A 63,979-nucleotide genomic window follows, 5' to 3' on the forward strand; every position below is an offset into this window, starting at 1 on the left:
CCAAGAAGGACTAAGACTGGCGTCCATGTGGTGATTACAGTCGTCTAAACAACCGGACTGCCCCAGACAAGTATCTTATTCCCAATTTACATGATTTTTCTTTGAACTTACATGGAAAACAGGTTTTTTCGAAGCTGGGACTCGTAAGATCACATAATCAAATTCCTGTAGCACGAGGGGATATTGAAAAAACAACCTTAGTCACACCCTTCATTTTGTTTGAATTCTTGGGGATGCCTTTCGGACTGGAACATGTCTCTCAAACACTTCAATAATTTATGGACGAGATCATAAGCGGCCTGAACTTTGTATTTGTTTATATCAACGACGTTTTGATAGCCAGTCCATCTACAGAAGAGCATGTACAGTATTTACAACTTCACTTCAATAACTTCAAAAGCTATGGTGTTGTGATTAACCATTCAAACTGCATAATCGGTATTTTAGCTTTGGAGTTTCTGGGGCACCATAAAGACTCATAGAGTATCAGACCACCCCAAAAAAGGTCGAAGCGATTATTAATCATTCAGAACCAAACTCATTAAAATCTTCGCGTCGATTTCAGGATATGTGTAATTTCTGTCGTCGCTTCTCACCTAATTGTGCAGCAACACTACAACCCCTACCAGATCTTCTGGGGCTGGGTAGAAAAGAAGCGAAGACGAAAAAAGACAAGGCTTTCACTATATCACTTCATGCAAAATTTGCTTTTGTTCAAGCAAAGTCTGTGATGACAAGCGCTACAGTGTTACGACATTTAAACTCTGATCATACAACATACCTAACCCCCTGCACAGATGCAACTCAAAAAGCTTTAGGGGCAGTACTGCAGCAACGATTGTATGATATCATTACACTTATAGCATTTTTCTGTAAACATCTATCACCAGCATATGAACGTAATATCACTTTTGGACTCAAGTTAACAGCTACTTAGTTGGCGGTAAAGCATTTCCCTTTCCTATTACGGGGATGCGAAGCTACGATAACAGCCGATTATAAATCCATATGCTATTCTTTTAACACGCCATACGATCGACATTCACCACGTGAAGCACGACAATTGGATTATATATCACAATTTACAGCTGACATACAGTTCATCGGAGGGCACTCGAATATCATAGCCGGTGCTCTAACAATATCAATACGCTGGTACAAAAACAAGATATTAACCTCGGAACTATAGCCAAATTACAAGTAGACGAGGCAGACCTAAGACCTAAAAAGAGAGGTTTAACTTTGTTCTCAAATCTGTAGCCATCCGTTTCTTTAGATTATTTATTATCTACGATGTTCCAAGTGGCAATAACCGTTCTTTAGTCCCTAAAGCTTGTCGACGACGGGTCTCTCATCAATTACACCAACTTTCAGGTCCTGCGATCCAAGCCGCAGCAAAGCTCAGCATGGAATATTTTTCTGCCCAAAAGTTAAAGCGGATGTAAGGAAATGGACACGAAACTGCATGCACTGTTAACGTAGCTTGGTCCAACGACACACAGTCAGCCCCTTGAGAAGTTTCCGTTACCTGATAGACGCTCCCAACAAGCACATTTAGATATCGTCGGTCCTATTCCATCATCGAATCCCTTCACACACATTCCTACTGCATTAATGAGGTTTGCCAGAAGTGCGTTAGCCTACCCTATCACAGATACATCAGCAGGAACAGTTGTATTAGTATTTCTTGACCGTCAAATATTAAACTATAGAGTCCCATCTACCACTACTACAGATCGCAGTCTCCAGTTCTGATCGGCCGTATCTGAGGAGTCTACCAAAATTTTGGGAGTGAATCACTTTAACACAACAGCCTACATCCAGCAGCGAATGGCGAGGTTGAGAGATTTCGACGCCAACTGAAAAGCACACTGACGGCACAAACTGATACATCAAAGTGGAGCGACGTTCTACCAGTTGTATTTCGCCCAAGCATCAAGGAGGATATCAGTTGCACATCAGCCGAATCAGTCGGGGTTACATCATTAATATTGCCAGGACAACTGGTCGAATTTGATACACCAGTACCGACTGACCCAACTAGCTATGCGAGTCATTCATTACGAACAATGCAACGAGTTAGTCTAATGCCTCCACATGAGCATAGCCGTCACGTACAGCTCAACAGACGCCTGAAAACATGCAAATTTGCCTTTGTTACAGTCGGTGCTGTTAAAAAGCCGTTAAAGCAACCCTACAAAGGATCGTACCGAGTGAATAAGTGGACAACTAAACATTTCGTCATTAACAAAGATGGGGAGAAGGAAACTTTCTCTACAGATAGAATTAAACCTGCTTTCAAAGAAGATCATGAAGACAAATGAAATACTGTCATAGATAAACAATCTTTGCCATCAATTACTATAAAATCAAAGAATGATGAAAGACCAAGCAATAACCTTACATGTCTAACACGTTTGTGTAGATTGGTAAGGAAGCCTAGGCGTTACGTTCATTCTGCGCAATAAAACAAATAAACAAACAATCATTGTTATATATTACACTACTAAATCCAACTGTTATCTTTTATTTATTTGAACATATAAATATTGGTACAAACGGGCAGCGAATAAATATGCACCACACGAGTCACTTGATTTTTGTGTGAGCCATGACACTGCTCGGGTGCCCAGACCGACGCGGGGGTTTTCTTAGGGGGCTACACACGGAACTTTCGACCTAAATGTCTGATCCACAAGGTAGTGGAGCAATGTCAGGAGATGAACTACTCATGGTAGCCGGTGACCAACGATTGGTTCATATGCCATTTGTTCCTTCAGGATCCTGGAGCTCATGTATACCACTGGTCTGGGACCAGGGTTTTCCAACTCCCATATGTGGATCCTTCATATACACCAACCCGGTTGAGGCCTCGGACATTCGCTTTTCGTCCTCTCAAGTTCATAAACAAGACCCTCGTCGCGAGAAGGCAGTGAGTAGGACGTCCCTGATAGTGGCTGTATACGCGTGGCCATATGAGAGTATTTCGAGATGGAGAGCTGGCGCTGACCACCCTCGGCCGTATAATGGCATTTGGGGGCAGGTAATTGAGAGCAAGAAACATATATGAGTAGTAGTGTATTCATGAGAGGTAATCAGTGTCATGCTATGAGGAGTTCAAAGCAAAAACGGAAAATCCAAGGTCATGCGCTTCTAAACAACTATTTTGCAGACTCATAGTCAATGTGCCAATTATGAGAATTAATGAAAGGAATGCAAATATTAGCAAAAACTAGCTACAAAATAAGTCTGTCCTAACTATCTTCACAAGATCACTGGTGGTAAATTAATAGTTCATTTCCAGAAGCTCCATATTGCAGGAGACACCTTCCTTCATTACCTCGTTGTTTTTATCGTGAAAAGTTTTTAGTGAGTGTAACAGGTTTCTTTGGCTCCCTTCAAAACCAAACCATTAACGACATTAACATGTTCTCAAAATTTTGGATAACTCTAAGAATGAATGTTTTCAGCTAAACGGCTTTGTTGCTGAGACCACTGATGTGTCCGTGTCTATTTTTATTGCTATTACTGTGATATGCCACAGATTGAATTTATGACAGATCAAGATTTAATGAATACCAAAGTGGTGAAAACTTTACTGGACGAAGTGTAAAGTCAATTGATAATATGTAGATGTACATGTATGTGTGAAAAACTTGGACACTGTTTTTATTGCTAGTTGTAGCCAATCCTATTTGCACGCCTGATCCATAATTATTATGAGCGACAAATAACCCCACATTTGACATATAATCCTAACGAATATATCAGATAAAATCTAGCAATTAGGAAACAAGTGATCTGTAAATGTATATAGTAGTTATGTTGATAGTCTGTCAATGTGACAGCTGATTCCATGAGAACAAGGTGTGCATAAGCAGCATCTTATTTGTGAACAACAATCATTGTGTCTTGCAAGCGGAACTGGAAGGATAACGGAAAAGTCAAAGTTTAATTTAAACAACAATTGAGACCACCTGAAGTGGTAAGGTCTAGGGGATGGCGCAATGTTATAATGTCTTATTCAACAACTTTTGGAATTGCCTAGGTGAGACTTATAATATGTAGGCGTGTGAGAAGTTCAGATATTTTTTGCCCTTTTAGTTTCAACGTGGCGCGTAACATTTTGTGTAGATTATTCTTGCCCATACGTCGACTGTAAAGGACTAGAAAACAAGTTTACCAAGTCAATGTTCGTTTCTGTACCAATCTGCTGTGTAGGTCATAAATTCATAAGTGGTACATCGGATATTGTTCCACTGATAGTCACATTATGGCAAATGTATATCAGTATGTGGTTTTACATATCAGACAGTTATTTGTGAAATCGTAAGAAATTGTTATTACCAAGACGTCGGTCACGATAAAGCTCTAGAAAAATATACCTTTGTGTCCCAGGTTTAGAGTTTGTTGTCCCTTGAAATAGGTGGTTATATGTGACTAATTTGTAGCTAATGTCGTTATTTACGAGTCTAGGTTCTTTTATATCACCATTTCCCCAGTAACAACTAAGAACCATATTTCAGTTTTCTTTTCTGTAGAGTAAAATAACGACTTCCTTGATTGTTTATGTGGACGATACCATCAGCCAGTGATCGTCGGCCGTTTCGTTTCTCTGTTGTAGATTCCCGAATCTACACAGTGAAAATAGCATTTAGTTGGTTTGTCAAATTTTCTATGATTTCGAGAAATGTTTGAATGACTGGTATCAGAGGGACATCAGGATTCGCTTCCGGACTTACTTCTAGACACTCGATGAGCGAATATTTCGTACACAGACGATCAAGTTGACTGACAAGCATATTTATAGTTTATTAAAGATCATGAAGCTACCCTGCTGAAGTTATCTAGAATTGAGGTACTGAATACACATTGGTATTTGGTTAGCGATATCCACAAGCTCATCTATGTCGACATCTTCATCACTGCAGCCTATTATTTTGTGGCAGACTTCTAAGTTATAACTGATAAATTCAACATCTATTAGCTTAGTGATTGGTAATATACAAGTCGCGCTTCACTTAAGCTGATATAGCTTGTTGCTACTTAATTGCACGTTGGCTAATGGTCATTCCGTTCACCATTGATCCCATAAAAGATTATTTGGATGACTTATTGTTGCAAGAGTTCAAATTGTAAATCAGCGTCAGGCCTAAATATTATTTCAGTGGTCTTTGCGGCGAGACCATAATTTATGGACGAACCAATCAGATATAAGATAATGAGTCACAAATTTTGGTGCGAAATTCATCCACACATTTGGCTAAATAGTGTTTTGGCATTATAGCTGATGTCAGTTCGTGATGAAAACCCTAAATCTAGTTTCTAACCCTAACCATCAACTGTAAATGAGGATTTCAACTGCTTCATAACCTTCACTTAGTCCTTATCAGTAGGTGTCCGCTCTCAAGGTCACTTCAGCGTCGCTCTAAGGTCGTCCATAAATTATAGTCTCACCGTCTTTACCACTTTTCCATCCGATAACACTGAGTTCTCATAGATGGATTCGGCCATCTGGTTTGGGGTTTTACATAACGAAAAATCTCTCTAAGAGTTAGAACTATGACCTGAAATCACAAGCTTTGGAAGGAGTTATAGGTAAATAAGGAGCACATAGGGGACTTGAATTATGAAAAATAAGATATCAAAGTTCATTGAGATATGTTAAAGACAATAAGTGTAATGCTTATCATACTTTAAGTGTAATTGGGGTGATCTGGATACAAATATATACTTACCGGATTAGAGTGTTCAGTATAGTTTATATATAGGAATACAACAAAACTTTAATATATGGTACTATATATCTATGCATATATAAGAAACAATAGACCAATCATGGCATTTTATGAATTAATGCCAACAATAATTTAAAGTACATTACGAAATACAATAAGTCAAAAAGGCACATCGATGGTAGGATAACAGGTGTACTATTGGTGTTAACAACAATAAAATCTTTAGCCAATTAGAACTACTTCTTATGTAACATGAGGTTTTATCATTCTTATCATTACTAGTACATCTGCCATCCTACCATCAATTCCTTGGTATTTAACTGAGTTTGATTGATACATTGATCAACTATTTTTACGTGTTCAAAGACCACACTTACTTGTCCATATTTTCATTTTACCTTATTTGAAAACCATCTTTGATTCGAACAGAGACACTAAAATACCAAAAATTAGCAATAATTACTCAAGTGAGTTTCAAGATTGACACCAAGAGGTGGATCTTCAAAATGATGCGCTACACATATGTTTGGTGTAATGATGGCCAAATTCTGAAGATTGGCCATGGTAAGACGTACCTTTCGTCAGTATTTGCGAATTCAGTTTCCATCCGTTCTTCACAATATTGGTTGTTTCGCGCACATAAAGTTTAGTAATATTGGGTATGTAAAGCTTTCTGTTCCTTTATTCCTAACCTTTCGTTTCCGGGTAAGGCGATTCGCATGACTTATCATTATTATTTTGGCGGTAGGTTAATTTTAACATCTTATGAGGTTATAATCGGCCTTGATAGATAACTTGAGAGTTTGTAGAAGGACAGAACTTTATGTGCACTCGAGCTGCCAACTTTGGGGAAATTTTGGGGTTTGGGTTTCTTTTCCCCAAAATTGGTAGCTTGGGCAGAACTTGCTTTAATGCACTCCATTTCTCTTCAAAAGGCTTCTGAAGTTCTCGCTACTAAAGGGACGTGAGAAATGTCAACAACCAGAAAAATTGTGGCGACACAAGTTAGAATTACGGTGAGCATGACATCCCGTCGGCTTTGTGTCGTTCGACTCTTAAATTCCATATGTTCTGGGCAGGAAAAGATTAGACGATTTTCAAGTCTTCATTCATACCTTTCGAATGTAACCTCATTGACTTCTCAAACCCAACTGCCTGAACTCTATCATCTCCATGTCTTCTCTCTTCACCTTTTAAGGTAATATGGTGTTCCATTTGTCTTGTGTGAAACAATCAGCTTTTACATATCCCACGCTTCTCATCCGTACTTCGGTTGCTTTGTTCATTGGATATTATTTTGAGAGTTGCATTCTCTTTTTTCGCAGCTATCCTTAACCATTGTTTGTATGTTCGACAGGAGTAACCTCGACCTACATAGCATTAGTACCGTACATGACAACTTGGGACAGACTCGCGGTGTACCGATTCATGTTTTGACATGACTTACCTTGTCACACCTCAATGTTTAAATCTTCCGAGTCTTTTCGAAATTAACTTTTTAGCAATATTTGGGAGCAAAGCGGAGTCCGGTTTAAGACGATATGCGTCTAATTCACACTAGACAAGGCCATACATGCTCAGTTTTACTTCTCCTTCTACGTCCAACTTATGTGAAATTTGTTCACACTTCGTAATACTAGTCTTTATATTCAACATTCATCTTTATATTCACACTGTATACCATTCTCAAGTGTGCAACGATAACCTGAACTTTGACGGATACCTTTTTTCAGTATGAATCATCCTCAAAAATGATTTTACTCACAGCAGAAGTATTCATAAAAACAATGAGAAAACTGTTGTCACTCTCTATGGTACCTTGACTAAGTGAGATTCAACTAAAGCAAGAACGGTTGTGTTTGATGTGTTAGAACGACCAGGATCAACAGGTTTACTTAGTTTGCTGTCACTCTTTTGAAATAGCCCAAGTTTCAGTATTTTGTGTTTCTCCTAAAAAAATTTTTACGTATTTCGAGTAATTCAGTGTGATATTGTTTGAATAAATAAGTGTAAAGTTCACTTAGAAAGTCACAATACATGAAATAAAGAAGTCAAGATTTGTGCATCGAAGATAAAAGATTGTGTACTTGTATTAAGCCTACGTTTTACATTTCTTATCTCTTAAATGAGTCAATTCAATCCCAGTCACACACTTGATAAAAATTAATAGGTTTTCAATGAGTCTATTTATTTAAGTGATTTAATTAGCTGCTGGATAAGTCCGTTTCATATATTATATACACTCAGCCGCTGTCTATCTTATCATTCAAATGCTTGCTGGCGTAGAAGTGGGTTTGAAGGAAGCTAGTGGTGGACAAAACTAGGTGCTGCATTAGTCACTGACTGTCTGGTTGTGCTAACAGATGGACACTCTAATCTGAGTCCGTGAGATAATTGTTGTCAACCATTGGGAACGAATCACAGCACAAAATTAGTTGTAGAGGAGCAGATACGTCTGTTCTTTAGTTACCCTTAGCTTCTGAGTGTCGATATTATTTCATACTTTTCGTCCTGAAAATATATTTCTTCTGAAACTATATTCTCTATCTCGAGTGGTCTTTTTACTTATTTCCTCACTATTACTGATTGTACTACTTTGGTATCCATCCCCCTAATTTCACTCCTCAATATTGAGGGGATGTGGAAATTTGGTTCACTGTATATTTGTACTAGATCCTACGTTGTATATGACTGACTAGTTGTATGTAAAATATTCCATGTGTTGTAATGAATTATACACTCTTTTGCATGATCTTAAGGTTCACATCTCAAAAACTGAAAATATTATTACTGAAGTCAATAGTTCTGGAGATACTTTCTAGATTTTCATTTTGGTGGTTGGTGACGAATCAAACAGATTCTTTGGTTATAGCTTTGACGTTTTGTCCCATTATCCCTAATTGAAGAAACTAAGTTTTCAAATATTTCCTGTATTTTTTTAAATTAAGTTATCCTTTCAAGAAAATCTTAACAAAGTTGGTTAACTCAAAAGATGAGCTAGTACAGTGTTTTTAAGTAGAAATTGTACTATCAGATATTATTATCACACTGATGTCAAACGAGTCAAAATATACTACAATTTATGTTCCATAATGTCTGTGTATATTTGTAAAAATTACCATGTAACTGTTTCGCTAGTCCCGAAATTCTATCAAATGAGCTCCATGCTATTAAATACCTTTGTAGCATTTTGAAAGAACCGCCTGTTTGTTTATCAAATACATCTATGGTGTTTGGTGATGTTCCTCCTCTACCTACATGTACGGAATCATATGCCTTCCAGGTGGCTGGTCATTCTCGAGAAAATGCAAGTAGTTTCGAAAGTAAGTTGTTTAGTATAAGTAATTGACTGTTACAACACTATTTATAAACTAGTAATCTCTATTGTTAGGTAATGATACCCAGTATGTTTCACATAATTCCACAAGATGAATTTTGTGATTTTCGAAGTAACTAGTTGGATGTAAGGGTCGTATGATGCTAGATGTTTTGTTGGTAACTGGTTATTTCCTATTTATCCGGTCACATAATTATTTCGCTATACTTTAATTTGTGTAGGGAGGTGACAATTTTCGTTTCATTCTACATTGAGCATCCTTACGTAGTTTACAAAAATTGCAGAGTAATTGTGTGTCATAGCAATGAGAATGAAAGAATCGATTGCATGGAGTTTCTGAAACTTACTGATTGCATACAGGTTTCCTCACTGTATGAATCATACCGACAAACGTGGTGACTGCTTAGCCGTTTTAATGAAGTTGACTGTCATGTGATGGATTGCAATTTTGAGTCATACTTTATCTTGTTCGTTTAATTCGTGTGGTAGTATGACTATCGTTCACACAAAGTGTGTTAGAGTGGTGAGTATAAGTACTTGTATTCGCTAAATGATTTGCACCAAGTGAGCGCTAACTCTAATAATCGGTTACACTCGTAATCCTTTAAATGTATTAACAAGTGATTTTGTATTATAAGAGTCCAAGAGTTTATTCGTATTAAAGGCAAATAATGTTGCAACATATCCATTATAACGCCCACGTGATTTACTCGAGCTTCTGGACAAAATCATCAATTTTCTTCTCCCATCAGTTCTGTACACATGTTTGTCCTCGTCAAGTACTCATTTGTTAACCTTGAACATCTCTTTTATATGCTTGCATATGTACATCTGCTCATATTTATTTGTGATTTAATTAGTTGTTTATCTACTCGCACCGTCTGTCTTTAAATTAACGAGGAGTCACCTTGATTAGGACTAGCGTTGTTTACCGACTTCATACTTCATTTTCTGGTGCTTTTTTTTACATGATTGTCTACTTATAATTGAATGTATGAAATAAACATATCCTCATTGAATTTCGTAGTTCGGTTTTTCGATTCAACGTTTTATTAACGCGATACACTAAAATTTAATTACGAAACCAAATGTTAAATACATAAATGTTTCATCATTCCTCGTCAATCTCATATGTGGTTGACGATGGTCGGTGAAATAACTGCGTTATCTGCTCATTGCTCTTACACAGATACGCAAAGTAATCGTACATATACATTTTTAGTCTGATTAAAGATTTTATAAGCACCGATTTTGACACTAAGTAGTCTCAACCACTCATAACACAAGTGTTCTATTATTAAAACACATCTTCACAGAAATGTAGAAATATTATCTACACTTTTATACTATCAGATTTTAAATTAATGTATCTGATCATGATATTTCAAATGTTTTATATTTGTCTAGTACTTCGAGATAAATCTAAACCAATCATTTACAAGTCATTACAAGATCGTGAAAGAGGTATGCGTGAAGTGATGTTTTACCAAAGTGTGTTTTCTGCGGATGCTTCGGAAGCACTCAAACGTCTTCGTCAATTTATTCCAACTTATTACGGAGTTTTTCAATGCCCAGGAACTAAAGGTAATGATATATTTTTAATGTTAATGTTTGTTTCATGTTCGTACCTCGTAACACCTTATTCAAGTCTTGGCATTTGGACTGGCCACGATAATCTCTATTGATTTTTTAAAACTCCCAGTTACTACCTGACTAGGGTACTTCAGTCGAATCTTCCTAATTAAGAATATGATCAATATGGATCAGTAGATATTTCAATATACCCAAAATAACAATCTCCACAACCCTATACTACTAAAAATAGCGTAGTTAAACTATTAGGAGTTATGTAGAATTTCCATCTCTTTGATTTAGCGATTGGCTCTACTTGGCTAAAATTTGACTAATCAGTGGATCGTTTTGCAGATTATTTTAAAAAGTTTATTATTGACAATGACCACGTTCCGTAATCAAGACACTAAGTGTTATTTTATATATCCATAAAATTTTTATTCTTGAAATGTGAAATATTAAATTTATTTCCGTCTATTCACTACTCAGATACTGTTCATGCATGGTATTTCATAAGAATATATATATTATGGTAAAAATGAATAACAAGATACGACAAACTGTTAGCTATTTGTTGAAATATCAACATGCTAAATTTCTAGTGTGTAATCAAATAACATTTAGCCTATGTGAATTTTTACATTAAAGATATAGAGTTTAATACGACTGTCTTCTTCTCACTTTCATATTAAGTTCTTGAAAAAACAGGTTCTATGTAGCTAACCAAAGGTGAATCAATCACAGTCGACCTCACGCACAGCACAGTTCACAAGGTTATATCATTTAACATACCGTACCAAAGATATTACAAGTGGCGATGTTATGACCTTGGATGTCTGACTTTTCTATCACACGATTTATCTACCAATCCGAATACGACTTATACGAATCTTCACACTAGGCCAACCAATGACGTTCAACCGGTGTGGGCAGTTTAGCATCCTTATTAGTCCTATGTCTTACGAGCCCTTCCACTTGAGTACAGAACACAATACCAGCTTCCGAATATGAATCGAATCAGAGCAGATCGTTTATTTCAGACATACCCGGTTTATATATCAATCACACAGACCGCAACGTACCATAAAATAGGAAATAATATTTGCACACAAATAAGCCCAAAAAGTGGCTGTGAATGTGGGAGGCAGTAGTTAATAAACTGAACATAACTTAAGAACCGTAAATCGTATAATAATAAATTATAGGTCAAAATAAAGCTTATCATAAAAGGAATATAAATATACATAGTGTAATTGTTGTGTAGTTATACAATAAGAATATTTATAGAATATTAGTCCATGAATAGTCCTTGGAAGTTACCTGTAATTTAATCTTCACCGGATATAACAGGCGAGTCAAGTCCATAGCATATCTTAAGTTGTTACCAGTGAACAGAGAATTTTATTACAATGATTTAATTTATTGATTGGTTCTCTTTTTCCTATAATTATTTGCCACAGCTTACTATATGGCTTTAACTGATCTGGTGGCCGATTTCAAACAACCAAATATATGTGATTTCAAAATGGGTACGGTCACTTATTTGCCAGGTTCTTCACCAGATAAAATCTCCCGTGAACAGGTTAAATATATGTGGCGTCGTAAACTAGGGTTTGTTTTATCTGGTATGCAGGTAAGTTGTGTGTCGTTTTAATGAATTTTCAAGTATAATTTACACTTGGAGACTATGTCTGTTTGATAGGTTATGAGACCAAACATTTCGTTAGTTTGATGTGTGTTAGTGAGGTGGATAAAGAAGTGATCCTTATTTTTACATCGTAAGTAAGCTTCACCGATACTCATTAAACATTAAAATTCGATTTATTTGGAAGTACTCGGGATGTCACAGATTAAATTATATATTACTCAGCTAGGTCTCTGTTTAATCTGTTCACTGGGTTCTACTTCATGACTGGTTTTTAGAACTAGGAGATATTAATAGGTTACTGGTAGATTCCTTTAAAGAGTCGCTCATATATGTTGGACAGTTGAGTGAACAGTATTGGAATTGGGCCTTAGATACTTGACAATAATAACAAATCAGTTGTGGATCTTCGTCGACCAAGTTTCCTAACATATTTTTTGTGGTATATCCAAGCATCATCAGCTATCTGGACTTGCATGGGTAGGTAAAGTAAGAATAGATTAGACGAAAACTGTGAGGGACTAAACCAAAACATGACATCAGTCGATGACGTTATCGACAGTTGAAGTGAGCCATGTTTATATGCTCAGACTACTAGGTTGAGTTCTCTATGCTATTATCATAACCAGTGGTTGGAGACGTTAAGTGACATGACACACACATTCACCTTTTGTCTACCCTTAAATCTTGAGTTTTAGAATTATTTTATTTCGAAAATTTATCCCTCTCTAATTATATCTACTACATCTAGTATTCTGTCTTAGTTTATACTGATATTTTCATTTTGTTATCCTCATATTTTGTGACAACCTGAATCAGTATATGCGTTTGCAAGATTCTATGTTGCTTATGATTGCCTGACATGTGACATTTTTATAAACCTTTATCATAGACTAAGTTTACTAAACAATAGCATGCTCTCTTTCACTGTGTACATTCTGTATATATGATTCTTATAATTAAACTGACAATTACTTTGTTTTATAGTGTAGTTCCTCAGTTTATTGTAGCTTATAGTGTCTGACAAGATCTCTGCACGGATTCTAGAAGTTCGTTTGGCTTTCGCCAACTTACGTCACCTATGGCGAAGCCAAGATACTCGTCTATCAATTAAGAGACGAGTATACTGCGTATCATTTCGTTCTGTTCTACTTTACGGCGGTGAAACATGGTCATTAAGAGTAGAAGACACTCGTAAGCTACTAGTATTCGACCACAGATGCCTTAGAAATATTGCTCGCATCTGCTGGGATCACCTGGTAAGTAATAGTGAGGTTAGACGTATGGTATTAGGGAATGATGGTAAATTAGTTGATGAGGTTATGAATCTTCATCGACTGAGATGGTTGGGCCGTGTGTTACATATACCTGAACTCAGATTGCCACGACGCACAATGCTAACCGGGTATGGTTGGGAGAAAGTTAGGGTCGGCCAAACCAAAGCGTGGTATCAGTGCTTGAAGACACTAACTTCCAGTCTAAGCCATGTTGGTAGATGCAGACTACTTGGTTGGGGTCCGTGTGACTATCGTAACCAATGGTTGGAGACTCTTTGTGACATGGCTCAGAATCGATCACAATTGCGTAGGTGTATACACCCTCTATCTTCCCTTAAACTAAGAGATTAAAATCGCTTCATATCTTTCTACGAACTAATTTTTTCTTTCTGCACTATATCCTTACATAAAATCTTCCTTTATATATATTACACCATTGAGTTAACTGCTTCTATGAATCCGGTGTTCGTCTTGTTGTGCTAATGAAGTATGGCAAGTTCGATGCGCCGTGTCCTACGTTGTAACTGATTGACTATTGTAGCTTATTGATAGTATCCAGAAGAAATAATTACCAGCTAGAACTTGAAGGCTTGACAGTTGAATCTCAGTTACTATACAGTAAATTGATTAATGTAATCTATATTATTATTCTTTTCTAAAAAAATACATTCTATTTTACAGATATCTGATACAAAAAATCATTGTTTAATTAAGTTTCCTAAAGCATTTGGACGTACTTTATCTCCAGAACAAGTTTATTCAATTGGTTAGTCGTTATTATTCGTGCTTATCTTGTCATAATACTGACTGTTAAATACTTGGTATCTATCATTCTCTCTATTCATTTAAAATAGTCAGTAAAGATGTAATTATACATGACATAATTTCATTATATGAACAAAATGAGTCACACTGCAAATTATGAAGATACAAAAGAAGAAAGATAGGAAAGTAGTTAAGAGTAATAACAATGAAGAAAACCGCTCTTACAAAAAGTTTCTTCTTATCTTCAAGGAACATGCGGATGCCAACAGTACTTAGAGAAGTCTTCTTAAAAGGCTATTTAATAGGTTGAAGAATATGAATAGAATCTGATACACTACTCCTACAAAGACAATAACTTTTATCCGTTTCGATTATCAGGTTCCCCTTCTGTCGTTGTTTTCTCGTAATCAAGATATTTGCAACAGACAATCGTCCATAACACTTTGTTCGGCACCCGAGATAATTATTGAAAAGGCAGAGTTTGTCCCAAGGGGAAATTAAATAATTCTATTAGTAACCATATCACTTGAAACCAGAATAAAGCTTTTGGTTTCTTTTGTCTGCTCAGTACCTTGGGACTGGATTGAGAGTCATTTTGGCATATGTCAGAAGTTTATTTGTGATTTGCTAAAAGTGATCTAAACGATTGAGATAGTTTATATTTCAAATAAATATTTTTAATGGTTTTGCATTCTCTGAGCAATATCGTTGGGATGATTTTGTCCCGTACGGCATTATGGAATATTCACGATTTAATTATTATTGAGTATAGAGAACATAAAACCTCGTAAAAATAAATCTATGGTTCTTAGTCTCATGTAGGTGATAAATATCTGCTCAAACAGTAAAATCAACATTGAAATAGAAAATCAGTCTGCCATTTGATTGGCCAAGCTATTCACATGTTGGACCGATCTTATTAAACTTTTGTACTCTAACGAGGATGTTTGGGTGATCCAGGAAACTTCTCTCAAAAGACAAGAAAGACTCAGGAAACAATAAGAAGCATTTCATCCAATCAGCGTTCACTTGAAGTTTTAGCCAGAAACATCAAGAAAGTGAAAAGTCACATGTAGAGTTTCTGATTGACTGATTACTATACAGCTACTATGTTTAGTAGCATTCCAGAATCTTCGGGGTACCTAAGGACATCTAAAATACTATAAAAACCCTATATTTTCTGTACTAGAACGAACCTTTGGAGTCAAGTGCTTCTCGCATATTTTGCACCTTTTCTCTCGTGTTCAGGTCGCTGTGTAGTTCTAGCTTGAGGGTTGCGAGAATAGCTTAGGAATCGAATATAGTGTTCAATTAGCAAGGCTTATCGGAGGATAACTCGAGATTCTTTCCCAACTCAGTTACAGTGTATCAGTCAATTACTGAATAACGCCATGCATCCCAAATGGTATTCTTTATATACTTACTTTACTTAAACAATATCTGGTGTCCATCTATGGAGAGTACTTACCTTCCTTATTATGTTAGCTGTACTCGTCTCAGATGGATCTCGCTTGTGGGTTACAATGAAAACTAGGAATCACTGGACAGCTGTTTCGCCCTAATATAAGGATTTCTCAACAGTACGCACCCATGACTTAGTCAGGGATCCTGCACAGGTTTTGAATTTATGCAGAGAACACTTAATCATTTTTATCATGTATTGAGACTTTTTGGTTCTGTAAGACGACTGCTGCAGTAAAAATCAATAAATCTTCGTCGTCTATTTAGATTCGACATTGGGTACTTGCAAGACATTCTAGAATATATGCCTCAATTAAATGAAGGGTTTTTCACTATCAATCTAAACATTAGTGTAATTTTAAGTGAAAATTACAGATGAACCAACCATAGTATTCAACAGGATGAAAGTGTTGACAGCAAAGAGCCTGACAATAATTTTGTTACATAAAAGTTGTTTAAACTCATTTATCCAACATAGATTAATGTACTCAGCTTTAAGGTACAGATTGTGTAAAGATTTTTTATACTACTATTTGAGCATTGAACTAGACGGTACCGTGTTCAAACACTACTACTCAATCTAATGATTTCAAGTTGTTTACGTGTAATTTAGTGTTTTTTTTTGTGTGTGTGTGTATTAATTCACGTCGTTATTTTTCTGCATTTCACAGGTATAAGATCATTTCTAGGTGCAGATCCTACCTATTGTGTTAAACTTGCTCAAAATTATATCATACAACTTGGTCGTATTTTAAATTGGTATATCGAATATGGTGCAAAAGAGCTCACATTCTGTCGTTCTTCAATTTTATTGATTCACGAGTCATTACCAAGTAGTAATAATAATAATGAACATTGTCCTTCCAAATCATGTTTTGCATCATCATCAGCACCCAGCACCACCGTCATTAACAATAACAACAACAACAACAACACATATCATACTTCATGTACAACAAGAAATCCAACTGTGAAAACTTCAACAATATTGAATAATCAATTCGTCAATAACTTTAATAATATTCCTTCTATTCATAAAATCAATACTAATAACGGTAATAACAATGATACTCCTAATACTACTACTACTACTACTAGTAGTAGTAGTAGTAGTAGTACTTCGACCGTACATGCTCAAGTTTATTTAATTGATTTTGCACATTGGTCTAAGAAAAATTACTCTACTCAATGTAATAATAATAATAATAATATTGAATATAATAAAAATTATTGGACATGTGAATTAACTAATGGTTTTCGTTATGGATTAGAAAATTTAATTCAATTAATGCATTGTGTTGTCAATAAAGAAAGTGCAATTTGTATAAATTAATAAATAAATAATTATTTATTAACTTTCATTATGTATCAATATATATATACCTACTTACTTACTTACTTACTTACTTACTTACTTACTTACTTACTTACTTACTTACTTACTTAGCATCTCTATGCTAATGTGGTATGGCAACTTGAACTGATGTACGTACGTATGTACGAAGTTCTACGTTGTTACTAACTGACTTAATTACGCCTGTTACTCCCTATGGAGCATAGGATCAACCATATATATATATATATATATACTAATAGTTTATTAATTAGTCTTAGTTGATACTTTTTTTATTGAAATCAATAACATACTACTGATATATGTACACAATAATCTCTCACTAATGAAGAGTTGAACACTGTCGTTCATTAACATATCTACAGCCGCACACACACACACAAACAAACAAACACTTTCCAAAATCCACTATTGTTATATACTTTTTTTTCTGCTACGATTAATCATATTATTATCATTATTATTACTCATATATTACATTGTATGTATATTACAAAGAGAAAATGGTTTCTGCATTTGAAATATTTCGATTTATCCCTCACTTTCTGTATCTTTCCCCTTTCTCTCTAATGTATCCCAAAATGACTTCAATATTGATATCCAGTATGTATTTATTTGTTTACTATCCGTTTCATATTAATCAATGTTGGTCATTTCTTTTTTTGTCATGTTTGCTTATTCATAATCAATCAACAACAACAACAACAAAAAAGTTATTTATTTCATTCTTTATGCCGTTTTTCTTGTTGTTGTTGTTGTTGTTGTCGGTGGTAGTGGTGGTAGTCAAAATAGGTCACTTTATACATTATTTGTTGTTGATTAGTTAGACGGGTTGTAGATTTCAATCCCAGTCGAGATAATTGATTAGTATGATTAATTTTAACACAATTTAGATATGGTTCTCAAGTTTACTTTATACTGTTTAAATAGAGCTTAGCACATATGTTCATTAGTTTAAATGATCAAATCAGATTAGCATAATAAGATGAATTTATAAAGATGACTAGTAAACTAGATCGAGATGATGATAGTAGTAATGATCATGAGAAAGATGGAATATTAACAACATACTTCAGAAAGACAATGAAATATATTACTTACGCCTGTTAGTCCTCGTGGGGGAGCATAGGCTGCCGATCAGCACTCTTCATCTAACCCTATCCTGGACAGTCATTCCCAGTTGTTATTTATGCATTTGATATTTGCTTTTATTTCCTGACGTACTGTGTTCTTTGACCTTCTTTTCTGCTTCCCTTTAGGATTTCAAGTTAGCGCTTGCCTCATGATGCAGTTTGGTGATTTCCGTGAAATATGTATGTATAGAAATGAGAGGATTCTAGAATTCAAAATCAAGTTGATGATAAAGAATCAATTACTCTGCCCCTCTGTACTTGATTCTTAAATACATCACACGATATTTTCAATTTTAATCAATTAAACTACTTACGTAATCTATTAGTGTGCCTTAGGATTGCCGTTATTAATAAATAAGTCTTTATGAACGTTTCTTACTTTCTACCTCTAATCGATTGACATATTTAATAGTTATGTAAAGTTTTATGACTAGAATTAAGTTATAAAACTCATGACAAATAAATCACTATTGGGAAAGTGAACAGTTTTATCGACACCAACCAATTTTTTGGTTTTCATTGACATGGATTGCTAACATTGCCTGTCTACATAATTGTCGGGGATGTTAGATCCCCAGAAGTTACTTCGTAAATGTCTTATTTTTGAAGATTTGAATTTCTTGTCTTCGTGCCAAAAGCACCCATCTTCACCTTCATGTCGTACTTCCCACTTGGAAGGACTTTAAATACTATTGGTTCGTTGTCTCTCTTAATATGCTATTTTGTAACGTTTCCCAAAGACATTTTTATGCTGTATATATACGCTAGAGTTGTGGTTGTTCCTATTCGTGCTTCTGGCTACTTGTGGAATATATTCCCCTCTTCCAAACTTGAATTTCTATCTCTCTCTGGTTAGCGGGGTTGGGATTCATCGGAATAGTTAGTTGATTTGGTCATTGTGTCAGTGAGTCTTCGTTCCGTTCGCAGATTAGGTGAACTCGTAATCTCTTCAAAACATAGCAGTAATATTTACGTTTTGAAAGAAATCACTCTCAAAATTTCTACCGGTACCAGCTGGGAAAATGGATATTTTGATAATCGTCATACCGAATTCTTAAATTCTGTTGAATCAGGCGCTATGAAATTATCATCTTCAATTGCCAGTTCTCAAGAACATAATAAAGAATTCTGTCAATATTTATGTTTATTTCTCTAACGTCGTTGTTTGTAGTTCGAATAAACTTTTTGCCTTCTCATTACCTGGGGATTAGGTCAAGAGTCATTGGTGAAACATAGTACAATTTGATTTAAAGAGTATTTTGTCGAAATATTTCGATTTGCATAATTAGATGTGGGTTATAACAAATTGCTAAGCAGTAACTGATTTCCTGTTCTCTAATTCTTGTTAATACAGTAACTAAGCTAAATGACTTCAGGTTGCGATAAACAAATATAATTTCCAGGAACCTCTGAAATCTCGAAAGAGACGATAGTCCTCATGAAATCATAAATCTGATCGGATATATGAATTACATAATCGGACTAATATAGAACAGGATTCACACAAAATAACTATACGAATTAATTTAGAAGAATAGAAAAGTATTGAATTAAAATGAATGAAGATTCAATCCAGCAACTAACTGTCATTGAATTGGTTCAGTTGTAGGATAAACTATTCCAAACTCAACGACCAACAGTTTTGCATAGTGATTTTCATTTTAAGCTATTTCTTGTCAGTAATAATGACAGTTAGTGTGTAGAAATTAGAGGACGATAACGTGGGGTAATGACCTTGTGGAATGAAGCGGTGATTACTGGACTTACTTTTCAGGTATAGGGTAAGCATAGTCTAACATTTATATGGCTTATTAAGAGATAATGTACGGGGAGGAAGTATAGTAACACTTTTGTTGTTCAGTCTAGTCTTTTCCTTATTAGTATATCAATTTACTTCATCATACCGGAATTGATATATTTTCAATCTCATTGAAAGGTTTTAGTAATTAAATGATATAACAAACATTAGAGATGAGTTGTCATTTAAATCAATAAAATGAGATGGTTCTTTCACTTTCAAACTATTTTGACTAATAAATGTGCAATGAATAAAGTTAGACATTAACCGAGTTAAATCCCAACTCAGTGATCTAAAGATTATGCATTCACTAGCAAGATCGAAAATCCTGCATTCATTTCTTGTAGGTACATTGTCAAGGAGTCTCATAATAAGACGAACGAACCCTCCAATACTCCTAGGTTTCCAATGATAGTCTCAGTCAGTCACACCTGGTTATGGCAATACTTTTAAGTGATGATACTATTGAAATCATCGTATATATATTTAGGTTACCTTCCTGTATATCTAAAACATACCACTGTTTCATAATTTATTAAATTTAAAAGTCAAATATACTTTATCTTTAAAATAAACATCACATTCAAGTTGGTACTGCCATTCATTGTTTTGGATTTTCCCTATAACAATAAAAATATTGTTTAGATAGCCAAGAATAATACAAAAGATTTTGAGATGATAGAGAAGATTTATAGCTCAGATGAATGATTTTGGTGGAATTTTATTCTTTGAGCTAGATGGTTTGGTCGTGAAGCTTTCGTTGTTCTTCTGAACAACATCATCAGCGCAAACTTCAGGTAAAAATGAAGTATTCGAATTTCTCCAAATATGGTTCACAGCTTATCCCGTACACCTCGATGTTGATGTCGTTCAGAAGAACGATGAAAGCTCCACGACCAAATTATCCAGCTCAGAGAACAAAACTCCACCAAAATACAAAGGATGTACTTTATCAATAATTTATTTTAACCTTCAAAGAGATTATAATCATTTTAGTTCAATATAATATTATCAGTGTTTAAACTTGTATAACTCATAGGTACATACATGTTCTCGTTTTTTTCTGGTTAGCGTTTTTTTAGCGGTGCAGTTGGACGATCTGGACTTCGCAGATGATCTGGCCCTTCTATCCCAAACGCAACAACAAATGCAGGAGAAGACGAACAGTATGGCAGCAGCCTCAGCAGCAGTAGGTCTCAGTATACACAAAGGGAAAAGCAGGGTTCTCCGATACAACACAGAATGCACCAATCCAATCACAATTGACGGAGAAGATTTGGAAGATGTAAAAACCTTTACGTATTTGGGCAGCATCATTGATGAACAGGGTGGATCTGATGCAGATATGAAGGCGCGGATCGGCAAAGCAAGAGCAGCATATTTACAACTGAGGAACATCTGGAACTCAAAGCAACTCTCTGTCAATCAACACCAAGGTCAGGATTTTCAATACAAATGTCAAGACAGTTCTACTGTATGGGGCAGAAACCTGGAGAACTACGAAAGCCATCATCCAGAAGATGCAGGTGTTTATTAACAGTTGTCTACGCAAAATACTTCAGATCCGTTGGCCAGACACTATTAGCAACAACCAACTGTGGGAGAGAACAAACCAGATTACAGCGGAGGAAGAAATCAGGAAGAAGCGCTGGAAGTGGATAGGACACAAATTGAGGAAAGCACCCAACTGCGTCACAAGACAAGCCCTCACATGGAATCCTCAAGACCAAAGGAGAAGAGGAAGACCAAAGAACATATTACGCCGAGAAATGGAGACAGACATGAGAAAAATGAACAAGAATTGGATGGAACTAGAAAAGTAGGCCCAGGACAGAGTGGGTTGTAGAATGTTGGTCGGCGGCCTATGCTCCATTGGGAGTAACAGGCGTAAGTAAGTAACATACATGTTCTCATTAACTATTCAATGAAGTTAATTGTAAAACAATGGATGAACTTGTGACCATGTAATGATTTGATTTCCAGTATTTCATTAATATATGCTGGTAATTCATTTATTAATTATGATGATTGTAATACAAATACAATTCAGCCGTTAATGTGCTTTTATTTTATTTAAATTAATAAGTTGTGACCAGTGGAATACAATTCGTGTCAGGTGGAGACAGTTATCCAATTCAGACAGTGCATGTAGGGTTGCGCAATATAATGGATCAATTGAAGTTAAACATTAACACTGTTGAATTCCAGCTCAGTAGTCTAGAGGTTAAGCGTTCGAGTGCGAGACTGAAGATCTTAGGTCCGAGTGCCGCATGAGGGATCGTAAATCCACACTACTGAGAAGTCCCATATTAGTAAAAAACAGCCATCCAATGCATCCGGGTTTCAATAGTGGTCTAACTTAGATTGACTCATAAATTCAACTATTAAAATTACTACAATCTCTACTAATTCTCTTTCTGATAGAGCAAATAATGGAGCATTTAAGTCGACGAAATAACGACAGCTTTATAATGTAATTAAGCACTAAAAAGTTGAGTTGTTTTTTCGGTTGATTCATCACACTACTTTTCGCCTGTTCCATTATTATTTTTTGTTTTGTTTTCGAACTAATATTGAACAATAATATGTGCTAATCTAACTTTGTTACATATAATCCGAATGGAATTCATTCAGTATGCAGAAAATGGACGTACTACTGATCGGTTGATTATTATTTTTTCCTAAATCATGGAAAATCAATCATTGAATGGTTCCACAGTATGATAAGTAATTAAATCGCTTAATTAAAAGCATAGCCTTATTGCTCAGTTTGGCAGTATTGTTCTACCTTTTGTTGTTTGATTATTTGAAAGTTTTCATAGTTTGCTTCATAGACTGATCTTAGTTAGACAAACATTGAAAACTAGAAAGTATTGTGTAGATGTTTCGTTTTAGTATGGGACTCGTCAACAGGGTGGTTTCACAACCCTAAAAGGGATGGTGAAATATTGAGAATTGATTGAAGTTAGATATATACACCCTTAGAATCTGGCTCAGTGAGCTAGAGGTTAAGAGCTCGTAACAAAACTGCAGGGTTTTGTTTTCAATCTAAAAGTGAGGTCACAGCTATCTCAGACTAGTCAGCGATGAAAGCTATTCTACGATTGTTAAAGAAGTCAATACTTGTATAATGAAAAGATACAAATTGAGACTCAGAACTTCTTTCTTTTCTCCCTCTACCTTTGTATTTATAAAATTGAAATTATTTAGTATTTGCTTAACATCAATCACAATATGAACTATACAAGTTTGAAGACAAAATTCACTTGTAAAAGTGGTAGTTGAAATTAATCAACAAGAAACCCTGCATGACCTAAGTTTCGTGCTAGTTTGAGACGCGTCAGTAAAGTGTACATGTAATTTGAGGAAACTAATGTATACCTGGCGGATTTGATCCCACCACCTTCGATCTCAACATAGTGCATGCGTTGTCGAGTCATTTAAACTAATGGCCACATTACAAACTAATTGACAGAACTTGATCAGCACTAAGAAGGACTTGATATACATGAAATTGGTCAATACTCACTGACTAAACAACTGTAAATGGAATTCGCTACTTTTTTAATTTTCGATCCAAATATAAAACTTTTCTCTAATTTGGAATCACTTGAAATTACATATATTAATTTTGACTTTTCTTAAAGTTTACAGTTTAGTCATCTTACTAAGAAAATACTGGTCTATCTATTGATTTCATTTAACAGTTTCATGTACCCAACAAGAATAAAAAATCACACTATACATATGAACAGAACTCCGTCTGGAACCTTTCTGAAGCTACTGCCGGTCTCAAGCCAGGATAAAGCAGGAGGGTTTGGCATTGGGTTAGCGACCCCATCTCGTAGAAAACGAACTCGCTAAAAAAACGCTTTATGAACGGAATGTTACTTCATCAAACTCGGTTTCATTTTAGAAACTAAATGAAATAAATAATCACTGAATACACTATCTTCGTAAACAGTAATAACGGTCACTGTTTAATAGTAAGTACAAAGTGAAATGAAAAACCAAGATTGAATACTGATGCATAAATTGTTTAGTGTACATTCATTGACAATACTTTTTTATGAAAACACATCTGGTGTTATTATTATGTCATCTAAACAACATATTCATGCTATTCTATGTTTAAAAGATTTCTAAATATTACAGTATATATTCTGTCAATAACCAATCCTATTCTCCAGAATGACGTCGTCGCTGATTATGTATTTCACATACATCCAATGTTTCATATTGATAATAACTCTATGACTTGTGTTTCAAACTTTGTGTGCCTTGTTAGTAGGCCGATCTTGCATCCCAGTGTTAATAATTCATACTACTACTACTGCTACTTTTTTTATCCCGTTGCCACTGATATGTCTCGTCGTTTGAATGCTTACTTGTTATATCTGGTCATCGTTAATTTTTATGTCAGAAACGCTTATCACTTATACTCAGAATGAGGGACCTCCGCAATTCCCATGACGCGAAAGCAAGAATACAAAGACTGCTATAAGTGAAGATTTATTAACCGCCAAACACGACCACGACTACCCTAGTCAAAAATACACTCGTTTATATATTGATTGTACACACAATATGATTAATAATTAGGATGAAATCACATATACAAATCACATACTGAGTATAGTTCATGTCAACTGAATACAAGAATATCGTATATTATACAGAATAAAATATCATACAGGGAAACAAAAACGATTACTGTACTGAATGGTCATCACATTGAATCAGAACGGAAGTAATGTTGAACAAAACTCATAATTAGTAAATCTATCGAATTTTGACATTTTCTCCCGCCATATCACTTTCGGTTCTTTTTTGAAGACTCAAAGTTTAGATCCTGACTTGAAATTTTCTGACTTTATCCTCCCCCACGAAATAATGTTGGGTCCTCATATTCTCAAGTTACAGTTAATGTGACTCTATTTCCAGTTATCCTCTATGGTAGTTTCTTCTTTCAGTAGATCCTGTAATTCTTAGAACCTGTTGTAGAGAGTTATATTTAATTCGCTAAGTTCGTCAGTATGTCAAACGGAAGCTGTATTAAACCTTTGTAATGCTGTTTTCCCAGTTGTTCAGTGCCTCTTTAGCTTCAGTTTCATCTTGGCCACAGTCAGATAGTGATCTGAAGCTATATCAGCTCTACTCTTGGTTACCACGTCTCCCATTGGCCTTGTGAATTTTTTACTGATGCAAATATGAACTATCTGGTTTTCTGTGGTGTTATACAATGAGATTCATATACCTTTGTGTATGCGTTTGGGTGGGAATATTGTGCTATCTATAACCAAGTTGTTTAATGGACATGGGGTTGCAAATCTCTCCCCATTTTCGTTCCTTTCTCCTATTCCATGTCACCCCATGATATCTTCATAACCGGTGTTTTCTATCCCGACTTTGGCGTTTTTATCTCCCATTAGGATAATCAGGTCTTTTCCTGAGCACTTCTCTGTAATCAATTGCAACCTGTTCGTCAGTGCTATCATTGGTGTGTGCATAGCACTGGATAACATTCATTGTGATTTCTTCCTCCTTTGTTTTGAAAGATGCTTTGATGATCCTGGATCCATTAGATTCGCACCCTACAAGTGCATTTCGTGCTTCTTTCGACAGCATCAGAGCAACTCCCTGACTGTGTGAAGCATTTTCCTCTTCGTCACCGGAGTACAGCAGCATCTCTCCCGAACCTATTCCTCTCTGTCCAGCTTGGGTCCAATGGGTTTCACTTATTCCGAGCACCGACAACTTGTATCTAAATCATTTCTGTAACTGTTTGACCGTTTCTCACGGTATCGTACATTGTCCGAACATTTCATGTACATATATCTATCGTTGCTGTTATGTCCCGATAAGCATAATGAATGATAACTTTTGGGATCCATTTATGGACCAATACTAAACGCATATTTTTATCGTATAATTGTTAACTAACTCAACTATTCACATTCATATTCCTCTCATCATAAGCTTTATTTTGACTTATGAACCATTATTATACGTTTTACCATTCTTGATTTATGCCCTGTCTATTAGTCACTGCCTCGCACATTCACAGCCACATTTGGCCAAATCTTGTGCAAATGTTGTTTTCTATTCTAAAGTACGTTGTGGTCTGCTTGATTGGTAGATAAACTCAGCATGTTTGAACTATAAGGACTCATATTGCAGAGGCTGAGATTGGTGTTCTGAACTTAACTGGCCGGGCTGGGCAGGAAGCGGGACCGACAAGTACTATACACTGCTCATACGGGTTTACGCGTCATTGATCCGATCGTTAAGTCATTGCTCCCTAATTGGCAGTCACAAGATATGACAGCTGCTCTGTTTGTTAGAAGGAGCATCGACCTTGTGACTTCCGAAGAACTTCGGCTTTCAGCACGAGGCGTTATAATTCCTCCTTCAACTCGGAGGGCAGAGTTTGAATGGTTTAATTTGTTTATCCTGGTTAGCGTTTTTTATAAAGGTTGTTTTCCTCGGGATATGGGTGATGACCCTATGCCCAACCCTCCTCCTTTACCCGGGTTCGGGACCAGTAGTAACCTTAGATTAGCTACAGGCGGAGTTTCATAGATAAATATAAAATGCAGTGACAGTAGTATGAGTAAATAAAACTGAACAATAAGAAATCTTATGTACGTTTGGTAAATGTAACTACTGTCACATGTTCATTGAATTGTAATTTAGACATCAACATTCCAACAAGTTTATATTAAACAAATACAGAGATACCCACACATACATACACAAATTCACACAACTAAATTTGTATTCCTCAGACAAAATTTTCACATGCGCAATTTATCATATTTTGTCCAACTAAATTATGGTGCCGAAAATGGTGTGTAGGCAAAACTGCAACCTAGACATTAATTTAGATTGTAAACAACAATAATGAAAACATAATATGTTAGTTTTTAAATAAAAATGAATAATGTCTGATAGTGGAATTCAAGAAGTGCATTTCATCAAATCTTGGACTCGTCAGCTAAATTTCACAAATAAGTCCATCTAACAAGTCCCAAATCTAGAGGGATGCGTGTCTAGGATGCCAGTGTTAGCCACTACTCACGTTTGCTTAAAAATACTTGTTACTAAATGGTAGTACCAAGGCAATTTTCTCATGATTCACATTTACCAACAAAGTAACTGATCAATTGTGGTAATTAACATCAACTACAGGAAGATCCAAGCATCTACAAATGAAAGTGTTGCGTTTTAATTTCTCAGAAAAATATGATAATTAACACTAAATAATGTATGAGAAGTCGATAAATTCGTATTCACTTCTCTTTCGCAATTACACTGAGATAGTTATAGGTATAGGGTTATGATGATTATTGAGTTTCATTGTAATCATAGGTCGGTCAATGTTAGACCATTACTGAAGGTCTGGAAGAAATGGATGACCGTTTCGTATTAGTATGTGACACCTCAGAAGTGCGACATTACATGTGAGGATTGATCCCATATACCAGGAAGCTACCCATTGTAGACAATTGATGATGGTCACCAAATATTGTGGATTGATTAAAATTAGACATTGGCATCGTTAGATACCCGTTCAGTCGTCTAGAGGTTAAACGTTTGCGCGCGAGGCTGAAGGCCATGAGTTCGATTCCCTCGTGTAAGGTGGCTATCTAGTGCTCCCAGGTTTTAAAGAATGATATACCATTGATCGGTTTGTAGTTCATTCATACTCTGATATAAGAGAATATGACAGAAGGTGAATATTACTATTGTTATCTAACCTTGACCGTAATACTTCTCAAGTAATTTCCATGAATAAACAGTGATAAACAGTAAACGATATTCAAAATAAATACTGATTATTCATTTTGTTAGTGAAAATAGATCCAAATTCAATGGATAATTTTCATGATCTGGAAGTGATATATTGTGTTTGGGAAAAATATCGATTTTCAAATAATGAAACAGTAATAAGAACTATTGATTTGGATATTATTGAGAAATCTTGGATCAATTACCTCAATTACAGATAATATTTACAATTATTATTGAATTTACTAGTTGAATTCATGAGTCAATTGAAGTTAGACGACCATGGAAAACCTGGAGGTCTAGTAGAAAACAGTGACTAGTGGTGTTCAGTCAGGTTTGTTGTGTGATAGTAACTCACTGATGACAATGGTGGATCAGCTTTGTGGATTGGTTGAAGTTAAACATTAACACCGTCGGATGCAAGACCAGTGGTCTTGTAGTTAAGCGTTGGCACGCGAGACTGATAGGCCTGAGTTCAAATCTCATGAGACGAGATCACGGATGAGTACTGCTGAGGAGTCTCATACTAGGACAAAACAGCCATCCAGTGCTTCCAGGTTTTCAATGATGATCTAACCTCAATTGACTCACGAATTCAACTAATAGATTATTAATGAGTCGAGATAATGAAAACATCAGGTTTGGTGATATCCTTTTCTCTGAATAAGTAATTGATTAAGAATGTATCAACTACTGGATCGAACTGAAAACTATAAAATTCAAAGTCATCTCCAATCTTTAACGTGGTCGAATCTGGAACTTCAACGATTTTTTTTAATAACCTGCCTGTAAATCACTTATTAAAACTAGAATTTTAAACTGATATCATCTGTTCACTTGGTGTTGTTTTGCCTGTATCTTTCCATTGTTATTTAGGACTACAATTGATCAGTCTCACATTGGCATATGTGCATCGTGTGTAGTAGGTGTAGACTACCTGGTTGGGGACCGCGAGATGATAGCAACCGATGGTTAGAGACCCTGAATGACATGGCTCAAAATCGTTTGCAATGGCGCAGGTGCATACAGTTTTTGGTGTTCTCCCAAATTCTAATCTCCTGAATCCTCCTTGTCTCTTTTTTTTCTCTTCCCAAATTTATTTCACTGGATTATACTCTTTAAATAACATTTCCAAACTGTAATCTTTCCGATTACTACTTATACTTTTACTACCTCTACCACTACGGGATTTGAATCGACGACTGCATTTCTGTGCTAATATGGTATAGCAACTCGAACTGATGTACGTACGTACGAAATTCTACGTTGTTACTGACTGACTGACTGATCCTGTGTGAATTGCCTCCAACTGATGAGTCCGAAATAGGACAAAACGCGTATCTTGGATTCCATTTCCAGCCATTATCTATCTCATATTTAGTGAATTCTTAAACAAAAAAAAAGAAACATCATTTGTATTCAATATCATCGTCAAAAATATTAATTTATCATCAAAATTGATTCACTTCATTAGTCACAACATTACAATGACAATATTAGGTAGAAAGATCCTTTTTTAAGTAACTCCTTAATAAACCTTAAATTATTTATTAATTTAATAAGTTTTGTTTCCTTGACATAGAAGTAAACAATACCGATGACCTTGAACGATTTTTCAGCCAATCAGAAAATAATATTTAATTATAAATCAATTCATATTATAAAAGGACAATGTAAAAGAATAAAGGTTAAACAATTTCAATGGTTAAAATCATGAGTTAATTGAAGCTAGACCATCATGAAAAAACTGGAAGAACTAGATGGCCGTTTTATCCTATTGTGGCACTGTTCAGCAGTGTGCATTCACGACCTCGCCTCGTGAGATTCGATGAGTAGAAAAATTATATTTCTGGTTGTTATAACAGTTAGTTTTCCAATGTTTACATGTATGGGACATTAATTTACCTTAAACGATTATCTACACTAGATTCCATCTCAGTTTGTCTATTCTACAGAACTTCAACATAACTCAGATGATTAAGAACACGTGATTCGCTTGACTAGAATGTCAATACATTTTCATACCAAAAACCCAACACAATCCAACAATAATGAACAATCAACAATAACCATTAGGGGAATATATAACTCATTTGACACGTGTCAGAGTATCTACATATCTAACCATGCAGACGACCAATCATTATCACTTTCACCCACATATCACCGGTGTTTCGTAACTTAATGTAAGCCACATCTTCACAGTAAATAAATGGCCGGAATTAAAGTTGTGTTAATTTAATTTCGGTTATTTATTTAATTACTCCGAAGAAGTAGCTTACATTGGGTTGCGAAACATCAGGAATTAAAATATTTTACTTATTGGGACATAACAAGAAATATATTAATTATTAACTCTATACCTAATGTTCAATTGATTTGAAATGATCAAGTCCATCCTTGGTATAGATACCTATGTTGAGACGATAATTTATGGACGAACCGATCAGATATAAGATAACAGGTCTTAGATTTTGGCGGGAAATTCACCCATCCATTTGGATAAATGGAGTTTTGGCATTATAGCTGATGTCAGTTCGTGATGAAAACTGTTATGACTTTAGGTTGCTGTCGATTTCTACCCTGTGTTGTCGATCGATTACAGTGACACGTAAACACGTACGGACGGCCTAGAGTCTCGATTGGTCCCACTTCCCTGTCTAGCCCAGTTAGTTGAGTCCAGAACACAAGTCACAGCCTCGGAGATATGAATCATTATATTTCAAACATACTTTGTTTATATACCAATCAAGCACACCACATCGTACCATAAAATAGAAAACAACATTTTGTACAATATTCAACAAGTGAACAGATATCGACCAATAGGAAATGTCCATTCAAAGTCCAAGGACACCATTGGACTTAACATGATAATTATTGGTCTATTCCTCCGCATCCACAACAAAAACCCTAAATCTAATTCCTAACTTTAATCCTATCAACTGTAAATCATAATTACAATTCCTCACACAGGTTTATACCCCTCATTTAGTCGTGTTTATTAGGTGGACATTCTGAAGGTCAGTTTAGCATTGTTCATAAATTATAGTCTCACGGTGAGACTTCAATATAAGGTCGAAGTTGAATGATTCTGAAAAAATAACCCTCACATGTTATAATCAATTAGAAAAGTTATTGTGAATGCAAAAATTTACATGGAAAATTACAAGAGACTATCGATTTTAAATAGTTGACTTTTTCTATTTGTTAAAAGAAACAAAACGTTTAAGCATAAATTCAACCACATGACCATATATATCTTCACTTCTCTCATATTTAGAACTAAGGTTGAAGCTTCTATTTATTTATTTAAACATATAAACATTGGTACAAAGAGGCACCAAATACATATGCGCCACACAAATCTCATTCGATATGTGTGAGGGTTGTGATACTGCACGAGTGCCCAAACCGAAACAGGTGATTTTCTTAGGGGGCCACACCCGGAGCCTTTGACATGAAGGTCTGGCCCACAAGGCAATGGAGCATCGTAAGGAGATGCAATCCCATAGTAACCGGTGACCAACGATTGGTCCATACGCCATTTGTTCCTTCAGGATACTAGAGCCCATGTGCACCATTGGTTTGGAATCAAGGTTTTCCAACTCCCCTAGGCGGACTCTCCATGTCCATCAACCCGGTTAAAGCGCCAGACATCCGCTTTTCGTCCTCTCAGTTCTGTAAACAACACCCCCGCCACGAGAAGGTAGTAAGACTTCCCTGGCAGAGGCTATATACCCGTGGCCATGTGAGAGCATCTTGAGAGGGAGAGCGGACTCTCTCCACTCTCGGTTGTACCAGCGCATTTGGGGTCTCACTTTACACTTATCAAACCAGTGACCTTCACGTGACTGATAACATGAGTGAGTCAAAGTTTTTATAGGAAATTGATGAACATTAATTGACCGAGAATTAGAATTCACCATGTGTCTGTTCTCACACTATCCCAAAATGAATGTCTTATTGATTCATTAAACACAAAACTCCCTATCACAGAATGTTAATTGTACACCTAGTTATGGTTTCAGCCTAGATATCTTTAGTTGGATAAGTAACGATAATGTTGATATAAAATTGGTTTGTGTATTAATAGATCCAAAACTTATTTAGAGGATGATAAATGTTGCATAGTGTACACACATTCCATTAAAAATTGAATTTCAAATATTTCACCAACTTTCTACTATGAATTAATCAGTGTAACGCAATTTATTGACTGGTATTAGGTCAAACCCATGTAGGTTATTAACGTTAACTTCTGGACAGACCATTCTATTCTCTTTTTTTTTCTCAAGCTATATTTTGACTTTATTATCACTGATTCGCTTATTAATCCTGACTGTTTTCATATGATTGCTTGCCCTATTCATTTAGTGTTTGTAATTCATATTTGTCTGAATATAAATATTGTGTCACACTTGATCAAAACAAGTTAGTTAATTTGCTTTCTCCGCTGAGTGTCACTTCGTTTCTCTGACTGTCTATTCATATCAATGAATGTATATAATATATGTATTCAAAATACATTCTCGCATTTGGCTTATTTTATTCCGTTACTCTCTAATGTGAATTAAGTTAATAAGAATATATATGAAGGTTGACAGTATGTATATTTCGATAATAATCAGCATACGATCTAACTGGAGTCAAATATACGACTACAAAAGCAGTACACCGAATGGAAACTATAAGGATAATGAACTGTTAAGGATAAAAATAACACTTGGAAATGCATACTTCATTTACCAAACAAAAAATAACACCTATTGTACAATCAAAACGTTTTGGATAACTTTAATTAAGTAAACCTTATTCTATGTATCATTATCAAGGTTTGACCTGATCATTTCAAATAAATTAAACATTAGATAGATTGTTATAAGTAAAATTTCTGACGTTTCGTGACTCAATGTAACCCACTTCTTCAGAGAATAAATAACCAAATCAAATTAATTAGTTTAAATAGTATAAACGTACAAAGCAAGAATATTTGGTGTGATCAATCAAAAACCACATGACACTGACTTGGTCAGTGTTACGTCATTCCGGTCAAGGTGATTTATATGAGGCATGTTTGTATATTTGTATGTACGGATGGTAAAGGATGGAATATACGATATTTCTGGTGAGAAAGGATAGAGTTGGATTTGTATGTACGATAATGGTGTGAAATGTGAGAATAGAATCAGACATACTAGCTCGGATAGATAGTCCAAGTCAGATAGATAGTGAGACTTTGTTTTTATTGAGGGCAGTAGGATTAAGCAATATATGAAAAGCTTCAGCCACTCACCTTTCTTTATAGTTGGAAAAGCTGTTTTGTATTATTTTGATGTTTTTAATATCGATTTGATGGTTGATAAAAATGATATGAACTGCTATTTCTGATTTAATTTTGAATCTTCCGAGTACCATGGTTTCTTTGTGCACCTAACATGTTCTTTAGCTCAAGTCACTATTTTATGAGATGACTCTCTAATATTAGAAGACATCACAATCGACACTTCCTAATTTGTAGACACAATTGTATGGTAACATAAAGGGGATATTTTTGCCTTTAAGAGAACTAAAGTATTTCGAAGAGTATGTTTTATTTGTGAACTTTATATTATATTGAAAAATGAATTGTCAAGAAAATCTCTCGTTCTAACGGAAAATCTAAACATCGATACTCTTTATTCCAACTAAGTCAATTTTATTTTCAGAAGGGGTTTTGTGGAGATTTTAGTAATTTTATAGTTGAATTCATAAGTCGATTGAAGCTAGACCACCATGGAAAACCTGGAAGCACTGAACGGCCGTTTCGTCTTAGCAGTGCGCATCCACGACCCCTCCTAGCGAGATTCGAACCCAGGACGTATCAGTCTCGGGAGCGAACGCTTAACCAACGGTGTTAATGTTTAATTTCAACTAATCCACGAAATTGCCAGCTCAATGGTCTAAAGATTAAGTGTTCGTGTGCGAGACTGATAGGTCCTGAGTTCGAATCTCACGAGACAGAATCGTGGTTACACACTGTTGGGGAGTTTCACAATAGGACAAAACGGCCGTCCAATGCTTCCAAGTTTCCCATACTGGTCTAGCTTCAATTGACTTATAAATTTATCAAATTTATTTGTTTACCAAAATGGTTAAAAATAATCTTCTTTTCAATAATAGAATTTATGCATAGATTACATAACTGTAATAATAGTGATAATTATAATCATTACGATGTTTATTATTCTTATTACTATTCTTTACAAACACACTTAAGTGAATAGCAGAGACAGAGAGAGAGAGAGAAAGAGGAAGTAATAGATATAATGGTGTGAAACAAAATGTTTCTTTTATAGTTTTTTTCAATACAGGCATAAATACATAATTCACTAATTTATAAAGAAAACAGTGAACAAATTGCCATTAGCTAGTTAGTTTATACTTTGCATAATGTATAGAAAATTCTGAAGTCTTCATACACAAAAAGAAGGGAAATAAAAAAAAGTGAATAGGACCAAGATGTTTTTTTTGAAACACACACACACACTTGGGAAGCAGGAAAATCAGATTGAGGGGGGAGAGATGGGGAAAAAGAGAGAGAGAAGGGGAAAAAAGGTAGGCAAAAACAATTCTGTATACACGGAAATTAGATAAAATAACATTTTAATGTGAACTAATAGTTTGTTGCTTTACTGTTGATTCGATCACGATATTATTCACTGATTCTGTATCATTAGGCGATGTTTTCTCATTGTTATTTGAAGGAGACACAATAACATTTTCATCAGTAGTATAGTGAAGATGATTATCATTATTATCATGTTCGAAATGATTGGAATCATGACTAAAATGAAACAAAAAAGAATAAGAAAAAATGATGAGTTTGTAATACCATGGTAAATCTCTTTCTTTCACTCTAAATATTGCGTCATTCAAATATTTGATTTAAAAGCTTACAGGTCAGTTAGTGAGTTTCAATGTAGAACTTGGCATCTGTGTATATCGATTCCAGTCCCCATAACCCCATAAAAACGGTGAGATGAAATTATTAAGGCAAATCTCAGAGTATTGAAAATATTGACAGTATAATTGATAATAGGAAAGATTAAGCAACCAAGATAAAAGTCGAGAAAGTACAAATCAGTGAAATGATAAAAAAAAATTGAGGAATTCAGAAGCTCAGAATTTGAGAGAAGACAAAGGATGGGTGCATCTAACCCAGAGCAAACGCTTCTGAGCCGTCATTCAAATTTTCTAACCGTTGATTACGATAATCATGTTGAACACAACCAAGTAGTATGGACCCACCTGCATGACTCAGCCCAATTGTCAATGACTTCATGGGGTGATGCCATGTTTTGTTTTCATCGATCATGACATTTCAACCTACTCCTACATCTGCTATCATCGTGCTTAGAGGTAGACGGTGGACAAGAATACGGTAATACATCTCCGTCGATAAAGCCTCATTATCTCATAAGTTGGTTTATCATACTTACCCAATACCCTGCGTCCAACTTCAGAGTTGCTAAGAAGGTTTAAACTAATAGTCGTATGGTGTTTGTTACTTGTACAGACGGATATGATTAGTACGTAGTAGGAAGTGATAGTAAAATTCTTACTGGCAGAAGAGGAAAATGAGAAAGGAAAAACAGAAAACAGCCGGAGTAACAACAGCAAAGGAAGAATGATGGGATTTGTAAGAGACAATTCAAGGAAGATAAATATGTAGTGTACTTAGTGTATTGATTTCATATTTGAAAAATGCAGTGCGTAATCTTGCAAATCAAAATTTAATTTCCCTGCTCAAGTTGTTGTTGTTCGTTACAGTAGCATTAATGATCACGACAACGGTCTAACACTGGAGAATATGGTTCAAAGAGAACGGACAGATTTGAGGGGAAAAAAGTGTGAAATAAAATTGAAACTGAAGGCTTACAGTAAGATAAAGAGTAAGTAGATCTGTGCCTCTGTGAGTGATTATGAACTAATTCAACTGGGGCCTACAAGTAATGATTACAATTATAACGCGGATCTTGAGCAGGTAGTTGGAAAATACTAACAAAAGCCAACCAATTAGTCAATGATATCATAAGCTGATGATATGTCTTAATTTGACCGCCCTTAATTTTCTTTCAACTTATATTCCCACTCTGGATAACATTTGAAGCAGAAACAGGCAGTCGCAGGGCATAACTAACACATGTCCAATCCTCAGTCCATGAGGATTCACAGTCTAATAAACTAATTCGCCATATTTGCCTACTATACCCCAATCTCAATATTCCTTACTCGTTTGTTCCAGAATACCCAAAGAATGTTTTGAAAATAATTATAATCAATGGGTATGAAAAATGGTCATTAGGGATAAGGGATATTCTTAGGTTACTAGTATTCAAACATAGATATCTTTAAAGCATTGCTTGCGTATTTTTTGGATCACCGAGTAAGAAATCTCTGCGTTAAGAATAGGGTATTACGTAAGGATGGAAAAACGATTGAATAGGTAGTAAATTCTCATCAATTGAAGTGGATGGGACATATACTGCGTATACTCAACCACAGCCTACCTCGACGCGCTACGTTGTCTGATATGGGAATAGGTTGGAAGGAAGATAGAGACGGCCTAACCAAGACGTGGTATCAATCCATCAAAACAATGACGATTGGATTGAGTTATATACTTGGGCGCATACTACCTGGTTGTAGTCCGCATGATTATTGCAACTAATGGTTGGAAACTTTGAACGACATGGCTCAAAACCGTTTGCAATGGTGCAGGTGAATCCACTCTTTGTCTTCCCCTAAAATTCTAAGCTTTTGACTTCCCAATGATTTTTTTTGTTTCCCTAATTTTTTTCATGAATGGTACCATGTGTGTTTAATCTTTTCTATTACCATATATACTGTGATGTATAGTGCTTAAGTCTGTCGATAAAAGTAGTATGTACCACCAAACAGACGTGGATTGCTTGTCAAAAGAAGATTGAAATTGAGAGAAGGAAGATGGACAACAGAAAGGAATCGAAATAAAAACGAAATCAGAAGAACCGTTAGGGATGTAAAGGACACCTGAAAGACGTATAAATGACCTATTTTCACATTTTACTAAACCACTAAGTGATTGCGCATTAAATAATAAATCATTTATCCCCATCTGAGTGTTAGTTCCCTCATTATGCCAATGCAATATGAAAGCTTGAACCAATGTATACGTGTCCCAGGTTCTAAATCGCTTATGACTGTCTAATTCACTAACATTGAATAAAGCATTATATATGACATGTTTTCCAACTATTGTATCATATTTCTATTCAATTGTGGTGTTTCTTTGATTACATCATTCAATGGAGACTTCAATTCACTCATCATGAAAAAAATTACAAAAAAATATTATATTGTTATCAAGTTGTCAAGAGATCCAATTGATTTCATAATCTTAACTTAATAGAATGAAAGTTGTAATAGTAGACTTGATAATAAATTATCCATATATACTACAGTACATTTAAAAAGAAAAGAGCTACTGATACATTTAAAGTAGTACCGAAGAAAAAAAACTTATAGACTTACAGAGACTGTGTAGGAATCTCTCCATTGGATAACATCGATTGATCAGGATCTTCTATATTTTCAATCTGTGTCACAGCAATCCACTTGCCTGATACTATATTCTTATTTCCATATATCATTGTTTGTTTTTGTCCTTGTGATGATTCAGTATTAGATTGATTATGTATATCCATTGAAACAGATGTAACATCACCACTAGCGGTGACCGATATTGATGTGTCACCATCATCTTTACCACCACCACCACCATTACTAATCAAATCCATATTACTAGCTAAGAAAGCGTCTGCTTCACGTTCTTCACGAATACGAATTAATCTACCATACTCTCGTTGAAGATCAGCATTTCGTTTTTGTTGACGTTCAACATCAGCTTCTAAAACCTGAAAAATTAAATAAATATATGTTGAAAGTAATTGATATAGGAATAAAAACTTTTCATAATTTCAATTGTTTCCTGACTAGAAAAACACAAACATGCTACTTACATCAGAACGTCTAGCGATAGCGCATAACTCTTGCTCGTGAAGTCGTTCATATGTGGTTAATTCCATTTGACTTTGTTCAGTTTGATCGACACTTTCTTCAATGGCTTTCATTAAGGTTTGTGCACGTGACTAAAAATGGATAATAGGAGAAATGTGAGTTAGTTATTTTATGGAATAGGATATGAAATAAAAAAGGATTATTAAGTCTTCAGTTTAGAAAACAGAACTGGAGAGTCACCTAATGTTAACTGGAAAATATACAGTAAATAAGGTTGTGACTGGTAGAGTTCAAACGTGTTTAAAGTGAAACAATTATTACTGATAACACTGAATAGTCGTCCTTTATCGCGAATTGGTTGAAGTTGTAAGTGTATCAGTGAGCCCCAAAACAGTGACTTTGTGGTCAACAGTTTTCTGTGAGACATAAAGGTTTTGGATTTGATCCCCGATAGGATTGCGGATGCAAACTACTATAGAGTCCCGTAACAAGACGAAACAGCTGCATAGTGTTTTCCAGTTTTCAATAGAACTTTAACTGAGACCAACGTGTGATGAATACAATCTAAAAATAAAATTATGCTTACATCTATTATGAAGCAAACATAAGTTACGTATTGTTTGCCAAATGACTTCTTTGTAGGCATTAGTGGTTGCAGATGCTTTCTTTACGTACATGTTCATAAGCAAAACACACTGCATACTATATTCACAAGTATACTACCAACAAGCGACAGTGTGTAAGGTTGGGCAACTACATTTCATCAAATCATCCCACAGATATGACAAAAAATTAGGTCTCCGAACTTACTTTCGGCGGGTGAATACCTTGAGAAATTTAATAAAGCCTTGATAAAATGTATACTCATTTTTTGCACACATATGTACAAATGACAGAGTTTGAAACAACTTGATCAACAAATTTACTAGGTCCAAAATAATTTAAAGAGATTGTACATTACAGATTACCTGATATCCACCTAACAATATCCTGAGTTTCTTCTCCAGTTTTGCTGCTCGTTTAGCTTCTTCAGCCATAAGATGACGAAGTTGATCCAATCGTTTCTCGTGTGATTCAATCCGATCACGTTTTGTTACTAAGTTAGCTCGTGTATAACGCCTATGTGCTGGCAAATATAAAACTTGGCTTAAACACTCATGCCAAACTTTAGCATATGCTTCAGCTGATAATTCACCATGTCCCATACCATTTCGAACGACATGCATCTCCTCTTCCAATAAATTTTCCGCCTGTAATGGGTTTGAAATATTACTACAACATTATAAGCTACTTACAAAATCAATCAGTAGTATGTAATAAAAAGCAGAAATGTAATAGGAACATCATTTGATATGGAATATTTTTAGTTTCTAGTCAAAATCGTGAAACGACCATCTAAAACTACGAAGATATAGGGTGACACTTGAAGGTCATTAATCCAACCCTTAGGTAAGGAGTAGTGAATACTTATAATTGAGGAGTCTCATATACTACAACGAAACGGACGTTCGATACTCTCTCGTTTTCTAACGTGAATCAATTTGGGAAGTAAATGAACTTAAAAAAAATTTTGTCTTAAGATTTATTAAAGCAGAAAGTATCTCGGCATATGTAACCAATTTTCGGCATTTCACCCACGTATTTACCATCAATAACCTAACCGTGGCTGATACCTTGACGGAGTGGTTGGGATTCTGTTTCCTGACAAAATCCAGTCATATTTAATAAAAAAATACTTGTCCCTATCAGTCAGTCAGTAACAACGTAGAACTTCGTAGGTACATACATCAGTTCGAGTTGCCACACCACATTAGCACAGAGTTGCAGTGGTCGATTCAAATCCCGTAGTGGTAGAGGTAATAAGAGTATAAGCAGTAGGTCCTACCATGCCAGGTAGATTAGTTGGCAGACAGTAAGACTAGAAGTAACAGACTCAAGATTTGAGAATGAAGTTATACTGCAGTATGATGGTAGTAAATTGTTTTCATCATACAACTAGCATTTGAAGCAATGGCGTTTACCTACAATGACAAAAGAGAATTGAAAAGATAGCACCTGAATATGGAACATCTAACATTTCTCCGCATGTTCGTGTTTCAGGCGAGAAGCCTTTAAAGTACAAAGCTAAGAAACCGAAAACTCACACAAGGGCCATACGTTTCAGGCCTTAAGTAATTGTCCCTTACGCTATGTGGTTACGCTTCCTATTCCATAAGATCATTATTAATCCAGTATTCTTTTCACGTATCTAAACGAGTATCCTCCCTCAATGTGGGCAGCCAAGATGTAACAACTATCTACATACTTCTAGCAACACTCGACATCATAATATGATTACAAAAAGAGTCCATAAGACAGCAAAACAAAATTATCACGTTAAATACAAAAGACATTTAAAAATGCCACATACACACAGACATAAACAACGTACCATTTTCAAATCATCCGGAACAAACTGTTCATATGGACAATCTTTCAAAAAACTTTCATGTGTAGCTTTTATCTGTTGTAAATAACGTCGCTGTTGACTAGCTGGAGCAACACCACTGCCACCACTTGGACCAGTAGTTTGCTTAGCTGCATCCAACAATTGATTTGATGGTGGGTTGTTTAAATTATCATAATGCATCATTGTTACCATTTCTTGTTTAATCAACTCTTCAGCCTAATAAGAGTGAAAAAAACATTTTACAAAAAAGAATGGAAACCACAGTCAGTTATTAATAAATAGTGTAGGAGGGTAAAAAAAAAGAACAATAAGGAAGAGATTGGTGTAAGTAGTGTAGTAATAATAATAGTAGTAATGATGGGGGAACGGAAAGGTACAATCAGAAGAAATCTTTCAGTTAAGGAAGATACACCCATTTTTTATGAAGAAAGTAGAGGAAGGTTACAGCAGGATCGCCACTGGCTTCTATTCTGAACCATATCTGATAACGTCTCTAGCCACTGAGTTGCACCATCTCTAGGACCCTAACCAGGGAGTCGTGAAAAACCAACAGAAGCCAGTCCTTTGCAGCTTTCTTTCATGCCACGACACCATCTCATATACTGATCACCTCTCCGCTTTTTCCAACCAGTCTCAGAGTCGGCAAATAATGCACGACGTGGAATTCTCTGGGACGACATTCGAAGAACATGTCCAAGCCACCGAAGTCGGTGTTTCAAGATGGTGACACGAATAGCATTATCGTCTCTGTGCCCGAACACACGATGCCGAACCTCTGCATTACTAACATGGTGTTGCCACTGGATGTCAGCAATCCTTCGGAGACAACGATGATCAAACACAAAGAGTCGTCTAACGTCCTCAACTCGGAGAGGCCAGGTTTCACAAGCATAGAGCAAAACTGCTCTCACCGACGCGTTGTAGATCTGACCTTTTACAGCCAGACTAACATCACGAAGGCGCCAAAGATGGCCCAGATTGGAATAAGCCGCTCTGGCTTTCACTATACGTGCATTGATCTCATCACTCACACCCCCACCAGCACTTATGCAGCTACCTAGATACACGAACTTCTCGACTATTTCTATCTGCTCACCATCCAAGGTGAGTACAGGATTAGAATCCTGCCAGTCTTGTAGAAGTACTTTGCACTTCGAAGGTGCAAAGCACATACCATACCTACGGACACTGATTGTCAACTGAATAAGTGCGGATTGCATGCCTTGGGCATTATCGTACAGTAAGACAATGTCATCCGCATACTCAAGGTCGAGAAGTCTTTCTCCAGGCAACAGATCCACACTGCCATTAATTACATCCATCAGAGCTGTTTCCAGAATGTCATCGATGGCAAAGTTCAGTCAGTCAGTCAGCTACAACGTAGGACCAGGCACATATGTGCATCGGTCCAGGTTGCCATACCGCATCAGCACAACAAGATGAACACCGGATTCATAGCAGTGGTTAGGTCAAAGGTAGTAATATGTAAGAGAAAGATTGCATATAGAGATATAGTACAAGAAGAAAGAATTGGTTCGTAGAAAGAAAGATATGAAGCGATTTTAATCTCTTAGTTTAAGGGAAGACAGGGAGTGTATACACCGACGCCATTGTGATCGACTCTGAGCCATGTCACCAAGAGTCTCCAACCATTGGTTACGAAAGTCACGCGGACCCCAACCAAGTAGTCTGCATCTACCAACATGGCTCAGACTAGAAGTTAGTGACTTCAAGCACTAATGCCACGTTTTGGTTTGGCCGCCCCTAACTTCCTTCCAACCATTTCCAATACCGGATAGCATTGCACGTCGTGGTAATCGGTGTTCAGGCATACGTAACACGTGGCCCAACCATCTCAGTCGATGAAGATTCATAACCTCATCAACTGATTTACCATCATTCCCTAATACCCTGCGTCTAACCTCACTATTACTTACCCGGTGATCCCAACAGACGCCAGCAATATTTCTAAGGCATCTGTGGTCAAATACTAATAGCTTACGAGTGTCTTCTACTCTTAATGGCCATGTTTCGCTGCCGTAAATTAAAACAGAACGGACTGCCGCGCAGTATACTCGTCCTTTTATTGATAGACGGATATCTCGCCTTCGCCATAGGTGACGCAGTTGGCAAAAGCCAATCGAGCTTTTCGAATCCGTGCTGAGATTTCGTCCGATACCAACCCATTAGGGCTGATCAGACTTCCACGATAAGTGAAGTTGTCAACGCGTTCGACTACTTCACTCCCTATCCTTAGTTCAGGTGTTAACGCAGACCAGTCCTGAAGCAACAACTTGCATTTAGAGGGAGAGAAGCGCATTCCAAACATTCTGGCATTGTTGCTCAGTGCTACCAAAAGACTCTGCATTTTATCAGCGTCTTCACCAAACAGGACTGTCATCTGCGTATTCTAAGTCGATAAGTGGACCTCCTGGTAGGAGATCAATACCCGAGAATTCAGTCGACGAGAATGCTATTTCCATCAGTATGTCTATGATGAAGTTAAACAAAAATGGAGAAAGTGGACAGCCTTGACGGACACCACTTGAGGTTACAAAAGTAGATGACAGTTCGCCGTAAGCTCTGACTCGACTAACAGTGTTCTAGTAAAGAGCCTTCACAAGGTTTATGTACTTCTGGGGTACGCCTTTCAATGACAGACACTGCCACAGAATCTCGCGGTCTACCGAGTCAAATGCTGCTTTTAAGTCAAGAAAGACTATCATTGTCGGACGCCGATAGTCATACCTGTGTTCTAAAACCTTACGAATAGTGAATATGTGATCGATGCATCCACAACCAGGTCTAAAGCCAACCTGATTTTCTCGTATTTGCAGTTCATGAGTCTTAGTTAGATGACCAATAATTATTGAGGCTAGTACTTTAGATACTGTGTTAGTCAAACTAATCCCTCCATGGTTATCACAGGATGATTTTAACCCTCTCTTATATATTGGGACGATCGGAGATTGTGACCAGTCAGATGGGATAACGTCCAACTTCCAGATTTTAGCTAAAATATTAGTCAACCTAATAGCTAAAATTGGACCACCATCCTTAAAGACCTCTGGAGCCAATCCATCTGGACCAGCTGCTGTTCCTTGTTTCAGATTAACTATAGCTTTTTGAACTTTAGCAAGAGTTGGGGGACCTACCCTAATGTTCCATTCACTTTGTCTGGGAATGGAGGGTAGTTGTAGAGTAGCTGAAGGCCAGCTGAACTGTTCTCTGAAATGTTCCGCCCATCGTTCTAAACGCCTGGACTGGGAGCAGATGAGTGTATCGTCTTTTTCCGATATAATCTCACTTACACTTGACTTATTAATTCCAGTTTCTTTTATTAGTCTGTAAAGCTGTCTTGTGTTCCCTATAGTCGCCGCCTTTTCCATCTCTTTTGCTTTCGTTGCCCACCACTGCTCACAGTCGTTTCTTAGACTTTTTCTTAACCTAGATCTGATTTGTTGTCGCTCTTTATCATGTTCGGAACCTGATGGGACGAGTTTGCGAGAATCCATCAGCGTGATAGACTTTGAAGAAATCCACTGGTTCTTTGAAACTCTGTGGTTTAAGTCGCTAATAGATGTCACTGCTGCTTCCACAGCTGCCTGTATTTCATTCCAAGCAACATCTGGGTCAGCCTCGTCTTCAGAACTACCTAATCGTGACCTCAGTTGTTCCTGGAACCTACTTTTGGTTTCCTCGCTACTCAGTTCGGTTCTAATGGGTCTTTTTACTGTGGCTCTTTTGCGTCCAGTGAGGCGCAAGCAGATGCGTCCCCGTATTAGGGCGTGGTCCGAGTCCAAGCAGGTACTCCAGAATGAGCGACAATCTTGTACCGACCCTCTCCAACGATGACTGATGGCAATATGGTCTATTTGAGTCCATCGTTGGTTTGGTGCAGGCGGTCGCCACGTTAGACGATGTCTCTCCTTATGCTTACAATTTGTGTTTGCTAAAAATAAGCGATTGTCTGAACACAGTTGCAGCAGACGGTCACCATTATCTGTTCGCTGTGCCGGAATGCTAAAATATCCACCTAAATGCCTTTCTGTTTGGTTTAAGCTACCTATCTGAGCATTAAAGTCACCCCCTACGAGTATTATGTCTGAGCGTTTAGCTTTCTGAAGAAGTTCAGAAAGGTTTCTGTAAAATTCATCTTTCACATCATCTGAGCTGCAGTCAGTGGGAGCGTAGGCAGAAACGACGAAAAGGCAACGACGTGTGTCCCTATCCTTCCGAGTTTTTACGGAGCCGTTTAGCCGAACAGCACATAGACGACTGTTGACGGGGATCCACTCTAGCAGTGCTTGTTCCGCCCTCATGCTTAGTGCTATGCCTACACCTGCCAGTCCACGAGAACTGGCCATCGGGTCACCAGATACACGTAGGGTGTATCTCGTTGGCTCTCCGTTTTGCCGAGGTGAGGTCAAGTGAATGACCACACTGGAATCCTGTATGCGTGTTTCGGAGACACAGCATACATCAATGGAAAGAGACTCTAGGGTTTTAGCCAAGGAAGCCTGCTGACCGATTTGACATAGAGTGCGTACGTTGAAAGCTCCAATGTGTAGTTTGGAGCGAGGTTTCAGTAGACCTGGGACAGAGTTTTGAGCACTAGAATCGTTGGCTATGGTGACACTTGAGGAGGAAGCCGAAGGAGGAAGTTTAGGGTTGAAAGTCGATGTAGGAGGAATAATAGGAATTGAAGAGGAAGGTTGACTATGAATACAATGATCTTGGGTGCTGTTAGAGGTATGAGGGCGGTTATCACTTCCCGGTTGCCCACACCGTGGAAGGGTTCTTCTGGAGGTACCTGAAAAGGAAATTGGATTAGAGGCGGTCTCAGTGACCTGAGAGCGTGACCGCAGTGCCCAAGGGACAACTGCTTGAGGCCGGTCGCGCACGGCCTTTTTGTGGAAGGTTTTTGACGTGTTAGCTCCGTTCTTCAAAGGGCCTTACCGCCGGAGACGGAAATCCGCGAGGTAAGGTGAGGTGTGCATTTTTAGGGTCGACCTTTTCTAACCCCACCCCTCCTTGTGGGAAGGCAGCATCGCTGTCATGCTGGTTGTCTGAAGGAAACACCTTACTACTGTCACACCTCTGTACAGTCAGCATTACGACTTCTCCTTCGGACCTTAGGTTTGTTGCTTTTAGTCTTACCGCTCTTCAACCGACCTGTCTGACATGGTAGGACCTAGAGGAACGGTTGTTCCAGCCAGTATAGCTCGGTTGCTTCATCACGATAGGCAAGCCCGACCACCACGTCAAGGTAGCAACAACGGTCGGGGATGGCAAAGTTGAAGAGGAATGGTGAGATTGGGCAACCCTGTCTAACCCCACTACTCGAATGGAACAATGGAGAGAGGTGGTTGTATCCCTCACTCTACCTGAGGTGTTTGTATATAGGGCTTTTAGGATGTTAATAAACTTCTCAGGCACACCCTTCTTCAATAGACAATCCCAGAGAACAGTCCTATCCAACGAATCGAAGGCAGCCCTAATGTCAAAGAACACTACGATTGTTGGCCTTTGATAAGAATGGCGGTGTTCTAACATTTGGCGGAGGGTGAAGATATGATCAATACATCCTCGACCAGAATGAGACCCAGCCTGCTCCTCGCGAGTCCATCTTTCTCGGGTTTTGAACAACCTACGAAGTATGACGGAAGCCAAGAGCATGGACGCAATCGGATGTAAACTTGGTTTCTAATCTTACTCCAACTCAAATCAATTTATAACGATTACAGTCTACACGTAAGAATTTTACAATGAATCCAATAAATCTACATGTAGTGTTATTTACAAAAACTACTAATACCACCATGATATATAATTGTCAGTGCTCTGCGGATGATGGTTGATTGATGCATATTAACAAAGCAATTTAGTAGATATCTTAAGCAAAAAATAATAAGTTAGTATTAATCATATGTTTACTGGTAACTAGTTTACCGATGTAATTCCTAGGGTTCGAGTGAAAAGTTGTGACCATTCCCGTTCAAACATGTTAGCAATGAGCCAGTTACCCACAAATGGTACTGAAATATTGTTGCGAAATACCACTAATTGACTGAAGTTGGAAATACAGACAGTTGGATATTGACTGAGTGGTTTGAACGTTAAGGACTTTTTGCGAAACCTGAAGGTCTTGGGCTTGATCCCCAGTGGGATTATGGATGCTCATCACTGGAGAATACTGTATTAGGACCAAACAGCTATCCAATTCTTCCTGGCTGTCAAAGTAAGGTCATCCCATGATGTAAACCGTAAAATTATAATACAATTGACTCAGCTAGAATTCAAGCTTTATTATATTCATTAACGAAGAATCATTTAGCCCACTGAAGAGGTTATCAAGTATAGATTTCCTGAAAGTTTGAGGTGTCAGACAGAAGCTCAAAAACCAATGAGAAAACCTACACCTAAAACAATAAACTCGATAAATAGTACTAACATATTGATTATAGGGTTGGTTAATATCTAGATGTACTTTAACGATTTTATAGTGTATGCAAAAGAAAACCATTTTAACCATACCTTTTGTAAATCTGTCATATTCGCATCTTGTTGAGATAGTTGGTTAACTGAACCTGGAATATTACGCAAAATCGTATGGTTCACAGCTGATGGTCTAGGTAAAGATCGTCTAACAACTTGACTTCGTTTAGACCATTCCAATTCAGCGGCTTTAGCACGTTCTCTTTCAGATTGTCTATCTAAATCTGACTGATCTGGAATTCTTGAAGCAGTTCCCCTCTCCTCTTCCAATTGATCCATATCTACGTTAACACCTTCAACGTCATTATCATCAGCATCATCACCGTTAGGTTTAGTTTCATCAGGGAGAAATATTTCGAAATTATTCTTCGGTGTTGGTAGATTAGCTAAACTTTTGCGTAGATTTGTTTTTACACCATTTTGGTCATAATAGTCTACCATACCTTCGGAATGATTATTGTTACTAATATTATTAAGACCATCTAAATTATTTCCATCGATTGGATTTATATTCAAACGATTTCTTAGTGGTGTATTTGACACCGGGGGACCATAATGTTGTTCACCTTTTCTTAATGGACCAGGTGTATTATTAGCATCACCACCCATGAGAAGATTTGGAGTGCCTAAAATATATATTTTTATTTATGATAGAACAAAACGGAAATTAAGGTATGAAAAAAGTGGGACTCTAATAGAGAGAGAAATACAACTACTAACAAGTATAGAACGAGATGAACATGAAATAAAGAAATATTAAGTGAATACAAATGTCCTAGTAGGAAATGTTGTTAGAGTTCTATCAACTAGGCTCTACAATTATTGATTAACACCACATTGAGAACTAAATTCAGAAAGCCACAAGTTTTCTATACTACTCAAAACGTATAAATTTATCTATCTTTAGTTATTTTGGTGAGACAATAATTTATGGACGACCTTTGAGCGACGATAGACTGACTTTGAAAGTGTCCACCTAATAACTAGAACCAAATGAAGGTTATAAACCTGTGTGAAGAATTCGAATTATGATTTACAGTTGATGGGGTTAAGGTTAAGAATTAGATTTAGGGTTTTCATCACGAACTGACATCAGCTATAATTCCAAAACTCCATTTAGCCAAATGTGAGTGGATGAATTTCGCGCCAAAACTAAGACCTGTTATCTTATATCTGATCGGTTCATCTATAAATTATAATCTCGTCGTTTTCTTTTTCCAAACAGTTCATACAATCATCAGCATTATACACATTTACGAAGAGAGACCGTGTGACTCAACTAAATATCCCAGACAAATTAATTCACATTCAATTCATAATTATGTCAACTAATTTATCTCTCTTTAATAAAACTGAATGTTCGATCAGTGATCCTATGATAATATATCTATAATTGAAAACCTATGATACTTGAAAGTTCAGTCGATTCAGTCTATATTATAACCAGGAATCAAAAATATAGATTATTGAGCAGAATACAAAAGATTCAGTAGATATTTAAATATCTTATCAATTATATTAAAATAATCATACGTTCTGATTTTCTTAAAGTGAGGTATGTTTAATGCACTTAAACACTACAAGGGTTATTTATTAAGCATCAATGCTAACCATTTAAAACAAGCGGTATTTCATATATTCGTACATATTTGTTGAATCTCAAATGATTTTAGATTTTGTTAGTGCTTCAATTAAACATAAGACGAGATTTGAGATGGTGAAGATTTGTAGCTCATGTAGATGATTAAGGTGGAATTTTGTTATCTGAGCTGGATGGTTTGGTTGTGGAGCTTTCATTGTTCTTCTGAACAACATTATTAACATAAACTTCAGGTAGACCTAACCATCAAGCCCAGAGAACAAAACTTCACCTAAGCGGAACGAAATTCTATTTTGATCTTCATAAAACTTAACACTGCAGGATATATGTATATAAACTGATCATCAGTATCGATTAGAGACATTCATTGTATAACTATATGAGTGATTTGTCTTGTCACTATGCAATGAGATGAGAATAAAATTTTCGGGTGCATCAAGGCAATTCATTTTACCACCACAAAACTGAAACTTTATTAATAAAATGTTAAAAGGTTTGTACATTCAAATTGCAATCCTAGATACTTATCAACTGGTGTTGTTAGTTTTTCGTATAAGAATGCATGATTCACAGTTTATTATGTTAACTAAAACTTGGTTATTCAGTATACTACACATTTGCACTAACCTTCTAAGCAGTTGTAAGAAGTTTTTCCACACTATATACTCATTCATCAAGTAATACTACAAGGAATACATTTATCCCACCTTAATTGTAATGATTAACAGGATTTTTGAAAGTCCTCAAAAATCAGACTATTTAACATTGCCAGTAACTTCAAGATCACATACACATACAACTTTCCGAAGTTATTTTTATTAGCAATCATTGAAACAATGAATGAGTGGGTAAAAAAGCATAACAAATAGTAAATGTTTAATATTTTCATTAATACAAGAGGATGTTAGTCATCTTAGCCTTGGATCATCAATTCAGTTATCACACGTCTTTAACTGAAACATCTCATCCACTTGAAAAGAACTATTTTCCACTATGATTTATAACTGTAGACAAACTTTAACATTTCATGAGCCCTTTATATATTCTCTCTAAATTTCACTTAAAATCTTTTTTAGATCAATTTGTGTGTTCTCTGTATAGTGTAGTATAAATTTAGGAAACAACACAATTAAACATAGTTCAATAAGAAGTTACGACAATAGAACAAGTATACAGCTTGAATGAAAATTGACAATCAATTCTATGTTGACTGAATAAATTATTTATGCAACAGAATCATTCATATGTGAAAAACTTTAAACAATAAGATCAATCTGTTAGGAACATGTCATAATATTGACCATAAAAAGCAGGGAAATAAGTATAGTTCGGAGAAATAACAAGCTACTTTTCTTACATATGATGAGGATCTTAACGCATATACCCATGACAAATTAATATTATTCAGAAGTGGTAACTCGGTGGTCAAGGCGATCGAATTTCAGTTATAAAGTCACAGGTTCGAAATTCCCTCTACCTAATTACGTTTCGGTGAACCAGTAATAATTCCAACCTTGCTTGAAGGCAAGTACACGAATCTATGCTTGATAATTGAGTTAATTCAGTTGAGTATGTAGCTGAGAGCCATGTTTAAATTGTACAAAATTTAATGATACAAACCGACTGTAGCGAATTTCTGATTTACCACCTAAAAGCTGAATGACTAAACCCAATGTTTATTATTATTTAAACGAATAAACACTGGTACAAGGGGGCACCAAATATATATGTGCCACACAAATCATTCGATTTGTGTCAGGGCTGAGATGCTGACCGGGTGCCCAAACCGAAGTAGATGGTTTTCCTAGGGGGCCACTTCCTAGGCCTTTGACCTAGAGATCTAATCCACAAGGCAACGTTACGAGATGAAGTACCATGGTAGCCCGCGATCAACAATAGGTTTATAAGCCTTTTTCTCTCAAGATACTGGAGCCCATTTGCACCACTGATTTAGAATCAGTGTTTTCCAACTCCCTTAGGCGGACCCTCTGTGTTCACCAACTCGGTTAAAGCGCCGGACGTCGGCTTTTCATCCTCTCAATTTCGTAAACAACACCCTCGCCACGAAAAGGCAGTGGTCGTATACGCGTGGCCATCTGAGAGCATTTCGAAATGGAAAGCAGACTCCCCTCACCTTTGGCCGTACCGGGGCATTTAATTAAAATATGAAATATCAATCCTGTTAGTAGAGATTAATATATGCACCAGTTTGAAATGAAACAATAGCATGTGGGATCTTTGGCACACTACAACAAGATTACTTCCAAAATTTTAACATTTCTGTCTTTAATAACTAACTTAAAGAAAATTAAACTAGTTAAAGTCAATTCAATTATTTTCGAGTGTATGCAGTAAAAAACCGGTAGATCTGTTTGTTCAGTTTAAACATAAAACAGATATGAACGTGAGAAAAATAAACGAAACAGGGTATGTCCAGAAAACTCATCATTGATTAATCAAGTTCACAACAATCCTTCAAGTACCTTTTTATAAACCATGGTTTTTCTATTAACTTTGTAAATAAATATTTTTAAAAATGAAGCTCATTAGGTAAATTGTTAAGAGGCGGGCCTTTTGAAATAAAATAATAATTAAACAGAATGAGATAGAATTTTACTTTCTTTACAATTGGGAAAAAAAATAAACATAAATAAGCGTGAAATTTCGAGGAAAAAGGAAAACACAACATACCATTTTCAATGTTGCTGTTCGGTGTACGAAATGGAGTAGCACCAATTATTTGACTAGGAAGTAAAACATTCGGAGTTGCTAGAGTATTTGGTAAACGAGGCGTTGTACCAGAAAAATCAGATTCACCAACTAATGGAGTATTTTCACCACCTTTAAGAGGAGTTTGAACTTGCTGCAAAGCTAAAATATTTTGTGCTTCCTAGTAACCAAAAGTTTTAATAATAATGATATTAACAAATAGAAAATTTGACGAACAATTAAATGGGAAAAATATTATGGGAATATACATTATTTTATGAATAAGATTCACAAAAATAAAAATATGAAGTGATCGGTTGATTTAGGCTGCAACATACAGAAAAAAAGAAGACAATTCACATAGTCGCTTTATTACTTCAAATTAATTCTGCACTCTCTTGATTAAAAGTTAGTCAGTCCGACATCAACAACCTGTCACGTATGTGAATTGGTTCAAGTTACCACATCAGTACTTAATCGGAAAAAAAGTGAATTAAACACGCTTTTGATCTAGTTAATATTTACCATATATAATCTGCAAACACTTAAGTTTTTGCTTCGTTTATATGTATGTTCTGTTTCCTGAGTTTTAATATTCTTTTAAATAAACCCAAATTAATTTAGATAACGATTCCTAGTATAAATGTAATACTTCAAAAATGGCCAATATGAACATGAAAAAAATGTGTTAATATGATGACAATTTTGTTATTCTAAAGAAAAGAAAAACAACCTCTAATTAGCGATTATCGTAACCAGTGGTTGGAGATGTTGGATGACATGGTTCAGAATTGATCGCAATGATGCATAGGTTTTTTTACCTTTTCGTCTCCCCTATTATTTTTATTTCCAAAATCTCCTAACATCTGTTTTCTCTATACTGATTAGTTTCTACTACTATGGATAGTGTTAACATTTCTACAACTCTGGCATTTGACTTGATAATTTCATTTCACTGTGTTAAATTTATGTAGTAACTTGAATTGATGCACATACATTCCAAGTTCTACGTTGCGTATGACCGAGATGACTAAGTGAATTAGAATGAGTTACTTATATCAGCGACCGACAAAACTATATCAAATGATTGAAAATATTAGCTGGTGAGGAGGGATCCAACTCATCTCAAGTTACTAACTGGTCGAATGTTGAATGTTACAACCAAACACGAATTATGAATCAAACTTTTGGAAACCACGTATGCAATTTAAAATGACCTCTTATAGCGTCCGTACACTAATGCAGACTGAACAACAGATAGACTTGTGTGTGTATTTAAGTCTTAACATCGATGTCTATTTTCTATCCAAGATTCGTATTCAAGACTCAAATGAAGTACCACACATTCACTCCCCATCTGTCTAATGAAAACGTTTGTTTCACGTGCGTTTTTCCGGAGACCCTATGGCATCTTCGTCTGGTTTTGCTGGAGCTGGTCTTGCACTAAGTGCTGAAGTTGGGGCAGCACTAATTGATTGGATCCTAATTACCACTTGGCTATGTGTTTTTAGATGGCCTACTAAACCAGAATTAACTACTCAAATATAGTCGAAGGACTACGATGTCCGCTCCAATCAACTACTGTATGATCAGCGCTAGGGTTCTTGATTACTATTTGGATAGTAGTTGGCATACACTGTTATCTTACCTGTACTCTTTTAATGCGAAGAACTTAATATTAGCCATTCAAGAGAAGTAATTTTTATGCACTCAGCACAGATTACGTTACATGAATAATTACTAAGTGTATGTGTCAGAAATAAAGTTTAGAACATACTAGGGAATTTATCTTACCTAGCCCCTAGATGCTTTGGAAGGACCGAGGGTTGGGGTCGTTTGTCCACTTCTCCCGAGACGTCCTCATAAAGTTTGACAAGTAAGCTTTACTCACTCCGTTCGCGTGGTAGGGGTGTTTTATTACGAAAGTAAGAGGATAAGGTCAGTTTATGGCATGGTACCGTAGTATAAAAGAGGGCTGTATAGGATTGGTACTAGTTGATTCGTTAGGACAACCTTACTGACTGAGGACTTAGAGGTAGTGTAACTCAATGGCTTGGAACATAATCAAATGTGGCTCGGAATAGAAGCGAGTGGGGATCCCATAAAAATTCCACTTTACATTCCTAGTAATAGTGAGATGAACTCCCTAAATTGAAAGAAATCCTTTAAGTTGTATTTTTAGACAAACTATTCTGGTTCATTCATTTTTGTTATGGTACCCCAATTCCATCTCTTATATTTTTCTTGATGTTATCTTATTTCTGTGGTGCATACGTTTGTTAGCTCCAAACTGTGCAAGAACTTAAGTGTGCTAAATATACAAAAATCGGAATAAAAACTTACTCTAGTCACAGAATCTATCACAGCCATTGGAGTGCGTTGAAGATTTAACGCAGGTGTTGCAAAACTACCGGTAGGATATTCCGGTAAAAGAGGATGTGTTGCAGAGCCCAATTCACCATCAGCATCTTCAATAGCCATTCTTACAGCATTTTCACCGGCTTGACCGACCTAATAGTTTTTTGTAAGACGATTCAAATAAACGAGTAATAATAAATATTAAAACAAAAAGATAGATGATAGAGTAATAATTAAGCATTAATCCCATGAGAGAGTGGATGATCTACAGTTGGTGTGTCATCAAATAGTTTACTTGTTGAGTGATTTCTAATTATGTTTATCATTATTTTATGTATTATGTATATAATGTTATTTTGTTTGGAGAAAAATCTCATCTACTATGTAAGTATCTTTCTAATATCAGTTCATCAGGGGTTTACAACAGTAAGTTAGTTTTGTACGCAGCTACCACTCGGTCGCATCGTAACATCGAATTTTATCTATCAGTGTTGTTTCCTTTCATTTTAAAAATCTAAAGTTCATTCAGATTAAGTTGCAGGAAAGTCCCAATTTGTACTAGTGGCCATAGGCATGGGACATTCGAACAAGGGAAGAAAAATGTAGTTTCCAATCAAACTCTAATTGATTTAGTGTTATGTTGTGGACAGATTGTTTCTAATTTCCCTTTTCCCCGATCACAATAAAACGATAAAAATGAAAATTCGATAAATAATGTTAAAAATAAGAAACCAAATTTTTAATCATTTGAGTTTGCAAAATAGTATCCACTTTAGTTGATTCGACATTATTGTGGGTGATTATTCTATGTGATATACTGATAGATAATTAATCTTTTCTAATGCGAAGATTCTATTATCTAGTTAAGTACATTCCTAAAAATTGCGTAACCTATTCAGTTAATAAGAGATCTAAGTGTTGGAACACCAAACACACACAAAATTCAGGTAGACAAAGTATAGAATATATACATATATATGGTTTCCAGTTACTTTCTGTATTTCAATGCTAATGATGTTATCACCACGCAACCCGTCGACAACAAAATCTTGAACTAGTAACCCAGTAATCGAGATTTGTTTGTCTTAACCAATTATATCCATAAACTTAGAAGAGAAAAAACTGGCAAAAAAAATTAAGTAGGTTAAGGCCTAAACAAGTTGTCAGAGGAAAGTGGTATTTAAGGATACTGGTGTATTTATTTTATTCTACAAGATTTTCTATTAGGATACTTCGACAGATATTTATAGAAAGAAATTAATACTTGAAACAAAACAAGAAAACTTGGGTGGTAAAGAAAACACATTGAAAAAGTTAATCATGGCAGTCACTTTTAAATTATTTTATACGACGTAAAACTTAATTAGTGACAAGTAAAATGATCAAATTATGTAAAATAAAAGTTGATAAACTGGCGTATTAATATTCAACTTTAAACTATTTAACGAAAAATATGACTATGTGTGGTCGACTTTTTTGATAACTTAGTAGATAAAAACAAAGTTGTAGGAAACAAACTGCAAGTCAGTACTAAACTCAAAAGGCCGAAAAAGTTTTAAGCACCTGTAAGAAATGAAAAAGTAGATTAATGTAAAACTAGTAAAAATCTTGCATAAATGCCCATTGTTTCGTAGTTGATGATAAACGCGAATGCAATGCTCCAGTTTTATCCTTTTAATTTAAATTTATGCTGGTTTTTAGTATGATAAGTCCAATGTTATTGTTTCATTACCACAGTATGCACTTGTTATAAGTTGATAATTACAAAACCATTTGAAACATACTTTGATTAAATTTTCCAATTCCAGGTCAGATACTTGAGGAGCAGGAAGTACAAGTTTAGATCGTTTCAACAGTGGCTCATCCAAAGAATTCCCACGTTGCAAAATAACTCCAGGTAAATCAGATTGCATACGTTTAGCCTGACGTTCAGCATCCTTTTTACGCTCACGCTGGAAATTACCAAAATTACTAAAATGTGAGATTTGACGAATTTAGTGTTAGTTGTACATACTGAAATGGATAGATTAAACTGTAATACTCAAATCGGCAGAGGCCTTTAAGGATGGTGGTCCAATTTTAGCTATTAGGTTGACTAATATTTTAGCTAAAATCTGGAAGTTGGACGTTATCCCATCTGACTGGTCACAATCTCCGATCGTCCCAATATATAAGAGAGGGTTAAAATCATCCTGTGATAACCATGGAGGGATTAGTTTGACTAACACAGTATCTAAAGTACTAGCCTCAATAATTATTGGTCATCTAACTAAGACTCATGAACTGCAAATACGAGAAAATCAGGTTGGCTTTAGACCTGGTTGTGGATGCATCGATCACATATTCACTATTCGTAAGGTTTTAGAACACAGGTATGACTATCGGCGTCCGACAATGATAGTCTTTCTTGACTTAAAAGCAGCATTTGACTCGGTAGACCGCGAGATTCTGTGGCAGTGTCTGTCATTGAAAGGCGCACCTCAGACGTACATAAACCTTGTGAAGGCTCTTTACTAGAACACTGTTAGTCGAGTCAGAGCTTATGACGAACTGTCATCTGCTTTTGTAACCTCAAGTGGTGTCCGTCAAGGCTGTCCACTTTCTCCATTTTTGTTTAACTTCATCATAGACATACTGATGGAAATAGCATTCTCGTCGACTGAATTCTCGGGTATTGATCTCCTTCCAGGAGGTACACTTATCGACTTAGAATACGTAATCCTGTTTGGTGAAGACGCTGATAAAATGCAGAGTCTTTCGGTAGCATTGAGCAACAATGTCAGAATGTTTGGAATGCGCTTCTCCACCTCTAAATGCAAGTTGTTGCTTCAGGACTGGGCTGCGTCAACACCTAAACTAATTATAGGGAATGAAGTAGCCGGACGCGCTGACAACTTCACTTATCGTGGAAGTCTGATCAGCCCTAATGGGTTGGTGTCTGACGAAATCCCTACACGGATTCAAAAAGCTCGTTTGGCTTTTGCCAACTTACGTCACCTATGGCGAAGGCGAGATATCCGTCTATCAATTAAGAGACGAGTATACTGCGCGGCAGTCCGTTCTGTTTTAATTTAAGGCAGCGAAACATAGCCATTAAGAGTAGAAGACACTCGTAAGCTTCTAGTGGCCAAACCAAGACGTTGCATCAGTTTTTGAAGTCATTAACTTTTAGTTTGAGCCATGTTGGTAGATGCAGACTACTTGGTTGGGGTCCGCGTGACTATCGTAACCAATGATCGGAGACTCTTGGTGACATGGCTGAGAATAGATCACAATGGCGTAGGTGTATACACTCTCTATCTTCCCTTAAACTAAGAGTTTAAAATCGCTTCATATTTTCCTTTCTATGAACTAACTCTTTCTTCCTGTACTACATCGTTATATACAATCTTTCTTTTATATATTACAACCATTGAATTAACTACTTCTATGAATCCGGTGTTCATCTTGCTGTGCTAATGCGGTATGGCAACTTGGACCGATGCATATATGTGCTTGGCCCTACGTTGTAGCTGACTGACTGAATCGACAGTTATGTCACATGCTAAAACAAATTGATATCCACTTATTCAAATGAAGAATTAAATTCCCCCTACCAACGTACCAAGTTAACGACGACTATTTGGGCCCTAGGTAAATAAAACAATCGAATCTCGAGGAATTATACAAATGGTTAGCCGACTTATTTGATGTTATTTAAAATCGGTCCTGATGGGGTTGTGCCTACCCTTCTGGCTAACGTAATACATTTTAGTGCTGTATATAATAAAATACCTATCTTTAATTACGAAGAAATCTTCAGAAACCGAATTCGTACTTGTTAACACTGAAATAAACTGGGAAATTCTAGTGAATTTCCATAGCCTCTTTTGAGTTACTAAGTAGTTGGAAACTTTTTAGCAGCGAAATAACAGAAAATAGAAGGAACAGCCTTATTGTAGACTAGCAAGATGTTAATACAATTGTAATGAAAAATCATAGATGAGATATAAAAAGGGGGGAAAACGGGAACGACTAGTTAACAAGTAGTAGGTGGTCAATTATAAGGACTTAGTTAGTGTGAGACAAGTCAGTGACCTAATCTCAAACCAGGGGGCTGGAATGATAGATAGAACACTTAAGAAACAATTCGACTGACCTTGAGCAATAAACTTTGTAAAACTCCCAACACACAAGCACGAAACGGGCGTATTATGAATGTGAATTTGATATAAATTACCCGAAAATAACATTTTGGTATAGAGATATGAAAAAAGGGTATTAAAAAGAGTAAGTTTTCGAAATACATAATCCAAAAACGAAAACAATGTGATGGCTTACCTTCTCCCTTTCCATGAAACTTTCTTTTTCGATATCTGAAAGTCTTAAACGTTGAAAGTCCATAGGTTTGATTTCTGGTTTTTCCCTACTAGTATCATAAAACCCTTTGGGAGGTTGCTTCTCAAATGGAATTTCGGAATTATAATCCATGCATGGCTTCGTTTTCGGTGCTAACCCTAAGAATGTTCCTAGACCAGCTGCTCGAAGTTCCCGACGTTTTTGCATCATAGCCATTCTTCGTGCAATCTCGAGCTGACGCTCTCTAGCTTTACGCTTTGCTTTTTTACCCTAAGATCACAAAGAACAAGTAAACGAAGAGTTAGATATGAGCCATGCAAATAAAATTTTTTACGTCTTTCAAGTGTAAAGTGTATAAACAAACAGATGTGAAAGGATTTTCAGACATGAATTTGATTTTAAAGAAAATGAATAATCGAAACCAGCATACACAAGAACGATTGATTTTACAGAACTGGACATGAGAGCACTTTCAAAGAATGAGAATCACCCTAATAGCCCCAACTTTTAGTCCATTGGCATGCAAACACGAGGAAAGTATGGAGGTACAGAGGTTTCATCACTAGAAGCGATTAACATGGATGGCAGGATGGCAAGCATAATAAGAGGATGCTCGGATAGACTTAATGGATTTGTGTTGAAACAATTAGAAACAGATTAATACAAGTGAAATGGCATGCTGAAAAGTAAAACCGCATGGCTAATATCACTTTCAGAGAATCAGCAAATAAATTATTTGCAAATACTGAAAGATAATAAAGTAATCGTTATCTGACTTGAGTTCGGATAACTTAGTTTGATCTACTACTAGTGTCCAACACTCAACCAAGACGAACTCTGTTAGCATGCCGAATGTAGAAGTTCGTAAAAATCCTAGTTTTCTTTTATTTACTTGAACATATATTGGTACAAATAAATACTTAAAAAATTAAGAAAAACATAAGAGGTTGAAATTGTAAACAGGTAGAGAATATAATCAAAAAATAACCGAATGATCGAAAATAAGTGGATGAGCGTAGTACATTATGGGAGAAATTCAGTTTAGAAAATTAAAAGCAGAAAGAACCCTGACAGTCAAACGAATTCCTCTTATTTCTATGAATTAAAGGAATAACTCTACGGAAGAAGTATAAATACATCGAAAGCAACCGACCTGTGTATTGGCTAACCGTGCTCTGGCTTCTGAAAGCATTTCTAATTCATCTTCATCCATATCAACAGGATCTGGACGGGCAGGTTTAGTCTCCGGATTTGGATCAATTTCGCCTGGACGGAGGCGTTTAGGATCCTCCTCTGCAGATAACCCTTCTCTGTTTTGTGCTTTGTCCCTTTATTTTAAAATAATAATAAATTTGTGAGTTACAAAAGATATTCATAGCGTTCCAAACATTGGTTTGCAGTCCTTCCAACTATCGGAGCAATTGTTCGCCATTGAGTTGGCATAAGCTTTGCAAGGTGTAGTAACTTTTCATCTTCTTCACGGCTCCACTCTGTTTTCTTGACACTGGGATCAAGCCATTCGTACCACCTAGCTTTACACTGCTTAGCGGCTTTGCGGTGTAGCAAAGAAGCTATCCGTGCCCACTGATTCTTGCCATATTTCATAACAGCAGCTTTGAGAATTTCATCCTTAAAAGTAACTTAATATCCGAAATTTTACCTCAGTGTTCCTCCAAACACCCCCTTTGATGTTAATCCGAGGCATGATGAACGACTTGTAGCGATGTCTTCTGAAAAGGCGCTCTATATCCAATGCCTATGTCACGGGTTTGTATGAACCGTATGATTTATTTACACTCGCTTCCTGTCGTTTCGATGAGGTTTCATGTATTTTTACCAATCAATTGGTGGTAGCTATCCACTCCACCGCACTAATTCTGGTCAGTTTATTAGTTATTTGTGGATTTGTATATCTTGTTGTATGAGTGAGACCGTTTGTCTCAGACCAGTGGGGATTCTGAATACCAGTAGTCATCGTATTGCCTGAAAGGTTGTTTGGTTGGAATGTTAATGTAATAACGTGATAATTAAATCGCTAGGAGAAGACTGTCTCAAGAACAAATAAACAAGCTACTTAATCAGTAATGTGTTAGAAAACGGAAATTATGATGCGAATGATAAGAAGTAGTTACTGACATGCAATAATGTTGACCATGGTAGTTTGCGAGACATCCATAGACACTCCTGGTTTAAGAGAGCTACGATAATCCTTTGGTGAGTACGTGTTTGTCAATTCTCTCCTTAAAGCTATCCAACGATGAGGTTATGGCCACTTTGTCTGGGAGAGCAATTCAAATGGGGACAACCCATATTATGAAGAGGTGAGAGTATATCTGGGTGTTCGCCCCTTGATGTGCAATCTTTCGAGCGTCCGCTGGAGGGGCGGAGCGACAATTTCTTATTCTATATATACGATGTAAAATTGTTTCTCATCCCTTTGTTACATTTTTACTTGAACTTTCATTTCACTGACTGTGGTGTTTGAACGAACTATTGATACTTTTGTACTTGTTGATTGCACGATTTCTAATTCCAAATACAGTACATTCGTTTGTGCTTGTGTCGTACTTCTTAATTCAATTGCGTTATTTCTGGGACTCTTAGTTCGCACTATAATTCAAATAATTCGAAACATTATACTGGCGTCGCGATGGAACCTGCAATGGAAAAGTTGGATATTCATTCAACTTAGGAAGCTTTTGAGGATTATTTGGAAAGGTTTGAAATCTGGAGCATGACTAAGAAAGATGTTAAAGGTGATAAAATTGTGGCACATTTCCTGACATTCATTAGGAGAGAAGCGTACAGCTTATTAAAAACTTTGGCTTATCCAGAAAAACCTATCTCACTTCCTTATGCAACCCTTAAGGAGCTATTATTAAATCATGTAAAATGCACCAGTTTTGAATGCCGTGAAAGGGCGAAATTTCATAAGATGGTTCGTCAAAATTTCGGGAATTCATCCTTGAATTGCAGAAACAAGCTGCCAATTGTAATTTCGGTGATCAACTTCATGTACAACTGAGAGATTGATTAATTTCAGGAATTAACTTACCGAGTTTGGAACTCCCGTTTGCTGAAGAAAACATGCTCGACGGTAGAGGCTGAAGATATTCTAAATCGACTTCATGGTTCTAAAGTGTTCTCGAAAGTTGACCTAAAAGATGCTTATCTTCAAATTCCTTTAGATCAATCTTTTAGCACAGGTAAGACCTACCTCTATGCCGATGACTTAAAAGTCATCTATAAAACTGACATTTGCGATTTACGCAGTACTATGCAAACAATCCAACATGAACTCAACATGGTAGATGACTGGTGCAAACGCTGGAGGTTAGAGCTCAACATAGAGAAATGCGGCTGGTTATGTATAGGAGACACGTCTCTTAAAATGAAACTAACACTTAGCAATCACACACTGCCCAGACTGGCACCAGTAACTGACCTAGGGGTACATTACTCACACAGTCCTAATTTCTCTGAACACATCTCAGCCAAAGCATCCAAAATGAGGAAATTGCTTGGCTTCATTCTCCGTAATTTCTATCAAAATGAACCTAAAATCCTTCTTTACAAAGTTTGTGTAAGACCTATCGTTGAATACTGCTCGTTCTTATTTTCCAACCTACGCCTATCTGATATACTAAAGGTGGAAGGAATACAACGAGACTTCACCCGCAAAGTACTTAAGACTGACTCGGTCATTGACTACAGTTCTCGATGCCAAATCTTAGGAATAGCACCCCTTTGGGAGAGAAGGCTTAGGTCTAATTTGATTCTCTACTTCAAACTACTCAAAAACCTTACTTATTCAACATGTAAGATAATTCTTGCCCGAGATTCACATGAATACGGACTTCGAAACAAAGTATCTACGGTCAAAGTTGAGAAAAACAGATCAAAAACTCGGGAAAACTTCTTCCTCACCAAGTATGCAATAATATGGAACAGTCTTCCCTCCGAGACTCGCATGGGAGATGAACTACATACGTTTGTGAAACTGCTTGATCAAGCCCTCACTCGCACTGATCTTGCACGTACGAACACATCTGAGCCCCACTCAGACAGCATAGGCTCTCTCCATGTCTAGACCAAAAAGGACTTCAAGTTCAGTTTGCCTTATTTTTCCTACTTTGCAGTTGTATTAATTACTTTTTCCACCCTATTTCTTCACTTGAAGTAGACAGGTAACTCACTGGACCTATCATTACTGTTAAACTGAACTCGGTCGATAAGGGACACTCACTACCACCCTAAAAAGTCAAGAGGACCGCACAATCGGCTGCCTACTACCAGTGGTCTTGCATCTATGGAACCTGTTACCAATCAACTGGTTAAGACAACAGAAAATAACATCAGTACCAAGTTGCTGTGAGTCCTTCCTGTTCATTCTGTATTAACATTTTACTCTTCTGTACACTATGTTGACTAGCAATCAATATTATTTCTCCACTCGTTCCCTTATCCACAACTCATACTTCTATACTTTTACCGCCTGCTTAAATAAACAACTACCCTACAATATACCCTTCCTAACACTTATACTCTGATTGGCAAACTATACTTTATACTATAGTCAACAGAGGCACTGCATCGATGCTTTACCCGCAGTCCATAACTTGTAACTGCCTGATAAGCTTGTAAAATGGTACTTATAGAAATAGTGCTTTCCAACAGGTTGTGAAACAGAGGATTGTGTGAGGTATGACGTATATACAAAAAATAAGCCTAAATGAGCCTAACATCACAAAAGGAGGAAGGGTGGAGTTACTGACCAGCAAGCAATGATGGTGAGGGCGATAACTTCAATCCACCCGTGTTTGTGGGGACAGAACATTTTGTATGTATCAGGCTCTTTATAATTGAGGATAAGACAGTCAATCTGAGATATAGATTGTCTTCCTACGCTCACCACTCAGACTCATGTTTCCAATATTATGCTGGATTAGCTATTCTACTAAGACAACCTATAACATGCTAACTCGGACTTTTACACTAGGATTGCGTGGCTGACATCGGATGGACAAAAAAAAGAAAAGAAAAAAGACAATAAAAGATATAGTCACTAGTATTCTTAACACTACACCCTCTATATACACACCCTTCTAATAAACCGCTTCCCTTGTACCAACCTTGACTTCCTTTACTTCATGTGAGCTTACTCCAACTTGTTAAACATCACAACTCATTGTTCTTTATTAGTACACTCTCTAATATGGAGCCTCTGACTTCACTTCACTCTAACAAGACATAATATGAATTTATTCGAATTTATTCTACCTCTGTCCGTACTACTACACAATGTTAAGCAACATTTGGCGTTCATATCCAAGTGCCTTGCTGCTCTTCTGTTTCTCTTTTTTTCTTTTTCAGAATTTTGCTCTGAGAGCACAGTTATGAAACTTCTGACGTTTGGAGCAAACTTGACGTACGCGTCCTCTCAAGGTCATAGTTTACAGCAAGCGCTCTACGATTTCACTTTATAACAACTATAAACTTAATAAGTTGGGAAGCATTTTGCGAACCAACAAATGTTGTAATTTATAGATCATGCCTGTAAAAACGGTGTGTACCTGCACATGCAGAAATATATTATTATTATTATTATTATCTATTTTGACGACAATTAACACTCCGTTTGGTCTGTTCAAATACAATTTCCTTCCATTTGGTTTAAGTTGTTCTTCAGCCATATTTCAGGAAGTTATGAATAAAGTAGTTAGTGATCTTGAAGGTGTTGAAGTTTATCAAGATGATCTCATTGTTCATGGTTCTAATAAGGTAGTTCATGACCAGAGACTTATTGCTTTATTGCGTCGTTTAATTGAGAAGAATATTATAGTGAATCCAAATAAGTGTTCATTTTGTGTATCGAGTTTCGAATGCCTTGGATACCTAGTTGATGATAATGGTTTTAGACCAGTGTAAGATCCATTTTGAATGTTTTGTGTTGGTGAAAATCTCTCCATGTATATACTTGTACTTTGTTCCTATTGATCCTTTAGTTATACATTGTTGTCTTTTGATTACATTGAATTGTTAATACTTGTATTTTTTATTATAGTTTTTGTTTTTCTTACGCATTCACTAAGTTTGTGTTTCTTCCCAAACTGCA

The 63,979-nt window shown here is 36.3% G+C and overlaps 2 protein-coding genes across 5 annotated transcripts; one reads left to right on the forward strand and one right to left on the reverse strand.

The window, feature by feature from the left end:
• The first annotated feature begins 6,104 nt into the window (after window positions 1-6,104).
• On the forward strand, window positions 6,105-18,996 carry MS3_00009053 (uncharacterized protein). 3 transcript variants are annotated; one of them, XM_051217389.1, is made up of 7 exons: window positions 6,234-6,302; window positions 6,339-6,397; window positions 8,925-9,061; window positions 10,483-10,659; window positions 12,108-12,280; window positions 14,251-14,335; window positions 16,467-18,996. In XM_051217389.1, exons 1-7 carry the CDS (start codon window positions 6,300-6,302, stop codon window positions 17,126-17,128), a joined length of 1,296 nt encoding a protein of 431 aa, XP_051064783.1. In that variant the 5' UTR covers window positions 6,234-6,299; the 3' UTR covers window positions 17,129-18,996. The 3 variants fall into 3 exon arrangements, with proteins under 3 accessions (XP_051064781.1, XP_051064782.1, XP_051064783.1); XM_051217387.1 differs by having other exon boundaries at window positions 6,105-6,302; window positions 6,339-6,482; window positions 6,529-9,061; window positions 12,108-14,335; XM_051217388.1 differs by having other exon boundaries at window positions 6,105-6,936; window positions 12,108-14,335.
• Window positions 18,997-32,749: 13,753 nt separating this feature from the next.
• CDC5L_1 (CDC5 cell division cycle 5-like protein) lies at window positions 32,750-59,597 on the reverse strand. Of its 2 annotated transcripts, none has more exons than XM_051217390.1 (12): window positions 59,525-59,597; window positions 59,228-59,493; window positions 59,018-59,192; window positions 57,847-58,980; window positions 55,311-55,478; window positions 53,512-53,679; window positions 51,151-51,349; window positions 46,899-47,485; window positions 40,344-40,577; window positions 37,915-39,162; window positions 37,427-37,809; window positions 32,750-34,697 (listed from the first exon to the last, which is right to left on the reverse strand). In XM_051217390.1, the coding sequence occupies exons 4-10, from the start codon at window positions 58,078-58,080 to the stop codon at window positions 38,854-38,856; spliced, it is 1,899 nt and encodes a 632-aa protein (XP_051064784.1). In that variant the 5' UTR covers window positions 58,081-58,980; window positions 59,018-59,192; window positions 59,228-59,493; window positions 59,525-59,597; the 3' UTR covers window positions 32,750-34,697; window positions 37,427-37,809; window positions 37,915-38,853. The 2 variants fall into 2 exon arrangements, with proteins under 2 accessions (XP_051064784.1, XP_051064785.1); XM_051217391.1 differs by having other exon boundaries at window positions 34,021-34,697; window positions 37,915-38,043; window positions 38,881-39,162; window positions 57,847-58,134; window positions 59,228-59,597.
• Window positions 59,598-63,979: the final 4,382 nt, after the last annotated feature.

The sequence above is a fragment of the Schistosoma haematobium genome, chromosome 5 (assembly GCF_000699445.3).
Source record: "Schistosoma haematobium chromosome 5, whole genome shotgun sequence".
Lineage (NCBI taxonomy): Eukaryota > Metazoa > Platyhelminthes > Trematoda > Strigeidida > Schistosomatidae > Schistosoma > Schistosoma haematobium.

Coding starts and splice junctions, on each gene's coding strand:
- MS3_00009053 (XM_051217389.1), top strand. Junction 9,062..10,482: donor AAATGCAAGTAGTTTCGAAA/GTAAGTTGTTTA, acceptor ATATTTGTCTAG/TACTTCGAGATAAATCTAAA. Junction 14,336..16,466: donor AGAACAAGTTTATTCAATTG/GTTAGTCGTTAT, acceptor TGCATTTCACAG/GTATAAGATCATTTCTAGGT.
- CDC5L_1 (XM_051217391.1), bottom strand. CDS start 59,469: ATGAAATATGGCAAGAATCAGTGGGCACGGATAGCTTCTTTGCTACAC. Junction 53,680..55,310: donor AATTGGAAAATTTAATCAAA/GTATGTTTCAAA, acceptor AAAAACTATTAG/GTCGGTCAAGCCGGTGAAAA. Junction 34,698..37,426: donor GAGATTCCTACACAGTCTCT/GTAAGTCTATAA, acceptor GTTTCATTTTAG/TCATGATTCCAATCATTTCG.